Source organism: Beta vulgaris, chromosome 8, assembly GCF_026745355.1.
Source record: "Beta vulgaris subsp. vulgaris cultivar EL10 chromosome 8, EL10.2, whole genome shotgun sequence".
Lineage (NCBI taxonomy): Eukaryota > Viridiplantae > Streptophyta > Magnoliopsida > Caryophyllales > Amaranthaceae > Beta > Beta vulgaris.
The window spans coordinates 40,542,689-40,614,777 of NC_079209.1; the positions used below are offsets into that span (position 1 = coordinate 40,542,689).

At 37.4% G+C, this 72,089-nt stretch overlaps 4 protein-coding genes and 1 long non-coding RNA gene across 5 annotated transcripts; all 5 read left to right on the forward strand.

Annotated features, from left to right (window-relative positions):
- Positions 1-19,008: 19,008 nt before the first annotated feature.
- Positions 19,009-19,842, forward strand: LOC130589912 (uncharacterized). The gene has a single exon (XM_057391544.1). The coding sequence runs from the start codon at positions 19,009-19,011 to the stop codon at positions 19,840-19,842; it is 834 nt and encodes a 277-aa protein (XP_057247527.1).
- Positions 19,843-22,375: 2,533 nt separating this feature from the next.
- On the forward strand, positions 22,376-24,299 carry LOC130589913 (uncharacterized). The gene is made up of 3 exons (XM_057391545.1): positions 22,376-22,820; positions 22,940-23,089; positions 24,136-24,299. The coding sequence occupies exons 1-3, from the start codon at positions 22,376-22,378 to the stop codon at positions 24,297-24,299; spliced, it is 759 nt and encodes a 252-aa protein (XP_057247528.1).
- A 4,337-nt stretch (positions 24,300-28,636) lies between these two features.
- On the forward strand, positions 28,637-29,422 carry LOC104901533 (uncharacterized). The gene has a single exon (XM_010689121.1). The coding sequence runs from the start codon at positions 28,637-28,639 to the stop codon at positions 29,420-29,422; it is 786 nt and encodes a 261-aa protein (XP_010687423.1).
- A 19,495-nt stretch (positions 29,423-48,917) lies between these two features.
- LOC125492387 (uncharacterized) lies at positions 48,918-51,032 on the forward strand. The gene is made up of 4 exons (XR_007268983.2): positions 48,918-50,030; positions 50,131-50,270; positions 50,382-50,479; positions 50,791-51,032. It is a non-coding gene; the product is annotated as an uncharacterized LOC125492387 (long non-coding RNA).
- Positions 51,033-62,511: 11,479 nt separating this feature from the next.
- Positions 62,512-66,791, forward strand: LOC104901467 (transcription factor bHLH84). The gene is made up of 5 exons (XM_010689055.4): positions 62,512-64,983; positions 65,076-65,315; positions 65,406-65,471; positions 65,680-65,745; positions 65,886-66,791. Exons 1-5 carry the CDS (start codon positions 64,393-64,395, stop codon positions 65,976-65,978), a joined length of 1,056 nt encoding a protein of 351 aa, XP_010687357.1. The 5' UTR covers positions 62,512-64,392; the 3' UTR covers positions 65,979-66,791.
- Positions 66,792-72,089: the final 5,298 nt, after the last annotated feature.

Sequence of the window (72,089 nt, forward strand, 5' to 3'; positions counted from 1 at the left end):
CGTAAGGATGAGAGAGAATGGTGATGATGATGGTGTTAGGTGGTTGAGAGAGAATCAGAGATTAGAGGAGAGAGGAGAGAAGATGGAGAGAGAGAGAGAGATAACTTGTGAAACCGGTTTTAAGTCATCTGACTTAAAATTGGCAAAAATGATGCAAGGGTTATATTATTTCTGAATTTTCGAAAGGTTGGCTTATTTCTGGAATACGGGGTAAAGGTTGGCTTATTTTTGTCAATTTTTCCAATAAATTAAGCAACCGCAGTTTACGAGCAAGGGCACTAGGAGACTGACATCATTTGACTCATTTTCTACAAAATATTTGGATAGCACACATATTCAAATCAAAGTAATTAATATAATCAAATAGAAACTCTTATTGCACATACACGTTCAATATATCCCTAGAATAATTACATACAAAATGCTAATACTCTATAGAGTATGCCAAGAGCATTACAAGCTACAATTAAATGGAGTATTCAAACAATGTCTAATTTGATCCTTGAAGAATTATGCTAATATATTGCGTTCATCAACTACCTGCATTCATACATAAAATAGAAATATTAAGATGGACAATAAAACACATGACTATGATTTAAATTTTAGAAAATAAAACATATAACTATGATTAGAACAACAACAATAAATAAAAGTTAATGGTGTCAATATCAATGGCACCTCATATTTATTAGTATCATGTTAGGAATGTTTATTTACTTGTTATGTAGTACTCAGCTTTGTTGATTACATGCCTTGTTTGTGTGCTTGATCATGGCTTTGCCTTATTGATCCTATGATGATCCATTCTTGGTGAGTAGATTCTCTAGTGCATTGTCATCTACTGGTGTGAAGATGATGCATCATGGGAGTTTGGAAATGGAGAGCTTGTGTAGCATGCTGATTTATTTATCGTATTTTAGTTAATATATTATATTTAAGTTTGGTTTGACGTTAACGTCAACGTTGTTGGTTGGTTTTAAAGTTGACTTTGTTAGTTATTAAATTTCAATTCTAAAGTTAGTTATATGTTTTTCGCTGCAAAATTCTGAATAAGCCGATACGTTATCACACGGGCGATAATGCTTTCATGATTCTCTAGTTATATATTTGAAAAGTATTTTTTGGAAAAGAGAGAATTATCGGGGTGTTAGAGAAGATATCGAGCCTATTTGTTAAGCCACTATAGGTTTTGATGATGACAAACTAAAGTAATAACTAACAAGGTTTATAAGTTTTATGTGTGCAAGGTTCAATGCCTAATAATGGTGCTTTATAAAGATAATAAGTGAAGTTTCTGAGTTGGAACTCCAAGAGAAGAACGAAGTTCCTAAGCGATGATTCATGATTACAGTTCTTGTTCAACAGTTCCTCAAGGAACTATCTGCTGTTTTTGAGCTAGACGCATTCTTGTTTAACAGTTCCTTAAGGAACTATCTGTTGTTCCTTCCCAGATGCATTTGTGTTTCACAGTTCCTCAAGGAACTGTCTGTTGTTCCTTGCCAGATGCATTTGTGTTTAAAAGTTCCTCAAGGAACTATCTGTTGTTCCTTCCCAGATGCATCTGCGTTTCACAGTTCCTCAAGGAACTGCCTGTTGTTCCTTGACAGATGCATTCGTGTTTTACAGTTCCTTCAAGGAAATGTCTGCTGGTCCTGAGATGGGACGTATGGATCTTCAAAGTTGAAGATTTAAAAGGATGACATGAAGTCTAAGTTCAAGAGTATGTACTTAGGATTTATGTAAGTAATTTGTGTTGCTTAATACCAAGGAAATGCATGGAATTTAATTAATGCAATAGTGGTTTTTAAAAGTATGTAACTGAGAGTTTTTAAGAAATATTGTTAATAAATAAAACAGTTTTTATTTTAAATAAAGATCCTTTCTTTGTTACTGAACAAATAAAAATGGATTTCCTAATAAATAAATTCCTTATTTCTCTCAACTGTTTAAAACCACGTACGGTAGTGGATTGTCCATTAATTTGGTTGTTCCTCAAGAAGTGTGAACGTGGGAAAATAATTCTACGTGGGATACTGCTTCACACTTAATGGAGGAATAAGTGGAACTGGCATGAGAAGACTTCACTATATAAAGAGAAGTCTTCCTCATTGCAATCCACCAACTGAAAACATATTTATGATCTATTGCTAAATCTTAGTGTTTTCTAAAAATGTTTGTTGCATTATTAAGTGAGTTTCTAAGCTCTATAAGTACTTAAGTTCAATATAATTTCTAGTGTTTCACAAATTTGAGTTGTAATCTGGGGTTCAAGGATTGAGTGACTCTTGTAAGACTTAGAGTTAAGTCAATGAGTGTAGGCTTCGGAGTAGAAGCAAGAGAGAGAAGAGTTCTAGTAATCAAAGGGGATTACTGTGGGGAACTTGAGTTCGAGAGGAATTCAAGTTAGAGAGAGTAGAGTTTCAGTAGTCGAAGGGGAATACTATGAGGAACTTTAGTTCGAGAGGAACTCAAGTTATAGAGAGTTATTGTAATATAGAGTTATTGAAATAATATAGTTTTTGAGGTTTTCCCTTCTTGATAAGGTTCAAGAAGTTTTCTCAATTTTATATTTCTCTGTCTCTCTGATTACTGTTCCTTTATTGTTTTAAAATTCCGCAAGATACTTTGCTAAAAGTTCCAAGTACAATTCAACCCCCTCTTGTACGTGTTCCATTATTGAAGTGTCACTATTGGCCCCTGGAAGTGGCCGAATGCATGGCGAATCTGAGGGTTGCAAGGTTGCTATTTTGCATGGTTTGTCCAACGTCATTATTGAGTCGGATTCACAGGTGATCTCTACTCGTCTATCAAAGGATGCATTATTTTTCTAATTTGGATGCTATTCTTCGAGATGTGCTTTCGATGTGTAATGCTTTTGTTTCCATTTGTTTTAGTAATGTCAAAAGAGATGAGAATTCTGTTGCCCATAATCTAGCTAGAGCAGTGTTGTTTGGAGTCGAACAATATTGGAACGTCATTGTCCTCGTGATGTTGCCCCTTATAAACTCATGGACTCGTTGTCCCTCGATTAATGCACTTCTCTTTCCCCTAAAAAAGTTATAATGTAATATGTTATCGAATTTCTCTATATGTTTATTGATAATATCAAAGTGAAAGATATTACTGATTAGAGTGTTTCAATGTCAAACATTATTGTAGACACATAATTGTTTCTTCCCATTCAAGGATCCGATGATGAAACATACCGTGCTCTCAATTGGTCCGACCCAAGGGCAAAGCAGTCTGAAAAGCCATTCAGAACTATTTTGAAAAGTGTTAAAGTCTTGTTTTAAAGCCCAATTAATTATTCATGATATTTAATTGTATTTTGAGTCTAATCCTTTGAAAAGCCTAATTAATTGTTTAATAATAATTAACTATTTTAATTAAATAAAATAATATTTTTAAGATATTTTTATGGTTAAAATCAGGTTTTATTCGTAAAATCGGATTTTCGGAATTGAAAGATAAAAGAAAATCTTTTAAAACACGTTTAACAAAAAAACTGTAATGTGCGGCGGCTGCGCTTAGCGCGCAACGTGCGTCCAACACATTGGCTAGAACGCGTCAGGTGCACCAATGAGCGCCTAACATGTGGACTTGTTTGTAACACCCCGACTTCTAACAACATTATTTAGTTAATTAATCGGTTATTAGCAGCGTAACCTAGATGGCGCGTTACTACCGTACTTTCCATTAGGAAAATACAAGGCAGCATAATTTCTTAAACTTAAACATCTTATAACACGAAAACATAATATTATCCATCATTAGTCTAGTTAATAAAAACTTGGTTATTGTACAAAATCTACTATTAACTTAGATTATAAGCGTTAGAGTCTACATAATTTCATATCTCTATATTATTCCTCACTGCTACACAATTCCATTAGCCCCATCAGTATCTAAAATAGAAAAGCAGAATGTCATGAGCCGAGGCTCGACAACATACTACTCTAATAACATAAATTCATTTCAACTCATTTTATTTGCAAACAGGGATGAGAGAATAAGTAAAACCATTCCAAAAACAGATCATAAATTAGTAATTTAATTTCTTTATCATGTTTATCATCAAAAACCGTTCTTATTGGTAACTTGGCGAGTATGACAGAAGCCACGAAGAATAGTAGTTCTCCAACAAAGGTGGCATAATAGAGTAAGGGAGCCATGGGAGATTACTATCCCCATAGAAGGTGGCATATCAGAATGCGGGTGCAAAGGGAGACTATGTCCCCCAACAAAAGGTGACAGAACCGCTGGGATGGAACGTGCATGACCAACAGAACAGAATACTGCCAAGAACCATCTTCCACTTGTATTTATCATGTTTCATTACTTTTAAGCATCTTTCAGAACTCATCATTGAATATCATAGACATATCACCTCATCTATATTATTATCTTATTTTTAGAGCATCATCATTTCATAACATCATAAAACATTTCATATCTCGCAATCTAGGTTCAAAGAAACATATTATTATCATAAAAACATACTTTGAAGAGGAATGCAGGTGTTAGCAATAGACGTTACTTGGAAACCTACTTAGCAACTTTGATAGACGGGGGAGACTTCTAATATCTTTTATCCTCCTTAAACTCGTCCAAAAAATAGTTATATTAATAAACATTGAATTACTTAACCTTTGTCCTTTATTATTATTTAGAGTTTATTATAGGAAAAATTGTCAAGAATAAGTCAACCTTTGCGTTGACCGCTTTTGACAAGTCAACCTTCATTTATTCCAGTAGCAAGTAAAGCTTGTACATGAATTAGCTTTTAACGAGTTTTTTTACTTATGACCTGAACAACCCCTACAATTTTGTTCAGTTTTAAGTTTCTCACGGAACTTTTATAAAATTCAAGCAGTGCAAATATGTTTTAGAGAACAATTTAATGAGTTCTAGAATACATACCTGTTAAAACTGAACAAAATTGTAGGGGTTGTTCAGGTCATAAGTAAAAAAACTTGTTAAAAGCTAATTCATGTACAAGCTTTACTTGCTAGTAGAATAAATGAAGGTTGCCTTGTTAAAAGCGGTCAACGCAAATGTTGACTTATTCTTGACAATTCTTCCTTTATTATAATCATAAGGTTCATCATTGTCCTGCTTATATAGTCATAATAACTTAGTAAAGGGACTTCTTATTAATTAATAAGCGAAATAACTCTTTTACTTTCATTGTAGAAGCGGTTTACAATTATAACTCATATCAATTAACTTATAGTTGGTTATAAGAGTACGTTATTATATTTGTAGATCATTATGTGAGTTCATAATTAATATCAATTAATCATTTTTTATTAGTTAAGTAAATCAAAACCATTTTAACTTTTAACATAATATTAGAAGTTTGGCATGAAAAGGTTCGTTATAAATTAGTACATATTATAGTGACTTGTCAATTCATTAAATAGGTTTATTAACATCATACCATTATCGTAGCTTTATTTGGGCATTAGAAATGGGTCATGTGTATTAGTGATATATGGTCAACATTAGTAAGTACATTTAACTTAGTAAATTTATCATGAGCATCTAATTATCTATGTCCATATAGTTAAATGTTTTAGTAATAACATTAAAGTATACAAAATGTAGTAGTTAATTTCCAAATTACTTAGGTAAAGTCATGAGACATTGATATTTTTTCTTTGCTTAATCCAATATTAACAACCATCATGTTATCATTCTAACTAGCTCATTAACCCAACATTAGCAACTAATATTCAGTTTTATTGAACCAAACTAAATTTACAATTAGCTCTTTATGTGTTACTACTTGTGTTTTAAAATTGAAATAAGTATTTGAGGTTTTAAGTGAGTATTTTAAAGCTTGTACGTTTATTCTTTTTGAGAAGATGTGGCAAAATTTGAAGAGATCTTGATATCTATTTATGAATTTGGATGTAAGGCCATATGGGCATCCCTTTGATGAAGATTATTGAGATGATATAATATTTTATATGATGATTATGATATTTTATTTAAGAAAGGATATTCGGTGGGATAAAAGTAGTCCCTGGTGAAGAACATGTCAATCACCTAGGTCGCGGTCTAGGGGTATTACCTAGGTTAATTATTATCCTTCGAGAGAATAGGGAGTGCTGATTACCTTGCATCGTGATTTTGGCTATTATTAACATAGACAAAGGGGAACACAAGCCCATATAGGCTGACCTGGAGGTTGCGATATGACAAAACTTAGGAAGTGGGTTGCGATCCAATGACGTTCGGATTCTGACTCAAAACTTGTTATATTTATTTCTTTATTTTATTTAAGTATTTTTCAGATGATTTATTTACTGATTTAATTGACTTGTTTAATAACTATTCATCATGTTACTTGTAAGCTTATTAAGATGTTGGTTTATGTTGGACAATATAGTTGATATTGATCATATTTATTCCTTTTCTTATTAATCTATGTCTGCAATATATTGTGATTTCTTTTGTTTTGGGAGAACTGCTAGTTATTCCCTACTGATTGTGGATGTTTGTTGATATTTTTTGCAAGTATTTTCGAGGCGTGATTATTTTTTGTTTTTGGGAATTGGAAGAGATTTTATTTAGGATATTGAGACAATCTAATCAATTGTTGTTTTTGCCTTTCTACTTTTGGATTTTGAGGTTATTCTGCCTCTTTATGGATATTTTGGGATATTTTATTTGGATTTTATTTTATTTAGTTTATATTTAACCGTTGTTTAGAGTGACATTTCCGTCAGGTGATATTTCCGCTATCGTCATTTCTTTAATTAAATGTTTCTATTTTGTTTAAATTATGTTTATAAAAGAATGGAGTGTTACACAATACCTCAGGAAACCTTATTGACTTGGGTTTTTTTAGCAGGAAAGAAAAAACTAGGGAGGGTCACAAGACAAGGGCCACCCTAAAGTATCCTTTCGGAAGATCAAAGAAAAAGAAGCATAAAATAAATCAAATCAGTAAGTAAGATTATGAGTTGCATGCCCACGGTGAGTCATTTAATCCGCAGCAGCATCAGCTTTTCTAAAAACATGGTTGATCTGAACCTCCTCAAATAATTTCAACTCGTGTAGAATCTGCAATAAGAGAAAAAATAGACCATGGAATATTCCAAACCCTTTTGATTGACTGAATAACAGTCAAATTTTCTCCTTCCACCACCAAATTTTTAACCCCAAGGGAGATATCAACTCTAATACCTTTCATGAAACCCCAAGCTTCAGCCACCAAAATGGACAAAGAAGGATCAAGCAACTTTGCACCACAAAGTACAACCTCACTAGAAGCATTTCTAATGACAAAGCCAAACGAGGGTTGACCATCATCCAATTCAGAGCAATCGAAATTCAATTTGAAAAAATATGCACTAGGAGCACACCACGCCACAATCTTACGACTAGCATTAAATTTATGAGAATTACCATTACTATTACATGACGGAAGGTAGGAACTGGACTCTTAGCTAATAGTTTTTAACAAAACTTTCACAATCTCACACACCTTATGAGGAGAAAAACTTTCTTCTCGAAAGGTGATACTATCTCTAGCATACCAAATAAGCCACCAAAAAATAGCGGTAATTTGTAAATCCTGACAAGAAATACTAGAAAGGAGAAAGAAAAGATAATTATTAAAACACGTATCTTCAATCTTTTGTGGGATAGCATGAATAATATTATCAGCAGTTAAAATCTCAAAAACATCACTACAAAAAGGGCAATTAGCAAAAAGATGAGAGGTATCCTCGGAATGAAAATTACAAAAAACACATTTCAAAGGGAGAAACACATAACTCATTTCCAATCTTTTTTTAGTAGGAAGACTATCCTGAATAATTTTCCATAAAAAGAATTTAATCTTAAGAGAAACTTTGAGCTTCCAAATCAAACAATTATCATGAGGAGGTACATGATCAAGACCCCCATTTTGAGTTATGGCCACCTCATACTTCACAAAATACTCACCATCAGCTGAAACACCATATACTAGTTTATCTAAATTATCATTTAAGGGAAGAAAAACTATAGAACTAGTAGCTACAATACCTACCAGGACATACTGAAGCATGAGCTAAATGTTCCTTGACGGACCTTCTACAATAAAGAAACTAACAGAAATAGATTCTGACCCCACTATAGGAGGGGAGATGTTGGCTATTGGAAAAGAAAAACAACCAATTATCAAACCAAAATTATATTGTTCCCCCATTGCCAATAGTCCACCTTAGACCTTTTCCAAAAATATGACGAAGGTTATCAATTTTCTACATTGCCATAAAACATTAGTTTTAGTGACATAAGTAAAAAAGACTATCGGTCTTAAAATATTTATTTTTAACTAGTTGCACACAAGGGTTATTTGGAGATGAAAGAATTTTCCACAACATCTTAAACTGAAGTGCATGCTATATTATTAACTTTAGCTTTTCTTAAACCTAAACCCCCTACTTCTTTAGTTTGACAAATTTTATCCCATCCTATAAGGTTAAGTGCCTTAGAATTTAAATCCTTATTCCGGAAAAAATTCCTATAGCTCTTACTTATCCAATGAAGAGAGAATAGCAGGACGGAAAGTGAAACTTTGTATTTGATAGTTGGCTTTAGTAGCGAAATTAGATTAAATTAACATCGTTCTACTAGCTTGAGATAAAGAATTATCCTTCCACTTACCAAGTTGACCGGAAACGTTTTCTTGAATATCACTAAAAGTTGCAACCAAATACTTACCTAAACACATCGATTCTTCCATTTCTAATATTTCCGCAAATTAAGGCATTAATTGCAAATTTGTATTATTAGAATATTGAGAAGCTGACTTATGATAGTTAACTAATTGCTCTGACATCAAAAAATAACTATTTAAAATATTTTTAATAGAGTGACAACTATTGACATTGACTTCAGCAGAAATCATAGTATCATCTGCAAAAGTTAAGAAAGGAATCTTGACTCTATAGTGGCCTAACATAACACCTATAGATTTTGGAGCCTGAAACACTAGCTTGATGGAGTTGTATAGTTAAAAGTTCATCACAACGAATAAAACTGTAAGGAGATAAGGGATCACCTTGACGAATACCTCTAGAGGGAAAAAACCTTCACATGGGATGCCATTGACAAGAACAGAAAAGAAAATTGTTGATATGCATTGGACCATCCAATCAATCCATTTTTCACAAAGCCTAGATTTTTAAAACAGCAAAAATAAATTTCCTTTCCAAATGATCATAAGATTTTTTCATATCTAAATTAATAGCTAACCAACCTTCCATTCTTTTCTTCTTTCTAAAAGAATGAAAAACCTCATGAGTTAGTAATACATTATCCTGAATAAGCCTTTCAAGAACAAAAGCTCCCTGAAGCAGGTGAATATTTTTTTTAAAAATATATATTTTAGACGATTAGTCATAATCTTAGAAATGATTTTATAAATGGTAGAGCATAAGCTAATTGGCCTAAAGTGATCTAAATAAGTAGGAGCTTCAATTTTAGGAATCAGAGTAATGAAAGTATGATTTATTTCCTTAATAATTTTCCCAGAAAAGAAAAAAGCTTTAACAGCTTTAGATACAGAGTTACCCACTAAAGTCCAATACTTTTGACATGGGGATTTATCACGAGCTAAAAAAAAACAACCTCTTCTACTTCTTCTAAGGTGACATCTCTACACAAGAGAACATTGTCCTCCTCTGAAATAATAGAAGTTAATAAAGACAAATCCGTTAACGAACAGGAAGGATTAGCAATAAATCTTTGAATAAAAGCACTAGTAATACAATTCTCAATCAAGTTTGGGTGAGAGATGGTATTATTAGAGGGATCTTGAATAGTTTCAATTCTATTTCTATTTTTTCTTATGGAAGCACATGCGTGATAATATTTAGTATCAACATCTACTAATTTTAGATGATTAGATTTGGCTTTAACCTTCCAATAAGAATCTTGATATTCTAATAGTTTAACTTGTTTTGATAAAAAATTTTGAGACGCAATCAAAATAGGGCAATCATGTTTTACAATAAGCTTCTCTTGAATACTTTTTTTGTTTGAGTTCTACTTCTAGAAGTTGTTTGAAAATATTACCAAATCTTGTAGTTGCACATACCTTAGGCTTTTCTTTTAGTAATTTGCTTTGTTTTGTTAGATAATACATACAAGAACCTTGAAATTGAGTACACCAAGTCTTTTTAACTAATACATCAAATCCTTTCTTTTGTCCACAACTTATAAAACTTAAAGGAGGGGCTTTAAAATATTTAGAGATCTATAAATTTAGAGAAATAGGACAATGGTCTGAAGAGGTAAACACATGATGATGTAGCTTAGCATTTGGAAACAAACTCAAACAATCCATATTAAACACACCTTTATCTAGTCTTTCATATATATTATTAGGGCCTGTTGGTTTTTTTCGCCAAGTGAATTGATGGCATCAAATGGCAGTTGAATACAATCAATAGATGAGAACAAAGAATTCATAATACATAGTCTTGAAAACCTGAATTCAACACCCCCAACCTATCTTGTGTGAGGTTAGTTCATTAAAATCACCCAATAACATAAAAGGGCAATTTAAGGACTTAGAAAATTTCATTACTTCATCCCAAAAATTGAAATTTAGATTATAATTAGGGGGGTATATAGAAATATAATAACAAAGTTAGAGTTAGAAGATAGAATATTGACATTGCATACCATGAACCTACTAGTTTTTTTTTTATAACAACTAGATTGAAGGGATGACAAGCATTGTCCTTTTAAAAGACCCACATGCCACCAACTAAACCTTGAGACGGAAGAAAGTCAGACTGTGTGAAACCACAATACCTAGCAATGCCCTCATAGGAAGGGGAAGATACTTTGGTTTCACATAACATTAAGATTTCAGTTTTATTTTAATTACATAGATCTTTTACTTCTTCCCTAACTAAGGGTCTTTTATAACCTCTTACATTCCAAAAACTGATAAGCATACTATTGATGGCATCAAAATCTAACAGCTAGCTACTCAATTTATACTCCTCTTCAGACCTGAGAGACAAAATTTGCTTCACCTTCACTCTTCCTCCTCCAACCAACTGTAAATCTCTTTAGGGCTAGTCCCTTCAACCCCTATACCTTCAATTTGTCTCACAATTGAGGTCTCAGAATTAATTAACAAAAAGACTTTTTAGGTTGAGACAAGTACTCATCCAACATTTCATCATCAGTATTATCACCCAACATAAATGTATCATCATTCACATTTGACTGGTATAAGGCTTGCTAAAAAAATTGCATTTTCCCGGGCCTCAAACTCAGCAGTAGGATTAAATTTATGAGCAAGTAAATCCTTAGGGTAAATTACCCTTAAGGGAACTGGGGAAAGAAACTCATCATTGACTGAAGGAGGGGGAGTGGGCTGAACCTTTGCATCACCGTAGGACACCCAGGGGTGCACAACCAACCGCGAGAGACTTTTCACAGCAACATACATGTTTGATCTTGTGCCTTAACAAATATCTAGGACTAATTTTATAAGAGAGCCCACATTATTAGCAACTAACATGTTTGCAATTGAATCAAAATTCAACAATTCAGCAGGAATCCTTGGGATTTCAACCCTCAAATCTACCCATTTTTTCCGGCAACATAGGGGTTAAAGTGTGATTTCCAGGGATAAACCACAAATAGCTCGCCTTGGATATACCAAGGTATGTCAGACCACACAAGAGATAAAATCACTAGAAGCACCCAATTATTACCCATTTCAAGATAATCTACGTACATCACCTTTGCAAAACTTCCAACCAGCGTTTGTTCTAGATGTAATAGTTCTCAAATCAATAGGTTTCCCCAAGATTTTACCAATCACACAAAATTTGGATAGATCTTTTATATCTTTTTGGACCTGAGGTAATTCATCTAAAACCACAACCTGTGGGTAAGAAGCTGGGCTAAAGGATCATGACTATTAATTTCATAGATACAATGAGTAGAAGAAGAAGCATGAAACTCACATTTTTCCACTAAATTCACTAGTCGAAAAAAAACGCTAGGGCTGCAGTTCATTGCAAAACGCAACTCTTAATAGTGAAGGCCTGTGTTAACCCAAAAACTGCAACGCTTTATTAAAGGGATGCGGATTTGGGCTCAACCGCATCGCTTTAGTGAAGGGCTGCGGTGAATTTGACAACTGCAACCCTTTATTTTAATTCCTCTAGCCTTAATTAGAACTCTTCTCTTAATTTCAATCCACCCGCGTTCATGAAAGAAACCCCCACACTCTCTCTCTCCTTTCCCCCCTCCCACCTTCTCTCTCTCACCTCTCCCTCGACCTCTCTATTTCTCTCTCACTTCATGGATTTAACGACGTTATCGACGAGTTGTTTGTCGCTGAATGATGATAGTTACCCATTATTGGGAGACAATGCGACGGTGGAGGGAGGTGTGATGTTGTTGGCGACTCTGCCGTGGTCGGCGCCGAGGAAGGTAGTGGCGCAGAGAAGCGAAGCAACTAAGATTCCATTGACAAATCTACAACCTCCCTCACTAAACCACTCCGCTGCATCGTCAAGCTCAGTTTGTTCTCTTCCTCTAACTTTTTCTTTTCTTTTCTCTCTCCTACTTAAACATTATTACTATTTCGGCTAAGAAACTAGTCAAAAGAGTAATGTGTTTAGGGTGAGAGTTAAATTCCGAGTTAGGTAATAATCTCGAGTCCTGTCAAATGCCAATCCTACAAAACAAGGAAAAACTAGCCCGAGGGTGTTCCCTGGAAAGCCCCTCCGACGCTCAAGTCAGTTGAGATTGATGTAGAGAGAGAAAGTAAGCAAGTCTAGAGAGAGATGCTCTGTTTTGTTAGGTGAGAATTGAATAGCTGCGCTGTTCATTGATGAGACTGTTGGTATTTATAGTGTTGGGAGTCTCGCAGACAGGAAACCCTTTTGGGGAGCATCCCAACACCTAGGGGAGCCACCACCCTTTTGAGGTAAAGCTGTTTCGTTCCCTGAAAGCTGATGAATCTCCTTTGACATATAAGACCTAGGCCTTGAAAGAAATTCCTTATGAAATTTATTGGGCCAAACCATAGGCCCAAACAATTAACCCCGCGCCAAACAACCAGAGATGGATTTTCGATTCAAGATGCGGTTGGTTGGCGAAATTTTCATGAGCTGGCTTTGACTCGCATCCCTGACAGGGTTGGGGGTTCTTTGGCTATTCCCCGAGAAGGCCTGGATGTCTATCTGTTAAAGCCTCTCTCAATTTGGACTCCCGACCCGAGGGAGGGCATTCCTTGCCTTTGTTGGGAGGTCCTTCTACTGGATCCCGAGAGGGTCCTTGACGAGCCCATGTTACCCCGACTGTTCTCGCATCCATCTTCAACTTGGGCTCCCGACCTGGGGTAATCCTCGCCTCTATCGGGAGGCCCTTCTGCTGGATCCCGAGAGGGTCCTTGGCGAGCTTACGTTACCCATATCTCCTGAGGGGGCCTTGTAGTCGGATTTGACTCGGGAGTGAGAGCCTTTTCGAGTCAAGTGAGATCCGCGCCTCCTTTCCGAGAGGCCTGAGATGGTCTGGAGCAATGTGAGTGCATCTTTTTGAACCCTGGGATTGACCAAGAGGGGATGTGCCAACTCGGGGGCCAATCAGCCCTTCCCATAAGGATCCCGAGTTTGTCATGAGTATTCTTAGCACTTTTTAAGCCAAACGTAGAGCCCTTGGATTGACCAAGTGGTGATGGTTCAACTTAGGGGTTAATGAGCCCTTCCCATGGGGATCCCGAGTTGGCTTTGAGCGTACTTAGCTCTGTTAAGCTAAGTATAGAGCCCCTTGAGTTGACCAAGAGGTGATGGATCAACTCAGGGGCTAATGAGCCCTTCCCATGAGGATCTCGAGTTGGTAATGAGCGTACTTAGCTCAAAAGAGCTAAGTATAGAGCCCATTGGGTTGACCAAGAGGTGATGGGCCAACTCGGGGACTAATCAGCCCTTCCCATGAGGATCCTGAATTGGTAATGAGCGTAGTTAGCTCTTTTTAAGCTAAGTATATAGCCCATTGGGTTGACCAAGAGGTGATGGGCCAACTCGGGGGCTAATGAGCCCTTCCCATGAGGATTCGGAGTTTGTAATGAGCGTACTTAGCTCTTTTTAAGCTAAGTATAGAGCACTTAGCTTGGCCAAGAGGTGATAGGCCAACTCGAGGGCTGATGAGCCTTTCCCATGAGGATCCCGAGTTGGTCATGAGTGTACTTAGCTTTCTAAGTATACAACCCCTTGGCTTGATCAAGAGGTGATGGGCGAACTCGGGGGCTAACGAGCCCTTCCCATGAGGATCCTGAGTTGGTAATGAGCGTACTTAGCTCTTTTTAAGCTATGTATTGAGCCTCTTGGATTGACCAGGGTAAGATGCCCAACTCGGGGGCTACTGAGCCCTTCCCTTGGGATCCCGAGTTGGTCATGGTGGTACTGAAATGATATTTAGTTGTTATGCTAAGTATGACCCTTGGATTGACCAAGGTGTGGAACATGACTCGGGGACTCGTGAAGAGGTTAAGACTCTGGTCGGTGGAGAATGAAGGATCGTTGACTTCGGACCGTTGACCTTTGACTAAGGCTTTGACCAAGTTTGACTATTGACCTTATATATTGATATGCCATGTTCATATGGCATTTTTCAGTTCTTATTTGGCTATTTTTGTGTGGACTTGAACATATTTTGGTATGATTTTGAACTCTTTCTCAACAATTGGTTTTTGGTTTATTTAATTTCTATTATGTTGGTGAGAGGGTCCAATGGGCACAATTTGCTATTGAAGAAAAAGCCAAGTCACAAAGTCAAGTGTACAAGTGGATTAAGTCATCAAAGTATGCATTTAAGTGGAAAGGAAACAAATATGGGAAGAAATGTTAATCAAATGAGGAAGCATCCAAGGAAAGAAGAAGGAAGTTGTATCGGCAGCTCCCGCGGGCGCGGAGCACATGACCGCGGTCGCGACGAATTTCGGAGGAAATCAAAGAAAATCGCCGTGAGCAACTCCACGACCTCACCGCGGTCGCGGAGCACCTCCGCGGGCGCGGACCTAATCTCCGTGGTCGCGGACCCCTGTAGTAAGGAAACGACGCTTCGTTTCCTCTGTTTTGCGGATTAAAACATTAGTTAGTCTTTTGTGTTGTTATTGAATTTTGCATCTGTTTTTTTAGAGAGAACAATTAAAAAAGAAAAGTTGTAGTGATTATTTTGGATTATGAGGAACTAATTTCCTAACTTGGTAAATCAATTGGAGCAACCTTTTCATCCATTTTGTGAGTTCAATCTTTACCTTATATTTGCTTGAATGTTTGATGATTCTTCATATTCTTCATGCAAGATTGTTGTGTACTTTGAGTTAATCTGATCATTTAACTTGTGGTTCACTAGTAGAATAAATGCTATTTGCTGCGGTGATATTGCTGCGGTTTTACCTATACGCAGCAATATAACACGCAAAAAAAAAGAAAAAATAGAAATTGACAATATTGCTGCGGTTCCCGCCCAAAACCGCAGCAATATTATCTAACAGATATTTTTTAAAAATAACGTGGGACCCTGAACAACAAATATTGCTGCGGTTTCCACGTAGGACCGCAGCAATATATTAAAATACTATTTTTTTTAATATATTGCTACGTGGAAACCGCAGCAATATTAGGCTCCTCACATATATACTCTAACGCTGCTAAACTCTACATTACGACATTATCTTAAAACCATCTGTTAGGGTTTTTTTCCCACTCTCCTTATCTCAACCTCACACGCCTCTCCTTCTCTCTCTCATCCAAACCCTCAGCCATTTTTTAAACCTCTCCTCTCTCCTCTCTCCTCTCTCCTCTCATCCTCTCATCCTCTCATCCTCTTCCCTCTTCGTTCGATGTCGTTGTCGTTCACCTCCCACCAACGTCGTCGTCGTCTCCACCTTTCATTCTCTCACCAACGTCGTCGTCATTCACTAAGCCGTCGGTCATCGTTCGTGGTCGTCGTCCTCATTCGCGTCGTCTTCTTCACTGTCAAACCCTTCACAACCTCGTCGGTCGTCTTCTTCGCAACAACAAATGCCGATTTTTTTGTTTCTTTTTTAGATCTAACTTTTTTTCGTTTTTCTGTAGTTTTTTCGATTTTTAAATTTTTAGTGTTTTAGATCTAACCTCGTTGGTCCAGTTTGGTGATTTTTTAGATCTAACCTCGTCGGTCCAGTTTGGTGATTTTTTAGATCTAACCTCATCGGTCCAGTTTCGATTTTTTAGATCTAACCTCATCGTCCAGTTTGGTGACTTTTTTTTCTCGATTAGTTTGGTGTTGTGATGTTCTTAAGGGGGATGGGGAAAATCATGAAGTAAAAAGGAGATGCACCGCTCAAATCAAGCGATTGGCGCCGCCCAATCAGAGGTCTTTCGTCTTTCTGCTTTAGTTGTACTTCATTATCCATATTTCATCTTTTTGTAATTTTTCTTATTTTTTTTAGTATATTTTTCTGTTTTTTTTGTAATTATAGTTTATTAGTGTTTAGTTACAGTTTTTTAGTGTTATACTAGTTTTTTTCAGATTTTTTTAGTAATGTATTTTTCTAGTTTTTTTTTTGTATTTGTTTAATTACATTTTCTTAGTGTTATAGTTACAGTTTCAGTGTTATATTTGATGTAGTTGTTTAAGATTTTTTTTTTCGATTTTCATATTTTCAAGTTTCTTAGTGTTTATAATAGTGGATTGTTGTCAATATGTAACATATTATAATAATATTATAATCACAAAATGTTTATGCATCGAGAAATTTGAAATTTTTTTTTTTGTACCAGGTCATATTGCTGCGGTTTTGACCAGAAAACTGCAGCAATATACTGGATTTTTTCTGATATAAAATGATAATATTGCTGCGGTTTTGTGCTAGAAACCGCAGCAATATATTGAAATATTGCTGCGGTTAAAACCGCAGCAATATTATTAATACCTATTGCTGCGCCTTCAATTGCTGCGCGCCCAAAAACGCAGCAATAGGACACTTTTTAACCGCAGCAAGTAGCATTTATTCTACTAGTGGTTTCTTTACAATCTTTGCTATCTAGATAATTGTCTGCTTTGAGATTATCTAGAATTGGTAGTTTTGTGCTCAATTATCACATGCTTTTGGATAGTTCATGAGAAGAATCATCTCATAAACTTGTGTTTGACCGCTTGTGTGAATGCAAGTTTATCCTATTGACATCTCCTTAGTTGTTATTTAATTGTTTAATTGAATCTAGAAGCTTGGACTAGGTTGTTAAACCGTTAAGGATTGGATTAGAGCGCTCGCTTAATCTTACCACTAAGTTAGAGGAGATTGAATCTGTTGATTCGCAATAGGTCATTCAAGTAATTATAGGAATTGAGTTGTTCATGATCAAAGTTTGAATTGGTTTTAAGATTGATTGCCAAGTATTTGTCTATTATTGATTCCGTTTGCTTAGTCCTTTTAGTTATACTTTTAAGTGAAACCCCCCATTGTTACCAAAACACGTTTAACCTTACCAAACCTCCTTCTCCGTGGATTCGAACCTTACTTCCTTATACTACGTTTGTGTAGGGTAGTATTGATTTATTTGCGCGTTAGCCGATACGACTTAGGCCTCGCCAAATTTGGCGCCGTTGCCGGGGAAGGCAGCGTGTTTGGGTTGTTTATTTGTGTGTTTGTTTCTGATTTTTGGTGTGTGAACCTTTCATATGGTTCACACCCGTTCTACTAATCAAGGAGCTTTGTTTTTTGATTCAGAGATCGAAAGGACGCTCTATCGGTTGAGAAAGGAAATTCGGGATCACTTCCGTGAGTTGCCTTATTATCTTGGTACTGAGGAAGAAGAGATGCCGCCTAGAGCTGATCCGACATTGAGGGAGCTTTCTGCTCCTAATCTGGACCAGGCACCATTGGCCATTCAATATCCAGAGTTTGGGGAGAATGTTACTTTTGAGCTGAAGTCGGGTCTTGTTCATTTACTGCCAAGCTTCCATGGTTTAAATGGGGAAGATCCAATCAAACATCTTGCGGAATTCCATGCTGTTTGTACTAGTATGCAGCCAAGGGGTGTTACGGAGGATCAAATCAAACTTAGGGCCTTTCCTTTTTCATTGAAGGATAAGGCTAATGATTGGTTCTATCATCTAGCCCCACAGTATCGACACATGGAGGGGGATGAAGCAAGCTTTCTTGGAGAAGTTCTTTCCTTCAAGCAAGTTGAATGAGCTTAAGAGGGCCATTAGCAACATTGAGCAAGGTTATGATGAACTTCTTTATGATTACTTAGAGAGGTTTAAGAGGCTCGTTGCTTGTTGTCCTTACCATGGTTTTGCCGAGAAGGATCTTGTGCTGTACTTAGTTGCTGGGCTCCTTCCAGATGAGAGAAGGATGGTGAATGCTGCTTGTGGGGGTAACATTGATAACAAGACCCCACAACAAGCCATGGAGCTCATAGGTGAGTTTGCTGAGAGTTCTCGCACCTATTCTAAGAGGAATGCTACCCGGGGTGTTAAAGCTGCAAGTTCTGATTCATCTTTGGAGTCGGAGGTTTCCGACCTTAAGAATATGTTCCGGCAATTTATGATAAGTAACAAACCTCAACAAGTGAAAGCTTGTGGAATTTGTTCCAATACCGGTCATCCTACCGATGCTTGCCCAACCTTGCAAGAAGACACTCAAGAGGTGAATGCTTTGGGATATCAAGGGAATAGAAAGTATGATCCCTATTAAATTCATACAATCCCGGGTGGAAAGATCATCCGGCTTTCAGTTACAAGCAAGGGAATCAAAATTTTCAAGGGAACCAAAATTTTCAACAAGGAAATCGACCTCCTCCGTTCAAGCAACCATATCAACCTCAAGGGCAATCATCTAGCTCTAACTCAATGTCCACAGAGGATATGATCAAAGCTTTGACTAAGAATGTGACTACCATGCAGTCCAATATGGTGCAATTTCAACAAGAGACCAAGTCAAGCATTTACAACTTGGAAACATAAGTGGGCCAAATGTCTAGTGTCATGAATAGGCTTGAGGCCCAAAATTCTGGAAAATTGCCATCTCAAACCGAGGTGAACCCCAAGAAGAATGTGAGTGCTGTGACATTAAGGAGTGGTAAGGAGCTTATTGATCATGCGTCCGAAAAGAGCAAGGTTGTGGAAGAGAAGACAAGAGTTGAAGATGAGGAGGTGGAGGTTCTTACTCCTTCCAAAGAGGTGGAAAAAGTGGTGAGTCCTAGCTCTCACCAAGAGGTAAAATCTTTCCCGGAATACAAACCGGCACCCCCTTTTCCCGATGCACTTAAGGACAATCGTAAGCTTGATTTATCTAAGGATATTTATGAAACATTTAGCCAATGTAATGTGAATATTCCTTTGTTGCAATTGATTAAGACTGTGCCTTTGTATGCTAAGTGGTTAAAGGAGATGTGTTCAATTAAGAGGAAAAGTAATGTTAAAGGAAAACAAACGGTTAAGGTTAGTGAACATGTTTCCGCTGTTTTTCAAAAGAGAATGCCAAAGAAATGCGATGATCCGGGCATGTTCACTATTCCTATAACTCTTGGTGATACTAAGATTGATAGGGCCATGTTAGATTTAGGAGCCTCCATCAATGTGCTTCCTTATTCTTTGTATGAGTCTTTGACACTTGGTGATTTGCTTCCTACCAATGTTGTTATCCAACTTGCGGATAGATCCACTTCCATTCCTAGAGGTGTAGTTGAAGATGTTCTTGTGGTAGTTGATAAGTTGACTTTTCCTGCTGATTTTTATGTGATTGATATGGAGCATGATAAGCATTCGCCCTATTCTTTTAGGAAGGCCGTTCTTGAAAACGGCTAAGACCAAGATTGATTGTGACACGGTTCTTTGGCCATGCAGTTTGATGGTCAAATCATTGAGTTTAATATGTATGATGCCATGAGGTACCCTAACATTGAGGATCACTCTCTCTGTGCCATTGATGTGTTTGAGCCATGTGTTCAAGGTGTGTTCGATGTCTTACGTGATGATGATTTGCAAAGTGTTTTGGACTTTAGTTTGAATGCTGATTCTTTGGAGTTTTGTTTGCCAGATAATGTGCTTAAAATTGTTGTTGAATTGAATGAGCTTTCCAAACTTCCTTTGAATCCTTCAAACTATAAGCCCATGCCACTTACTGTGCCTAGCACAAGACCGCTTCCTTCTGTTGTGCAGGCCCCGAATGTTGAGCTCAAAACTCTACCGGAGCATTTGAAGTATGTCTTCTTAGGTGAGAAAGAGACCTTGCCAGTTATCATTTCCAACAAGTTGACCTTGGAACAAGAGAGCAAGTTGGTGGAGGTGCTCAAGGAGCATTCGACGGCGATTGGGTGGTCAATTGCCGCATCCATGGCATTAGCCCATCCACATGTATGCATAGGATCTTGTTGGAAGATGAAGCTAAGCCGGTGAGGCAACCTCAAAGGCGTTTGAACCACCCATGATGGAGGTGGTAAAGAAGGAGGTAATAAAGTTGTGTCAAATGGGTATTATTTACCCCATCTCCGATAGTAAATGGGTAAGTCCTACGCAAGTGGTGCCAAAGAAAGGTGGTGTCACAGTGATTCCTAATGCAAATGGCGAAATGGTACCCACCCGAACTCAAACCGGGTGGAGGGTATGTATTGATTATCGCCGTTTGAACTTGGTAACTAGAAAGAATCATTTTCCCCTTCCTTTTATTGACCAAATGCTTGAGCGACTTGCAGGGAGGGCTTTCTATTGTTTCCTTGATGGGTACTCAGGCTATTTTCAAGTGCCCATTGCTCCAGAGGACCAGGAAAAGACAACATTTACATGTCCCTTTGGCACTTTTGCGTATCGGCGCATGCCTTTTGGACTTTGTAATGCCCCTGCCACCTTTCAAAGGTGTATGGTAAGTATTTTCTCTGACTTTGTGGGGGAGTTTCTAGAGGTTTTCATGGATGATTTCACCGTTCATGGTGACTCTTTTGACCAATGCTTGTACCATTTGTCCCTTGTCTTGAAACGTTGTATTGAGTCTCATCTTGTGTTGAATTCTGAGAAATGTCATTTCATGGTTGAGCAAGGATAGTGTTGGGGCATGTTGTTTCATCTAGGGGGATAGAGGTAGATAAAGCAAAGATCGATGTGATTCAATCCCTTCCCTACCCCACTAGTGTACGTGAAATTAGGTCTTTCCTTGGTCATGCCGGTTTTTACCGGCGGTTTATAAAAGATTTTTCTAAGGTGTCCTCTCCTTTGTCAAGTTGTTGCAAAAGGATGTTGATTTTGTGTTTGATGATGCTTGTAAGAAGGCCTTTGACTCTTTAAAAGAGAAGCTTACTTCTGCCCCTGTCATTCAAGCCCCCATTTGGTCTCTCCCTTTTGAGATAATGTGTGATGCAAGTGATTATGCCGTGGGGGCTGTTTTGGGTCAAAAGAGTGGTAGAGCGTCTCATGTAATACATTATGCATCTATGACATTGAATGGGGCCAAAGAAACTATACCACCACGGAAAAAGAATGTTAGCTGTTGTTTTTGCGATTGAAAAATTTCGGTCCTACTTGCTTGGGACCAAGGTCATTGTGTACACCACCACCAGCTATTAGATACTTGATGGAAAGAAAGAAGCCAAAGCCCTCATAGGTGGGTTTTGCTTCTTAGTGAATTTGAGGTGGAGATTAAAGACAAGAAAGGAGTTGAAAATCTTGTGGCTGATCATTTGAGCCGTCTTGTCCATGATGAGGACAAACCCCACTCTCAAGAGGCTATTCTTGGAGAGTTTCCGGATGAAACCTTGTTTCTATCCGTGATGTCCGTCCTTGGTTTGCTAACATTGTGAATTTTCTTGTTTCTCATGAGTTTCCCCCAGGTTTACTAAGATGCAAAAGGATAAGCTACGAAGTGATGCAAGATACTATGTTTGGGATGATCCATACCTTTGGAGACATTGTGCCGATCAAATTGTCCGGAGATGCATTCCGGAAAGTGAGGTAGCCTCTATTCTTGAATTTTGTCATTCTCATGCATGTGGTGGGCATTTTGGGGCCAAGAGAACGGCGCGAAAGGTACTTGATTGTGGATTCTTTTGGCCAAGCCTTTTTCGTGATGCCTATGCTTTTTGTAAAGTTTGTGACAAGTGTCAAAGAGTTGGGAATATCTCCCAACGGAATGAAATGCCCCAAAATTCTCTTCTCTATTGTGAAATCTTCGATGTGTGGGGCATTGATTTCATGGGCCCATTTCCCAACTCTAGTGGAAATCTATATTTCTCCTTGCGGTGGACTACGTTTCCAAGTGGGTGGAAGCGAAGGCCACCAGACTAACGATGCTAAATTGTGGCAGGTTTTGTGAAGTCACAATTTTCTCTCGGTTTGGTGTACCCGCGCTATGATTAGTGATCAAGGCACTCATTTTTGCAATCGGACCATTGAAGCTTTGATGAGGAAGTATGGAGTTACTCACAAGGTTTCAACACCCTACCATCCTCAAACAAATGGTCAAGCCGAGGTGTCTAATAGGGAAGTTAAGTCTATTTTGGAAAAGACCGTGAATCCCACCCGCAAGGATTGGAGTTCCCGTCTTGAAGATGCATTGTGGGCTTATCGGACTGCCTACAAGACCCCTATTGGCATGTCTCCATATCGGTTGGTTTTCGGTAAAGCGTGTCATTTGCCTGTGGAGTTAGAGCATAGAGCTTATTGGGCAATCAAGCAATTGAATATGCGCTTTGATGGAGCCGGAGACCATAGGAAGCTTCAGTTGCAAGAGTTGGAGGAAATCCGCGAGAGTCCTATGAGAATGCAGCCATCTACAAGGAGAAGACAAAAGCTTGGCATGACAAAATTATTATGCGGAAAGAATTCAAGGTGGGTGAAAAGGTACTTCTCTACCAATCCCGCTTGAGATTATTTCTGGGTAAGCTTCGATCCCGTTGGGATGGTCCTTTTGTAGTTGTTAAAGTCTACCCTCATGGTGCAGTTGATATCCGAAGTTTGAGTACGGATAGTGTTTTCAAAGTGAATGGCCAAAGGCTTAAGCCTTACTTTGAAATTGCGAAAGTGGAGGATGTAGAGTTTTTGGAACTCTATGCCCTCGCTATGAGTAAACTTTTTGTGCTTACATGATGTCGAGCTTTCGACTTTAAAGTAAGCGCTTCTCGGGAGGCAACCCGTGATTTGATTTTATTTTTAGATGATTGGTTATGTTTGGTTCTTGTGTGTTTTTGGTGTTTTTGTTTTTGACTTTTGTAGGTGCACATTTGGGCACTAAGAAGGGAGTAGGAAGGAGTGTCATCCAAAAAAAAAAAAAAAAAAAAAAAAACGAGGGGATCTTTGAGGTTTTGCCGAGAGCAACTCCGCGGGCTGACCGCGGTCGCTGAAGTAGTCCGCGGGCGCGACCTCAAACCCCGCGGGCGCGGCCCGGGTTGCAAGTTAAAATAAAAAAAGAGCCGCAAGCAATTCCGCGACCTGCCCGCGATCGCTGAACGCCTCCGCGGGCGCGGACCTTTTCTCCGCGGTCGCGGACCATCGTATTTCCGCCAGGTTCGTTTTTCTTTTCACCTTTTCTCTTTCTTCCTCCTTCCCTCAATTCCGTCTCTCTCTCTCTCTTCTCACAACTCTTCTCAAACCTCCTCATCCCCTTTCATCTCTCCTCAATTCTTTCCCTCAAATTTCTCTCTTTCACTCATTCAATCCCTTTTTCTCACTCTCTCATTTCATTTCCCACTCAATCCTCTTCAAAAATCTCCACTTTTCTTTTCTTTTTACAAAATCTCTTGGAAACCCTAAAATTTGGGGGGTTTTTGATTCTTGGAGTTCTTGGGCAATTAAAGGAGCAAGGAGCATTCTTAGGATTTTGTTCTCACTTGGGTACTTGGTCAACCACTCTATTGATTCTTCCATAAGGTAAAACTTCAATTCTTCACTCTCTTTTTGGAAGTTCCCTTCATTTTTCGTTGTGGTTGATTGATTGTTGAGATTGTGGAGGATTGTTGTGTTTTTAGAACTCTTTGTGGTTGTGTTGACATTGTTGAGAATTAAATTTGTCAATTTTGGAGTGAATTGTTGGAAGTTTGATTTGAGAAGTTGAGGGTGGAATTGTTGTTTGACTTACTTGGGTTGTCTTGGTGAGTTTTGTGGTTGCTTTAGCAATGGTAAGAAAGCGTGGTCGTACCCAAGGTTCCAATGAGCCTGAGGCTCATGAGGAACCTGCTGCTAGTGAGGTGATGATTGACACTATGGGGTTAACTGGACTCAATAGGGAGCAAAAGGTGACTTGGAGAAATCTTTGTCGATCAAAACGAGTTGTCTAGTGTACCAAGTTTATTGACACTAATTTCTTGGCTCAGTTGGGGCTTTTATGGATTTCGAGAGATGATGGGTAGAGCTGGATTGTGGGCATGCTTGATTATACACCTGCACTTATAAGAGGTGTGTTTATGAATTTTTATCCACTCTCACCTTGGTGAAGCATAGGGGAGACACCCGTATTTGGTTTAGGATGCATGACCGAGTGCGTGATATTTCTATGAGCCAAGTTAGAGAGGCTTTTAGTTGGGTCGCTCCCTTCAGCGACAACCCTTTTGTCCCCATGGGTGTTCCGTCTGAGGAGGTTGGTGTCTTTTGGTATCGCATTTCTGGGTTACCCCTTAGCAGTGGTGGTGAGAAGATTAGTAGTATCCGTCACCTGGTCTATGCATGGCTGCTTACTTCCTAGGCATGACTATCTTCTGCAAGGGTGAGACGGGGAAATTGAACCAATTAGAGATGTGCTATCTTCGTGCCTTGCTTCCGGGTAGTGTTGGTATTCCGGATTGGGCCGACCTTTGGCTTAAGTCTTGCAATGATGTGCGAACCAAATTGGGTGGTCACCTAAGCATGGGAGGTATGATTACACATTTGATTACGCGGTTGGGATATCCTCCTAATACTGCTTGTGACCCGGTGGCTGATAAGTTTCTCTTGTTTAATGCCCGCACATTGTTGAAAATGAGCATGTTGAAGAGCTCTGATGGTCCCCCATTTCAGATACACTGTGGTGATGGTTTTATCTTCCTTCCTTGGGCGCATTTTCCTTTTGGCCCCACTGTGGCCGATTTTTTTATTAGGCCCGAGGTAGGCGGTGGGATTTTGGATGATATGGATGAGGATGATGAAGGTGATGGGGATTATGATATGGAGATGGAGCAAGGAGAAGGAAGTAGGCTTTCCTCTATCGAGGAACAGTTGCAGGCTCTTACTCTCCAGGGTAATGCTACCATGGGCTACATGAGGCATTTAGATGCTTTCTTTCAGCAGCAGTATGGTGGTAGCTATGTTCCATATGGTGATTTCCCTGGTGGAGCATCTGGCTCTGGTGCCTCCGGTAGCGGTGGGGCATATCATGGTGATCCTTAGAGGTTTGTTTCTCCCTTTTGCTTGATCTTTTGACTTTCTTACACATTGGGGACAATGTGTCCTTTAAGCATGAGGGAGAGGAGTTATTGATGATGTGTTTATATTGTAAATATTTGTTTTTCATTTCGTAAGTTTTTTTAAAAAAAAAAAAAGCAAAAGAAAAAAAATTGAAAAAGAAAAAAGAAAAAAAAAAGAGAAGAAAAAAAATGATGAAAAAAAAGAAAAAAAAAAAAAAAAAGAAAAAAAGAGAAAAGAAAAAAATGATAGTGGCTAGGTGAAAACCCGGGAGGGCGCCTAGGCAAAAGGAGAGGACTCGGATGTCCTTATTTTTCGGAGTGGTGGCATATGAAGGGTGTTTGAAGCGGCGTTTGGGTAGGTCACTCATTGTTGAAATAAGGAGGTTGTGGTTTAGATGGTGGTAGGTTAGAAAGCCTCTTGTTATTTATCTTGGAGTCATAAGGGGAGCTGGAGCTGGTTAAATAGGTAAGTTTTTGGGTTGAAGGTGCTATTCCAACCCAAAGCTTCATTTTGAGGGAGTAGTGTGTGAGTTGAGCTTGGGGGATTTAGGACATGTTAGCCCCCTTGCTCTTTGGTTTGTTGTGTAAGTTAGCTTGGGTGTGTTGAGGTTATTTCCACCCCAAGTTAACTATCTTTGTGGATTTTGGAGCGATAAGATGGCTAGAGTTTTGGTGCGTTGACATTACTTCCGCTCAAGCTTTAGCTAGTTGCGATTCATCACTTATTCGCTTTTGATTGGAGTAGTGGTGTTAGGTTTGGATTTTGTGTAAATTTTTCCATGCTTTTCTTGATAGACCTTGGAGATAGAAAGGAGTTAGGATTTTACACGAGGACGAGTAAAGGTCTAAGCATGGGGGAATTTGATATGCCATGTTCATATGGCATTTTTCAGTTCTTATTTGGCTATTTTTGTGTGGACTTGAACATATTTTGGTATGATTTTGAACTCTTTCTCAAAAATTGGTTTTTGGTTTATTTAATTTCTATTATGTTGGTGAGAGGGTCCAATGGGCACAATTTGCTATTGAAGAAAATGCCAAGTCACAAAGTCAAGTGTACAAGTGGATTAAGTCATCAAAGTATGCATTTAAGTGGCAAGGAAACAAATATGGGAAGAAATGTTAATCAAATGAGGAAGCATCCAAGGAAAGAAGAAGGAAGTTGTATCGCCAGCTCCCGCGGGCGCGGAGCACATGACCGCGGCGCGACGAATTTCGGAGGAAATCAAAGAAAATCGCCGTGAGCAACTCCGCGACCTCATCGCGGTCGCGGACCACCTCCGCGGGCGCGGACCTAATCTCCGTGGTCGCGGACCCCTGTAGTAAGGAAACGACGCTTCGTTTCCTCTGTTTTGCGGATTAAAACATTAGTTAGTCTTTTGTGTTGTTATTGAGTTTTACATCTGTTTTTTTAGAGAGAACAATTAAAAAAGAAAAGTTGTAGTGATTATTTTGGATTATGAGGAACTAATTTCCTAACTTGGTAAATCAATTGGAGCAACCTTTTCATCCATTTTGTGAGTTCAATCTTTACCTTATATTTGCTTGAATGTTTGATGATTCTTCATATTCTTCATGCTAGATTGTTGTGTACTTTGAGTTAATCTGATCATTTAACTTGTGGTTTCTTTACAAACTTTGCTATCTAGATAATTGTCTGCTTTGAGATTATCTAGAATTGGTAGTTTTGTGCTCAATTATCACATGCTTTTGGATAGTTGTGCATGAGAAGAATCATCTCATAAACTTGTGTTTGATCGCTTGTGTGAATGCAAGTTTATCCTATTGACATCTCCTTAGTTGTTATTTAATTGTTTAATTGAATCTAGAACGCTTGGACTAGGTTGTTAAACCGTTAAGGATTGGATTAGAACGCTCGCTTAATCTTACCACTAAGTTAGAGGAGATTGAATTTGTTGATTCGCAATAGGTCATTCAAGTAATCATAGGAATTGAGTTGTTCTATGATCAAAGTTTGAATTGGTTGTTAAGATTGATTGCCAAGTATTTGTCTATTATTTGATTTCCGTTTGCTTAGTCCATCTTAGTTATACTTTTAAGTGAAAACCCCCCCATTGTTACCACAACACACGTTTAACCTTACCAAACCCTCCTTCTCCGTGGATTCGAACCTTACTTCCTTATACTACGTTTGTGTAGGGTAGTATTGATTTATTTGCGCGTTAGCCGATACGACTTAGGCCTCGCCATATATTCCCTTGGATTCGGACTTGAATTATGGGCCTCTGATATTTAATGATTTTGCGCCTTGTCATGCATGGACTTTATTGGGGATTCGTCTCTCATAGGCCTTCCAAGGGTAGTCCAGAGGTTGTCGCGACGCGGGATGAAGATTTCTCTATATAGAGGGAGGGGGGAGCCAACTTTCTGTACTTTCTTGTCATTTGCAAAATTTGCTCACACACTCTCCTGTCTTTCTCTCTCTAGAATTCTCTCCATAGAATCTTTCCTCAAGTCTTTCACACCATTTTCTGCCCGAGTTCATCTCTGTGTTTCCCGAGTTGTGTCATTCCCGAGAAGGTACGCTTTACTTTGTATATTTATTTCCTTGCTGTTTTCTATCGTAGATCGAACTCCCTACTATGGACCCTGAGTTGGAGTCAAGTACTCCAGCCTCTTCCCCTCCTAGACTTTCGGAAGAGATTCAAGGGGAAGAGGGCTTCTTAGTTAGTACTCGGGTATCTTACCCGGATCCTTCGACGGTGCCAAGGCGATTCCGTTACCCAGCCCCTCGGATTCTTTATCGGAAGAGGACGAGGGTTTGATCCCGGGTCCTTGGGAGGTGTCGGTCGCGCATAGGACTTGTGCTAGGAGTTACTTAGATAAGCGTATTTCTGATGGTGTAGTGATGGTGTCTAAGAGAACCGACGAGGAGGAGGGTCCTAGCACTTCCGGTTGCGAGTATCCTCCCTTGGACCCCGAGGAGGGGCCCCACACTTACTACCCCGACCCCGTCTTTATGAAGTACATGGAGAGGAATCTCAAATACGTGGGGACTGAATTCTGGATCCAGGATCCTTACTTTGTAGTCCGAGCGAAGCACTTTGACTCGGTTCTGACGCCTCCGGTGGGGTGCGTGTCGGTGTATCAGCAGAGCTTACAGATGGGCAAGTCGTGGTTGGAGGTACATACTTTCCCAACTCGTTATTTTTGTTTTCCTTTTGCTTCTGTCCCCCGAGTTTACAAATGTTACTATTTAGCAGACTTCTATCCGGATGACTTCCGTCATCCGCCGTCGGGATCAGTTTGAGGATAAGATTGCCTCTCTGAAGACGAATATTTCTGATTTAGAGGCCAAGGTAACTTCGACCGAGGGTGAAGTTACCAAGCTGAATGAAGAGCTTAAGTCGCAGAAGGAGACCTTCCAAGAGGCAAGTGCGGCAGTCAAGGCCCACACTACTTTAAAAGACAACCACAAGAGGCTTCAAGAGGATCTGGATAAGGCCTTGATTGACCGGAACGCCTCCCAAAAGAGAGCCGAGGAGTTACAAACTAAACTGGCCGATGCTGTCGAGAAGTATAATTCTTCCCGCCACAAGTTGAAGAAGGCTGAGGTTGACCTCAAGCAGGCTCAGGGTGAATGGCTCGCTCATTGGAAGACAACTCCGGAGGGGCTAGACTATTTAGGTAAGTTGGCCTCGACTTCTTACCGTTTAGCAACTCGAGAGACCAAACAACGCCTACATGCCATTCTCCCCGAGTCTAATGCAAGCTTGGATTGGGCGGCGGTTAAAGCTGAATTTGATCGCCACATTGCTGCAGAGCAAGAGGCTAAAGCCCAAGCTAAGAAGAAGGTGGAGTCTTCTCAAACCCCGGGTGCTTCTGAAGTGCAAGAAGTTGTTTCTTCTTCTACTACCCCGATTGCTCAGCCAACTTCAGCAGCACCAACAACACAGGTTCCCGTCGAGGGAGATGATGATGAATGTTGCAGTTCTGTGGAGGTCTCCTCCGAGGAGGATGCTAGTGTTGATAGCTCCCCCGAGAAGGCTGCTGAAGCTTAGTCTTGAAGTTTTTGTTATTTGAATTTTAGATTCTGAATATTTGGTTTTTGAATCCCGAGAGCATGTTCTCGAGTATGGCCTCAATTTTTTGTTTCGCGATTGCCCTCATTATATTCTGTTAGATACAACTGATACAACTGCACATAATAGAACCCATGCTTTGCGATAATGTCATTTCATTAATTTCTCATGACAAGGCCAACAACTCCCTGGGTTACAACTTACTTCCCCGAGTTGTGGCTAACAGGATGAACATAAGGCTCAAGTGTGGCCCAACCGACAACTCTAATAAGGCATATAACATATAACCCCGAGTTGTGGTTAATCAAATAGTGTAACAAGGCTCAAGCATGTCCTGTTTACATCGTAAATCTCAAAGATTGATAGTGCTTACACATAGTATTTCTTCAAATTGTCTGCATTCCAGGGTCGGGCGAGGGGGGGGGGGGTACCTTCAGGGGATTCAAGTCGGTATATCCTGGGCTTGATTTCCGCCACGACTTTGTAAGGTCCGTCTCACTTCGGCTTGAGCTTGCCTTTTAAGTGAGTGAGGCCTGTGCCTTCAACTTTTTTCACCACCCAATCCCCGACATGAATGGGGCGAGCTTTAACTCGCAGGTTGAACTATCTGGCTACCCACAACTTGTTATGAATAGACTTGAGCAATGAGTTACCCCGCATCTCTGGAAGCAGATCGAGATTGATTAACTTTTCTTTCTCATTTTGTTCGTAGTCATAGAATGTCATCCTCGGGGAGGGTATCTCGACTTCAACCGGGAGAACAACTTCACTTTCATAGACCAAGCTGAAGGGTGACTGGCCTGTCGCCTCCTTCATCGTCGTTCATGCTGACCATAGCACTCCCGGGAGGTCGTCAATCCAGGTCCCTTTGGCTCCTTCCAGTGACTTCTTTATTCCATTCAGCATTATCTTGTTTGTGGCCTCTGCCTGGCCATTCGTTTGTGGTTAGGAGACTGCTGAGAATCTGGTTTAAATGCCAAACCTAGAGCAATACTCCCGGGTAGGTTCGTTGTTGAACTGTCTTCCATTGTCGGAGATGAGAGTCTTAGGAACCCCTGTAAGTGCAAGTGACACTCAAGAGGGGGGGGGGGTAAATTGAGTGTTTGTCCGAATGTTGTAAATTTTTCGATTATAGTAAGAACAGTAAAGGAACAGTTCTCTAGCAGCGGAAATAAGAGCAATGAATAAACAACACAAGGATTTAACGAGGTTCGACTTCTAATAAGTCTACGTCCTCCACTCACTCACTCTTTTATCAATCAACTCAGAATAACAAAAGAATTACACTCAATCACTTATGCACCTATGCACAAGATGATTCCCCAACTTCCACCTATGAAAGTTCGACCCAACCACCAACTATGATGGTTCAAATGAAGTTGATCCCCGATCAACTTCCCCAGCAAACTGAACTCACAATTGGTTCACTTACAACAAGTTTCCTCTCAAGAACAAACAACCTTACACGCTTAGAATGAGAGTAGTTTAAGATCTATGTGGTATTAGGGTTTGTGCTAGGTTTGAGAGCTTGAGAGAGAGAGAATGCTTTTGCTTAGAGTATATGAAAATATGCGTGCAAAAGCCTCACCGTTTGTGTGCTAGCAGAACTCCTTAAATAAGCCTTTGGTAAGTAAATGTTACATGATATTATGAGAGTATATTTTCCCCGGAAGTATGGAAATTATTCCAAGGAAAATATACTCACTGATTTTATTTGATATCAAATAAAATCAGTATAATATCATATAACACACTTACCATACTTAAGAAATCTTGCTCACACAACAAACCATGTATCCGTGTATTTTGAAAATCAATTTTGCGCGGAAAGAAAACTTTCCTAAAATACGAATGCATGAAATAAACCCTAGAGGACTGGTTCAGATCTGTTCCCAGACTGTTCCAATCAACCAAGTTTACTTGTAGTTATGTATGACAAGTAACCGAAGTTTCTTGTCATCCACAACTAACTCATCTCTCTAGTTTCAAACCTTTATAGTGCATCAACACCTTTATACCACTTACATTGCATCTAAGACCTAAATGTGCTACAACATGATTTTGGTCTTCATGCAAATCTTCAAGACTTGGCTTCACAAGCTTCGTCTTTCTATCCATTGAACTTGTACTTTGGCACCTACACATGCAAACAGAAACATGCATGCAATATAATAGTTCAATGTGGTTTGTCATCACTCAAAACTCAAAACAGGGAACTCAACAACCTCGAAACGAGTGATGAGGTTTTTTCAGATGAAATTCTGCACTTGTTTGTCTGTTATGGACGCCAATGGCTCTGCCTCAACCCACTTAGTGAAGTAGTCGATGGCTACCAACAGGAATCTCCTTTGTCCCGAGGCCGATGGGAAGGGGCCTATTAGACTCATTCCCCACTTATCGAATGACAGGACCGCCTAAATGGTGGTCAAAGGATTAGTCGAGGCCCGAGGATTGTCTCCATGAAGTTGGCAATTAGGGCATTTCCTGACTAGGACATCCGCATCATGTTTCAAGGTGGACCAGTATTTCAGAGCTTTCCCCGCTATTGTCCTGGCGCTTTGATGGTTGCTGCAAGCCCCTTCGTGTATCTTCCTCAAAATGTAGTTTCCCTCGAAGGGAGTTACACATTTCAGCAGTGGGTGTGTATAGGATTTCTTGTATAAATGACCCTCATGCCAGATAAACCACCCCGCCTTCCTCTTGAGGGCATCAGCTTCTTTCTCGTTCATGGGTAACAACCCATCTCGGGGTGCTGGGTTCCTTCTCTCTCAGCTAGCAGCACCGCGCTGAGAGCGTGTTCTGACACTGAGAGATACACATAAAGGGTCTCCCCCGGCAAGGGGGATATGAGCTTGGGTAGTGTTGCCAAGTGCTGGTTCAGCAGATGGAAGGCTTCTTCTGCTCCGCTATCCTATTCGAACTCTTTCCTTTTCAAGGCTCTGAAGAAGAGCAAGCTTTTATAGGTCGACCGGGATAGGAAGCAGCCCAATGCTGCGAGGCATCCTGCTAGCCTTTGTACTTCCCTGAAGTTTCTTGGTGATGACATGTTCAGAATAGCATTGATCTTGTCGGGGTTGGCCTCGATACCTCTTTCATCCATCAGAAATCCTAGGCACTTACCCCTTTTCACCCCGAACATACACTTTTTGGGGTTCAACTTCATGCCATAATTTCTGAGGGTTGTTAATGTCTCTTTGAGGTCGTTCACATATTCAGTCCTTCTCTTACTCTTGACGATCATGTCGTCTGCATAAACTTCAATGTTCCTCCCGAGTTGCTCAGCAAAGACTTGTTGATTGTTCGTTGGTACGTAGCCCTCACGTTTTTTAGCCCGAAGGGCATCATTTTGTAGCAGTATATACCTTGGGCCGTGACAAACGTTGTATGCACTCGGTCCTTTTCCGCCATGGGGATCTGGTGGTATCCCGCGTTGGCGTCCATAAAGCTGAGCAACTCGTGACCCGCCGTTGAGTCAACTAGTCTGTCAATCTCTGGTAGAGGATGGTTGTCCTTAGGGCATGCCTTGTTTAGATATATGAAATCGACGCACATGCAACAAGCTCCATTGGCCTTCTTTACCAGTACCAGTTGGCCAGCCATTCAGTGTATTGGCATTCCTCAATGATTCCCACCTCGAGTAGCTTCTTCAGTTCTTCAGCAGCCGCGACATTCCTCTTAGGCCCCTAATGCCTGAATTTTTGCTTGATAGGACGGAATCCTTCCTTAATATTCAGCTCATGCGATGCAAAGTCGGGATTCATTAATTCCATGCATATCAGAGGCCGAGTAGGCGAAGACATCCTTGAATTCTTTCAAGGTATGAAGTAATTCCTCCTTGATCTTGGGGCTGAGGTTCGTGCCAATTCTCAAGGTATGCCCGACTTTCTGATCCACTATAACTTCTTCAACTTTCCCCACCGGCCGGGGACGTTCGTATAGCTTGGGATTCTCCGAAATATAGACCCCGAGACCGGTAGGGGCATCTGTAGGATCTTCCCTCTTCCTTTTCTTCTCTTTCCTCTCCTCGGGTGCCCCTGTTCGGAAGCTATTGGTATAGCATTCCCGGGCGGTTTGTGGGTCCCCATATCTTTTCCCGACTTGTCCCTCGTCAGTTTCATACTGCAGCAGCAGCTGGTATACGGAGATGGCTACCTTTATCTTGTTCATCGTCGGCCGACCCATGATGGTGTTGTAAGGTAGCGGGGTATCAACCACTAGGAAATCAACGAGTAGACTCCTTCCTTTTCCTCTATCCCCGAGCCTTACATCTAGCTTCACGTACCCGAGAGGGTAGACGGATCCGCCCCCAAAGCCTATCAGTGGCTGGCTAGTAGGGGTCACGTCCTTCTCGGTATATTTCAGTTTGATTAAGTAGTCAAGAGTGATCATGTCGGCCAAGGATCCGCTGTCGACTAGAATTCTTTTGACTCGGGAATTGGTGATCTTCATTTTTATCACCAATGGATCGTTAGGGGGTGTGTGTATGTGTCGGTTAGGCTCCCTGAACGTCATAACAGAGCATCCCGCCTTGGGTGTTCCTATTTCCAACATTTGCTGCTTCATTGATTGTAGGTGAGCTTTTCGAGCTCGGCCAGACAATCCACCCGAGGCATGGCCCCCGACTATGACACCAACATAGCCCTCAGTGTTATCACTGTCATTTCTTGTAATAGCTTATATTTTAAGCAGGTTTAATAACGACTTTATAAATGAGATTTGATAAGTATAATAACTGATATTTTCAGACACGTTTACTCAAAGTTAGCTATGTTCATATTAGTAAAGAAATTACTTTGAGAATTATTATTTATCGTCTAAAGTAAGTTCCAGGCACAAATAAGTTAGGATGGATTTTGATATAATAGAGATATTGAGTTGAGGATTTTGAGCTTTGAAATAAAGAGAAATCCATTTTTAATTACAATTTATCTCTCCTCACTCATGTCATCTACTCTATATGCTAAAGCATCACTCTCTCTTCTTCATAACTTCTCAATCAAGTGCCAAAGTGTATTTTTCCCATAGATCAATTATTCTCTTAAATATTTCAGTTTAATTACCCAAGTGTTTGAGAATTGGGAGAAACCCCAAAACCAAAATAAAAACCCCAAACAATAAATTTCTCGCTCCTCTGATTTTATACCCCGTACTGTGCATGTTCAATTTCTGTATTAAGGAGTCAAAATTTTCCCAAAAGTATTACATCGAAGTTGTAGATCTCGAAAAGTTATTGAACTTAGAACCAAAAATCACTTGATTTGGAGTTCTTAGCTATGAGTTATGGTCTTTGCAAGTTTGGTGTTGCTACCTTCATTTCTCTCCCCTTTGTTTTTATTCCAACAATCTGTTGCCCCAATTATCTATAACATGTAATCTAATTTTTCATTTTTGTTGCTGAATCAAATTGTAGATCACTTCGAGCTTATGAATTTCGGCACAAAAATCACTTAATTTGGAGTTCGGAGCTATGAGTTATGGTCTTTGTAAGTTTGGTGTTGCTACCTTCATTTCTCTCTCCTCTGTTTTTATTCCGACAATTTGTTGCCTCAATTATCTACAACATTCTGCTCTTTGTTGTTGAATCAAAGTTGTAGATCACTTTGAGCTAATGAATTTGGGCACAAAAATCGCTCAATTCGGAGTTCGGAGCTATGAGTTACGCCTTACACAAGTTCAGCATTGCTGCTGTACTTTGTGTTGCGCTGCTGCCGTGGTTGGCTTTGTTTCCCAATGTTGTCATTGCTACTTGTTTGCCTTGTTGCTGCCATTGTATTGGTATTCCTTTCCATATGAAGGTATAAGCTAATTTTTCTTAATTCCTCATCTCCTTTGATTCCAATTCAAGTGTGGTGCAATTGAATTTTATATTCTGATTTTAGAAATAAATTGGTTCTCAATTTGTTATTGATTAGCAAATATAGTTATGATAAGAGTTGTTAAACTTAAAGATTGAATATTTATCTTTATTATTGGATTGAAGCTTCTAATATGAAGTAAGCCTCTTAAGTAAGTTTATAAAAACTGATTTTTATAAATTATGTTGTTTGATAATACTCTCTGAAATCAGAATGATGTTAATTAGAGATAGAATTGATGTTGTGAGTTGGATTAGTAGAATGGGTTGTATATAAGAATTGTGGTGGTTAGTTCATAGAAGAGATAAGAAAGTATGAGTAATTCAATTTGTTTATCTAAATTGTTGTGAGGATGGTTAATGATTGTTGTTATTGTTTTGAGGTCGTTGTTGGAGTATGTATATGGAGATAAATTATGAAGTTCGAGCTATAGTTGGTTATCCAGAATGTCGAATTATTGGGAATTGTTTCAAGGTACACACATGTCCTTCCACCTTTGAATCTATATTCGTGTTTTATGTGATTTCATGTGCTGAGCTTAATAAGCCTTTTATATAAATACAAAATTATTCAAATGGTTATTCGTGTGTTTACAAGAGTTGTTAACTACATATTTGGTTTTAAGCTATGAGCGAAAGCTATATATGTGATGAGTTTTACTGAGTGATATTTTTATGAAGAACTGATTGGAGGTAGTTGAATCCTTCAATAATATAGATGTGTGATATTATTAAACCTACTTGTTTCCACATCGAATTTATAATAAGTTTCTTATGCTTAGTAAGTTGATCTTTTATATGAAAGTGTAGCTATGAGAATTAAAGCAAGGATCTTTAGTATATCTAACTATATAAGTGGTTTTACAACAAGTACTTCGATTTACGAACTAAGCCAGGACGTCGACTCGATATCTTTATGAAGTCGATTTCGATTTAAACTATAGTTATATTTGAAAGTTCAGAGAAAAAGAAAGAAATTTGATCAAGGATGTTGAGTTAAAATTTCAGGTTTAAGGCATTGTGAAAATATTTGTGATATAAGTTTTATATGGAATTCTGAAAGTATGAAAAACTCTTTATTATGTTTGAAATTTTGATTATATATGATCATGAACTTTGAAAATTATGACTTGGAGTTATGAACAAATATGGACTCGTGAAATTATAAATCAGAATTTTCTAGTTCTATTAATGACGGGGAGGATCTTTACTCCTACTTAAATTTTTATGAAGAAGTTCTCATAGGAAAAAGTCTCTCAAATTTAGGTCAGTTTAATGAACATTATTTTCGGATTTAAGTTTGGAAACGCGTAAGTCTAGTAAGCAAGTTATATCTTTATAGAATATTATGGATGAATTATGTTATATGGAGTTTGGAATCTAAGTTAGAATGAGTTTGCTGTGAGATGGGTACTTGTGAAGTTCTGTTTAAGAAATACAAGTGTCGCTTTGAGGATATTATTAGAAGTAGTAAAATATCCCGTGATTTACTTGTGGCGTATAAACAAGGCCGAATGGTATCACCCGAAGATATCTCCGAAAATAATATGGAGCTTGGTTATATAAGAATGAAGATTTGTGATGTCATAATTGAAGGATGAAGTAATTGTTGGGAGGTTCTAACTAAGAATGAAGATGTTATGTGGTGGACGTAGATTAGATAGTTAGGGAATAGTAAATTTGGATGTGAATTTCAAAGGTCAAATATTAATTTATGAGTTAATGGAGTTGTTACGAGAGGTTTGTGAGTTCAGAGGATGTGTAGGATTTGAGATATGAATGTCGTATCAGTGAAATAAAGGATCCAATCTTGGTGGTGGTTTAGAGGAGTATCGATTAGAGAGATATAATTTACAATACTTATGTAATAAAAAATCATATCCGCAAAGGGGTCAAGTAAAAGAGTTTGGAGCATAATTTCTTCTATTGGATGAGTAAAATTATATAAATGGTATTGGGAAAGAAAAATATAAATCTAGATAATAGAAGCATGGTAATTAAAGTTATATAATGACAATACTAAGCGTATGGTGTTAAGGCTAATATGAGCTTTCAGTACAAATACATGGGGACGTATGGTTGTGAATTATAAATTTAAGAAGGATGAGGACAACGAGTTGAGTATTGGGAAATATGGAGTGAGATATTTTGACTTGCCATAGTAATTGTAGGTGATTTATGATAATGTAATAAGGTTATATTCTGGCAATGAAAGTTCATGTATTGGGAATAAGAAAACCTTTAAGGGAAAATTCATATCATGAGAATTTTGGAATGCTATAGTTTGGATGCTATAAGTTAAAGACGGAAGTCCAAGTACAAAGAGAAACTATTATGATGAAGGGAATTTCCAAACCATGTTAGAGGATACCTTATAGTCTACAAGTAAAATATTACAGGTTAATTGCACGAGCTTAGAATTGGGTCTCGATAATAGTCAATTATCTTATAAGTATTTGAGAAACATATTTTACATTTTGATTATGTTATGGGTTCGACTGTGGAGAGATATTTGATTTCGAATACGTTTTATGTATATTACTTCCTTTAAAAGAATATATTTAAGGTAAGTGAGATTATTTGAGATTCGAGTTTGTGTTATAATAAGATTATTGAGGTTCAGGTATTTTGGATATGTTAATTACATTTCAACTTTTTTTTGTTTTATATTAATTTAGGGACGAAAGTTTAAGTCGTTGATACACTTTGGAATTGAGTATGCGATACGAATTAAGAACAAGCGTATAAGATTTGAAAGATATAAGTTTGTGTTATTGAGAAAATAAGCATTATGATTTAGTTATTGTTTTATGGGGAAAGTAAACAACATTTATGGAGCGAGATACTCAATATGTGTTATGGAGCGGGTATTGTTCCTTTGAGTAGTCATGATCTAAAAGTTATTGAGGTTAAGTTTTGGAAATTCCTAATTCGAAGTACCGAGCAGGAAGTTCTGTTCATTTTAAGTTCAGTGTTTTTGCTGCAACTATTTTGACAAAAGTTCCACATGTTCAAGTTAAATCAACCCTTTTAATAAAGTTTAAATGAGCCCACTAAGTGCCTATATGACTTTTACAAGCAGTAAAGAATTGATTGTTTCCTTATATCTTTACACCTAACTAATAGGTGAAATTGTTGTCGTAAAATAAAAGATTTCAAAAGAAGATTCAAGTCTTGCAATGATTAGCGACACTATAGTAGTTGTGATTCCTTTTCCTCTCCATGGATAAATGTGTGTTCTTTGGAACACGTGTGGTATTGATAAACTGTGCATTTAAACTATTTATGTAAACAAACTACGGATACAAGTGGGTAAAGGCCGATACCAAATAAGGTACGGTATGAACAACAACCCTTGGAGGATGGGTGATCTCCTTCCGAACCCTTGGAGGATGGGTGATCTCCTTCCGAACCCTCGCTGGGTGGGTGAAGTCCAGCAAATAATAAAAATGTGACATGTCCTGGTTAAGGCTTGCAAGCATAAAAATTTAAACGGTGGGGGTGACAACCTCCATTAGCTTAGAGATAGTCGGCTCCTTGTGTAAGGAGCCCCTCTCTATTCGTGTTCGCTTTACCCAAATAAATTAAATGCTATTGAATGAGCTAAGTGGTGATCTTCATGATAAAGTTTTTTACTTTAATGCGATTGTGCAAGGATAGTAATCCTGAAAATTTTAAGCAAGCACCTTACTTGTGAAGCATACTGAATTCTAGCATGAATTGTATACGAATGGTCTTAAGCCACCAAAAATGAGGTTTTAGGGCGAGCTTATGTATTTCAACTGTTGTTGAACTTTGTCCTTAGGATGGGTTTTAATATATACCGCAAGTGCACGGTGTCTGTTTCGCAGAAACTGGCAAATACGAGTCGATCCACAGGGAGAGGAGTTCTACAGATTTATGCTCAATTATCTAACTACTTCCAGAGAGGAAATGATTGAATAATTAATCACTAAACTAGAATAAACTAGAACGCAGAAAAATGGGAATTTATCAAATAATTAAAAGCCTAGGGCAATCGATCGGTCCACCATGCTTATACCAGTTTAATCAATATAATATAGTTCAACAACACTTGGATTGAGGTTTGAATAAATAAAGTATTTCGTGAATCCTTGGTAAGGCATTAACAACTCTTAGATTAACATATGCCAGTACGGTCGCTCAACATAATCAAATCTACCTATTATTACAAGCCTCTCTAATGAATACGATTTTTCGATTGTAATTCCTATTAGCTAAACATAACTCATGATATTGTGCAGTTACATGAATCAAACAAGTATAACAAATCAACAGGAATTATTCTAATTCAATCCAATTATTGAAGAACATCAAACCACAATAAAAAAGGTATAAACATGGCTTCCCTCTCTAAGCCCTAGAAATAAACTACTCACTCATGATAGTAATAAACTCAATCAACATAATCAAACTAAAAGAATTCATTAAATTAAACTAAGTAGAGAAGAATACCGAATGATTGAAGAACAACGAAAACGAAATCAACGATCTTTATAATCTTCCAAATCAAAAGATAACACAAGGTAGAGAGAGAAAAACTAAGTATTCAACCCTAAAAACGTAGAAAATAAGGTAGTCTAATCGAAAAAACTAAAAAACTATTTATACTTTTTACAAAACCGGCTAAAAAAGGCGAAAAAACCCGCGTCGAGAAACCGCCCGGTCGACCGGGCGAAATCCGCCCGGTCGGGCGACGGTGATTGACAACTTACGACAAAAAAGAAAATCCGCCCGATCGGGCACGCAAGCGATTTTGGCTCCTTTCTCGCCCGGTTGACTGGGCTAACATGCCTTGCATCCTGTGAAAATTTCATTTCGCCCGGTCGACCGGGCGGGAAAACTGCGATTTTTGCGTCAACTTGCGAAGGCTGTATATCTCAAACCAGAAGTCAGATTTGGGAGTGTGACCTATCATTGGAAAGCCCTTGACGTCTAGTTTCCAACCCAACTGGAATTTCTTGATTATCAAATTTCTATCAAAAGTTATGGCCAAAATAGTAAACAGGTGTCAGTTTTGACACTTCGTTCACTAACTCTTTGCTTCATTCTAACTCGAAATTGTCCCGAATGGATGCATTGTGATCCTTGTGCAATATATCTTCATCTTCAATGATTAATAGGCTTGATCTTAGGTAATCATAATCAATTTGCATCAAAGTAACCTGAAAATGATCAAAACACGCAAACGGGGAGTAGTAGAGCACAACTTACGTAATTCATTCCATTATGCACCTAAATGCTCTAAAAGGAGTTCTAAATGCAATCAAAATGCATCTAAAAACTATATATATATGTGACATATCAAACTCCCCCAAGTTAAACCTTTGCTTGTCCTCAAGCAAATAGACATGAACATGAATATGATTGCTTCGACCCCTTATATATGAAAACAGAGATCAAAATCTTTTATAAAGCTCATAAATCATTCAAGCAGGCACAATTCAAGTTCAACTGTTCAGATATACTCTATTTACCAATCGCCCAAATAAGCAATCCAATGCAGCTGCCTTATATGACATACAAATCTCGAAAAGGCACTCACTAGGGTGTCACTCTCTCGAATTTTTGTGGCAGGCAAAAGATGTGCCCGATCACTCACCATCCCAACCATAATAACCCTTCCCACTCACACTTCATGTTTTAGAAAGGTGATAATGTCACTCAACCGAATCATGTCGACTCAAGTAGCGAACGTACTCTTTAACCTTGACAAACTGACTCCACATCAATCCAATAGACAATGTAAGCACAAGCTCAAGAGGACTTTTTCAGGGTTGTAATGGGCTTAGGTTGGGTATGGATTATGTATGGGAAATGTGGTGGAAAAACCAAGAATAGGGGAGCACAAGTTACTAGAAGTATCAACCTGAATATAGCCAATAACATGTTCCAATTCTATAAATCAACAAAATTTTCAATAAACTCATCCTTGAAGCAGTGTGATGAATTTTTTTCTTTGCGAACACTTGTGAAAGAAAGATTTTTTTGACTTTTTGTTCATTTTTTTCAATCTTTCTTTTTCTTTCCCTTTGCATTTTTTCCAATCCCATAATCACATGTATTTCAATTTGCTCATTCTTTTCTTTTCCTCAACTTTTGTACCTTAATACAATCATCTCCATCCAAAATAACTCATAAAAACTATCTCAGATACTAACTCAACCATATGCTCCCCCAAGCTAGGCTTGGGATTAATATCAAAAAAGGGCCATGGGCATGTAATGAGGTTTAGTAACGAAAAGTCATTAGGCTCAGCGGGGCTAAGGAGGATAAAGTATATACAAAAATCACTTTAAGGCTCAAAACAGACAAAAGAACGCCTCTATCACAACAATTGCCACAAGTCATCAGATATCAATGGTACGTGTCAAAGTCAAGATCAGTCAGCTAATGAGGAACTAACACACAAGAAAACAAATGGATATAGAAATGAATCCATTGGCAAGAATGAATCCTCACAGTCTAACCAATTCAAGTATGCAGTCAAGATAAGCGCTTTATTATCAAAACTCATTAGGGTCAAGGCATTTAGAGTTCACATTCCAGCATCACAATCTCAAGTCCCAACTATCCAGATAAAGAGCTCAAATACACTTTCAAAGAACATCATGGGGCACAGGGAAGCAATCACACCAATCCAGTCAAATCGTATTTTTGGTATTTTTTCAGCAAATTTTTTTTTTTTTTGTTTGAAAGCAAATAAATCTGGCCTAAGAAAGCAAAAAATCTACACTAAAAGGTAGTAAAAGAGAGAAAATACATACAAAAATCCTCCCCCAAGCTGAACGTGGCAATGTCCTCAGTGCCGCAAGATGAACTATAGACATGCTTAGAGAAAAATTAAGTTATAGACTCTCCCGCTCTCTAACTCTCTAAAAGGGAAAAAAAAAGAAAAAATAATAAAAAATAAGAGAAAAAAACTACGGGTTGCCTCCCGCACAGCGCTGGTTTATAAAGGTCCCGCACGACCATATTACCTCCTCAATCTCAAATCGGAGGGACTTGGCAATGAGTTCCCCCTCATCAAACATTTTCCTCCTGCAGCAATTTTGCTCAAGCATAGGAGACTTAACAGCATTGGTTAGTTTAAAAGTGACATTATCATCACCAACACTCAAAGTTAAAGACCAGACTTGACATCTATAACAACACTAGCTGTATACAAAAACGGCCTACCAAGAATAATAGGAATTTGGGCATCCTCCTCCATATCAAGCACCACAAAATCAAAGGAATATAAAATTTCCCACCCTAACAGGGACGTCTTCTAAAACACCTAGAGGGTATTTTATAGAACGATCGGCCATTTGCAAAGTAATTTGAGTGCACTTAAGTGCTCCCATATTCAGTTTCTTATAAACAGATAAAGGCATGACAGACACAGAAGCACCTAAATCACACAATGCCTTATCTATAAATAATGCACCTACATGGCAAGGGATGGAAAAACTACCAGGATCCTTCAACTTAGGTGGGGTTCTATTTTGTAAAACAGCACTACACTCTTCAGTTAGAGCGACTCGATCTACCCCACCAAAGTCTTTCTTTTTAGTAATCATGTCTTTCAAAAACTTAGCATAAACAGGCACTTGAGAAATAAGTTCAGTAAAAGGAATTGTTACCTCAAGGTTCTTGACCATAGTCAAGAACTTACCAAGTATATCGACCTTCGACTTCTGCATCCTATGGGGAAAAGGTAGCCTTGGTGTAATAGGCGTTTCAGAAACCTTTTCCTTCCGCTTTCCTGTCTGATCTTCCTTAGCTAGTTCGACCTCAGACATCGAACTCTTCTCCGCTTCTTCCTCTACCACTCTTTCTTCTTGCTAGAGCAGCATCATCGACGGGCATGGGAGGAGCATCATAAACAGTGCCGCTACGAAGTGTAACGGCATTGACAGTCTCCTTGGGGATGGGTTGCCGCGGCAGATGACCTGGTTGCCTCCGTGCATTATTTTCGCCACTGAGCAAGTTGAGCTCCAAGTGTTGTGGAGTGTTCTTCACTCCTTGATGCTCTCCTCATGATTTTTCTGCATAGAAACCATCATTTTCATTAGATCAGACATAGTAGGTCTTGAGAGTTGACATTTTGAGAAGCTTGCTGCTGATAGCCTTGGTGTGAAGGCCTATGAAACCAGGAGGGGGTTTGAGGAGCCCCTTGATAATATTGTTGTCTAGCGGCATGTGGTGGTTGGTAGGAAGATTGTGGTGGAGGTTGAGGATTTTGAACATTGTTGTTCTTGTAGGAAAAATTAGGATGATCTCTCCAACCTGGGTTGTATGTGTTAGAGTATGGGTTGTGTGGAGGTCTCTGCTGAAAACATTTGCGTGCGCCATTTGATTCAGATCAGGTTGATTGTAGCAACAATTATGACCAAAGTGGCCTTGAACACCACACACTTCACAAAAGGAAGAATAATAGGAGCCATGGAAGACATTGCATTAATACTCATAGGAGGAATACTAGACTGCAAAGATTTCAGTGAGTCCATCTTCATGCTCAACTGGGCTACTTGTGAAGACAACAAGGCATATGCATCAACATCCAACTTTTTCTTTGTAATAGTCCTGGAGGAACTATGATCATTCGCTGCTAAGTTGGCCAGAAAATTATACCCTTCATCCACCTCCTTATCTAAGAAGACTCCCCTGCAGATGAATCAATTGTACTCTTGATATGAGGTTGTAGACCATTGTAGAATGCTTGGGTGATGAACCACTTATCCAGATTGTGGTGTGGGCATTCTCTCTGCAGATCCTTGAACTATTCCATGCTTCCTTCAGTGTTTCATCGGGTTCTTGTTGGAAGGTGGCAAGCTTATGTCTTATTTCTGCAGTCTTTGGTGGGAGGGTAGTACTCTTTCAGGAATGCTTAGATATACACTCCACTCAGTTTCATTAACATCGTTCAGCCACTTCTTGTGCCTTGTCCTTTAAGAAATTCGAAGACCATGACCTTCAACTGATCAGGAGTGACCCCTTGGTGCTTAACGGTACGACAGAGTTTTGAAACTTGTAAATGATTTGCAGGGTCTTCAGATGGATGCCACCAAACTGATTCTGTGGATCATATTAATGAGAGCAGGCTTGATTTCGAAGTTGGCTGGCCGTATATTAGGCATAGTAGGGCCTGTGAGAACATTGCCAGGAGAAGGTACCCCATAAGAATTCAATGACTTATGAGGCATGATTGGTTCTGTTGGTTCTTCCGTGGTTTTTCCTTGATTGGCAGATTGCCTTTTCTTCTTTTGTGTCTTCTTGAGCTGCCGGATGGTTTTCTCAAGATCAGGATCAGTTGGAACTGGAGTACCTGTTCTTTTAGACCTGGGCATAAAAGAAACAAAGAAAAATGTGCAGTGAGATGGCCTCAATTGGAACTTGAAGTTCCAATGAGACAGCAGAAATAGTCAAATAATTAATCAGAAAGCTATAGAAACTAGCCTCTCCCCGACAACGGCGCCAAAAACTTGATGGTTTTAAAATATACCGCAAGTGCACGGTGTCTGTTTAGCAGAAACTGGCAAATACGGGTCGATCCACAGGGAGAGGAGTTCTACAGATTTATGCTCAATTATCTAACTACTTCCAGAGAGAAAATGATTGAATAATTAATAACTAAACTAGAATAAACTAGAATGCATAAAAATGGGAATTTATCAAATAATTAAAAGCCTAGGGCAATCGATCGGTTCCACCATCTTATACCAGTTTAATCAATATAATATAGTTCAACAACACTTGGATTGAGGTTCGAATAAATAAAGTATTTCGTTAATCCTTGGTCAGGCATTAACAACTCCTTAGATTAACATATGCCAGTACGGTCGCTCAACATAATCAAATCTGCCTATTGTAACAAGCCTCTAATGAATACGATCTTTCGATTCTAATTCTTATTAGCTAAACATAACTCATGATATTCGCAATTACATGAATTAAACAAGTATAACAAATCAAAGGAATTATTCTAATTCAATCCAATTATTGAAGAACATCAAACCACAATAAAAAAGGTATAAACATGGCTTCCCTCTCTAAACCCTAGAAATAGACTACTCACTCATGAGATATAAAACTCAATAAACATAATCAAAGTAAAAGAATTCATTAAATTAAACTAAGTAGAGAAGAATACCGAATGATTGAAGAACAAGAAAAGAAATCAACGATCTTATAAATCTTCCAAATAAAAGTTAACAAAGTAGAGAGAGAAAACTAATGTTTAGCCCTAAAAACATAGAAAATAAGATAGTCTAATCGAAAAAACTAAAAACCTATTAATACTTTATACAAAACCGACTAAAAAAGGCGAAAAAACCCGTGTCGAGAAACCGCCCAGTCGGGCGATGGTGATTGACAACTTACGACAATAAAGCAAATCCCCTTGGTCGGGTGCGTAAGCGATTTTGGCTCCTTTCTTGCCCGTTTGACCGGGCTAACATGCCTTGCATCGTAAAATTTATTTCGCCCGGTCGGAACCGGGTCGACCGGGCGGAGAAAACTGCGATTTTGCGTCAACTGCGAAGGCTGTATCTCTCAAACCAGAAGTCGGATTGGGGCTTGTGACATATCATTTGAAAGCCCTTGAAGTCTAGTTTCCAACCCAACTGTAATTTCTTGATTATCAAATTTCTATCAAAAGTTATGGAACAATAGTAATAGGTGTCAGTTTTGACAACTCTTTCACTAACTCTTTGCTTCATTCTAACTCGAAATTGTCCCAAATGGATGCATTGTGATCCTTGTGCAAATATCTTCATCTTCAATGATTAATAGGCTTGATCTTAGGTAATCATAATCAATTTGCATCAAAGTAACCTGAAAATGATCAAAACACGCAAACGGGGAGTAGTAGAGCACAACTTACGTAATTCATTCCATTATGCACCTAAATGCTCTAAAAGGAGTTCTAAATGCAATCAAAATGCATCTAAAAACTATATATAAATGTGACATATCACCTTATAGCAATGAACTTATTATCTGTAGTATATGTATGAGTACTCTTTATCGGAGTTTCTAGTTAAGGTTTGCTGGTGTCGTAATAAAAACATTTCTATCTATTTGATTTTAAGTATTTTTGAAGTTTGGGATTGTTCCACTTGATGAGTAATAAACCGCACAACTATATTTTAAGCCACTAAAATGAATTTCTGGTTGTACAGTGTGTGTACTCAGTTTTTCTGATTTTGTTCTTGGAACCTGTCCTGGTAGGGGCAGGGTTCATTGCTAGTAATTTTGCAGGGTTGATGTATGTCGAGGTCTTGGAATATGATTATTGATCAAGAAGAAGATTTTTATGTTATGAAATGGTGGGCGGAGGTTAAAGTTAGATGCTTTGTTTGGAAGTATTCGTAATCTGTTATTTGATTTTCAAGTTGTTATGTTGTGGGCCCCTGACCCTCAGATCCAGGATCGTTTTTATAGGTTTTGTTTTCACTATGAATAAATGTAAATTCGAGGTTTGTTAAGTGTTGATTGTGTCTTGTGTATCTTAAGTTTGATTAGTTAGTAGCTCGGAAGTACGGGCTGTTACAGGTGTGAATAAATGTAAATTCGAGGTTTGTTAAGTGTTGATTGTGTTTTATGTATCTTAAGTGTGATTAGTTAGCAGCTGGTAAGTGCGGGATGTTACATTTCTCAGCTCCTTTTCCTTCCCCTTCTCCTCTCGGGAATGTTTGATGTACCCGTTCAACTTTCCTTGGTCAGCTAAATGATCCGAGGCCTTCTTCAGTTCTCGACAGTCTTTCGTGGTGCGACCACATTCTCGGTGGTACTCGCACCATAGTCGTTGATCCCTCCTGTCCTTAGAGGTTCTTATGGGGGGAGGAATGGGAAGTACCGACTTGTGCTCAAGATCCAAGTAGATCTCTCGTCGGTTTCTGTTGAAACAAGGATCGTTCCCATTGTCTGCTACTCTCGGGAGAAGCTGTTGTTTGCTTCTTGTGTTTTTGTTCGATTTCCGGTAAGGGAACTCCTCTTGCTTCTTCTTATACTTCCCCGACAGGCTTGCATATGTCGGAGACTTGGATGAACTTCTGAGCCCGACTCATGGCTTCAGTAAAGGTGATGACCTTATTTTCAGCGAGAGACCATCTGAATTTTTCCGGCCAGAGTCCTGACATAAGGGCAGTAAATGCTACCCCGTCTTGGAGATCTGAAATCTTCAATGATTCTTCGTTAAATCTCTTGATATAATCAGCTAGGCTCTCATGCTCTTGTTGTTTGATTGATATTAGATGCATGCTGGTTTTCTTGTGTCTTCGTCCAGCGATAAAATGTTGGTGAAACAATGCTTCCAGAACTGAGAAGTTGGTGATGATGCCGGGTGATAGGCCCGAGAATCAACTGAGCGCCAACCCTTTGAGTGTTGTAGGAAAGTAGCAGCACCAGGTGGCCTCACATCCCGTCTGTACGCTCATATGGGCTTTGTAGGCCGCCATGTGGTCTTCGGGGGTCAATGCTACCCGAGTACTGCTCGATGGATGGGACCTTGATCTTTCCCGGATCAGGGACATCCATAATATCCCGACTGAAAGGGGTCATGAAATTGAGCACTCCTCGGTTTACCAAAACGGTAGACTTGTTCCGAGGAGGGCCCGAGTCCCCTTCATCCTCGTGCCTTGTTCTCTTAGACCCGACAGGAGACATGTCTTAATCCGCTATGCGTTTGCGATTTTCCTCTATGATGCGCCTTGCATCCGAGTTCTGGGTCCTTTGAGAGTTGGCTTGTCGGGACCTCACTTCCCCACTCGCTACCCGTCTCGGTTAGGAACGTGAGTGTGGGGATCATTCTTATCTCGAGGCTCGCCATGTGCCAGCTCTCTAGGTCCTCCTTGATTGAGTTGGGGAATACCGGCTATGAGTTATTGTAAGCTTCTCTGCATGTTATCATTCAACTGCCGAGCTATCCTCTTTAGTTCTGCCATGGTAACTGGAGCTGGTTTGTCCCGGGGGACAAAGTGTTCGTCGTTTCGAGGGGTCGATCCCTCATCATCTATTGCTAGGGATTCGTCCAAGACACGGGGTTGTTGAGATTGGAGGGGCATTGGTTGGCGAGATAGTGAACCTCGGGTTGTTTTCCTTCGGGGTGCCATGTTGCTCTCGGTACGTGACTTTGAGATGTAGTATCCCCACAGACGGCGCCAAACTGTTTCGGCTAAGAAACTAGTCAAAAGAGTAATGTGTTTAGGGTGAGAGTTAAATCCTGAGTTAGGTAATAATCCAGAATGCCAATCCTGCAAAACAAGGAAAAACTGGCCCGGGGGTGTTCCTAAGAAAGCCCATCCGACGCTCAAGTCAGTTGAGATTGAGGTAGATAGAGAAATTAAGCAAGTTTAGAGAGAGATGCTCTGGTTTTGTTAGGTGAGAATTGAATACATGTTCATTGATGAGACTGTTGGTATTTATAGTGTTAGGAATCTCCCAGACAGGAAACCCTTTTGGGGAGCATCCCAATACCTAGGGAGCCACCACTCTTTTGAGGTAAAGCTGTTTTATTCCCTAAAAGCTGATGAATCTCCTTTGACATATGAAACCTAGGCCTTAAAAAAAGTGCCTTCTGATATTTATTGGGCCAGATTATGAGCCCAAACAATTACTTATCCATTAATTGCTCATCATTCTCTTGAACATGAATAATTAGCTTTACTGATGTTAATTATTGAATTAATTTTAACCCAAAAAAAAGTTGAAGGGTTGGGAAACTTTTTTGTCTTTTCAAAATTTATTTGTTAATTAAGTTGTGTTTGGATTAGATTAAAAGCAAGAATTTGATGTTGGTTTGAAGCTGATTTGTTTGATCGTTCAAATGCAAAAACTAAGATGTGGGTGTTCTGTTTTTTTTTTTTCTGGTTTTTCTCAAAAATTGATTTTTTTGCTGTCAGTTTAGGACGTGCTGGTGAAGTTCAAATGCAAATTGATTTTTTTTGTTGCCGGTGAAGGTCAAATGCAAATTATTTTTTTTGTTGGTGGTGAAGTTCAAATGCAGAAGTCCTGATTTTCCTATGCACTTGACTAATGACTTCTCCTCACTTTTTCGCGAAATCTTTTGCAAACCAATAATGGCGAATTGGTACATACAAGTGGTATACTTTAAGGCTAATTTAACAAAACTAGGTAGCAAATTTCCTTCTTGTACCTTGAATCAAGTAATGAAAATTTAAGTGATTCATAAATCATAATAGTAGCTAGGCCTAGGCTAAACCATCTCCTATGTTAAATAACTTCTTTCGTTGGGAGCTATCTTATAATGCAAAAGCATCTTCCACTAGAAGCACATGATGCATACTTGAAGTGAAATTGATTTTCTTTTTTGCCTTTGATTCTCAAGTATTTCACTAGTGCTTAGTTTCCTGGAAAAGCAGTAAATGGTTCTATTTAAATGGCTCTTTTAATTGCACTTGAAGTGAAATTTGTTTTCATAGAAATGATAGTTTGGTACTTTCATCTATTTACCTATTGGTGTAAATGGTTCTAGATAGAGTGTATTTGAAGCATAATCTAGAATGAGTTTGAAGTTTCTTGATCTAGCTTGAGGAGTGGGGAAGACATTTTGTTCTGCTGCTATATACTGGTATCTACGACGAGGACTTGGCGGCAGCTCCTTCACATGCTGCAGAGGAAAAGATTGGGGTGCTCCTTTTAAATCTTGGAGGACCTGAAACTCTTAATGACGTCCAGCCGTTCTTGTTTAATCTATTTGTTAACCCAGTATGTCAGTTTAAACTGGTTTGATTGTCTTCTTAGCGGTTTAAGGTAGATCAAGCTATTAGAGTTATCTGATATGTTTGTTTTAAAAAACTTGAAATAGGATATCATTCGCCTTCCGATGCTGTTCCATTTTCTGCAAAGACCTGTGGCTCAATTGATCTCTATGCTTAGAGCCCCTAAAAGCAAAGGATACGCTTCAATAGGAGGGGTTCACCTTTGCAAAAGATAACTGATGAGCAGGTGACACAAGCTCTTTTGCAGTGTAGACTTCCTTACTTTCTTCTCTACCATATCATTGATGATGAAATTTCGATTTCTATTATGTTGCTAAGGCTTAATGATTTTTTGAAGGCAAATGCACTTTTGTCATTAGAAGCAAAGAACAAGAATGTATCTGTCAATGTTGGCCTGAGATACTGGTTCCCGTTTACAGGGAAGCAGTTCAGCAGGTTTGCTTTCATTATTGTTCTATTAAATCATTGTTATAAGTAAACACATAGGTCTGCTGTAGAACTCTCTTTCTATCTACTCTTTGCATTTTCTATTAAATCATTGTAGTATGTAAACACATGGGTCTGCTGTGAACTCTCTTTTAACATTCGACTATACCCACTGATTGGTGTTATGTGCTTGAATTTTGGAAAGTTAGAAGTTATGCTTGTTGTTATGGACTATATGGTCTGTAATGTTTATCTTTGGTTAATGAAATATTAGTGTTGCTATTGTTACACCTTATGAAGATTACTTGCTCGATATCTAGGGAGGCTTTGAAAAATCTGGGCTACAATGCATCTACAGTATGAAGCAGAGCAATTGCCTACACCTAGCTGCTGCCCACGAGCTGTCACAGGCCACAAGCTGTTGCTGCCACAGGCCACAAGCTGTTGTTCAGCAAGAGTACTAAAAGATACATGATTTTGTAACTCTCTTTATTTGTATTAAAACATAATTTACAATGAAAAATGATAATTTTATATGTGTATAACAATTTGGATAATTTAGGACTGAAAAGTGAATTTTTTTTTTGGGTCACATGGACCGTGGTTTTGATAAAAACTGCCGCCCTTTATCTATAAAAAGGGTTGCGGCTCTTTATCTATAAAAAGGGTTGCGGTTTTGGGCTTAAATCGTAGCTTTTCCTTTTTGCCCAAGGGTTGCTACACTAAGAGTATGTCCAGTGGTTGGTCCACTGACAGTTCATGAGGAGGGAGGAGGCTAAAAAACAATAAACAATTAAGAGAGAGAAAAAAAGGAAGGAGAGAGAGGCTTGCCCAGTTCATGAATATGGACCGTTTACAAAAGAAAAAATTCTGAAAAGTATCTCTTGGATGTGACAAATGGCAAAGTATTATTGGTTCATGGGAAATGTGATGACCCCAAAAGTTGGTATAAACTTGGGAGTAAGAAAATAGAGGTTTTTGAGTAGATTGGGTATGAGTGATGTGGAGGAAAGAGAAATTAATATAGTATTTGATAAACCCTTTGAAGAGTCTAACCATTGAACATACTCTAAGGGCGTGGGTTAAAAACGCAGTCCTTAGGGCTATTTTGATCGCATCACTTGTTGTTTTTTCCACTAATGAAAGGAACAACATGGACAGAATTGAGTTAAGCATCAACCTCGAGAATTGAGATAAGCATCAACCTCAAGAACTACATCTTTAAAAGACTTATTAACCACCATGTTACTTAACAACAAACAAATTATTACCAAGAGCAAATTATAGCAGGAGAATAACTTTTTTTGTAAATTTTTTTATAGTAATACAAGACAAGCGAATTGAATGAGAAAATACCTGAAGTTTGCTGTATAAATAACAAACAATTTTTAGGGCAAGTTCTAAAAATCCAGGATTCACTTTGAATTACAGCAGAGATATTTCCAATCGGATTTAATGCGAGCACTGGAATTATGGGTAAACTTCCAATAAGAAGGAATGTTAACAGACGGAAAACAAAACCACACCACCAAAGAAAATGATGAACTTCACTCCAAAAACCATTAAGCTAATCGCACATAAAGAAAGGAAGGAACGACACTTCCCATCACCTAAAAAACTAACCCTAATTTTTTTCGCGCTTTGTACTTGAAACCCAAAAAACTCAACCACCTAATCTAATTTAAGGAAGAATTAGGACGTTTAATGATGAATCCAACTGACAAAGTTGGAGAATTAGCCATATAGACCTGCCACAACCTTAAATTTTCATTTTACACTCTACTAAAATTCACAGACCTACTCCCTACATCACAACATGGAGAGGAAGATTTTACCAACTTATCATCAAACCAAATTGGAAGCAACCAATTTAGTAGAGAAAGTACAGCTTTGCAGCAAAATTTAGAATTTGTATTGAGCTGATTTAGTTCAATTATTCGTTTTCTTGGGAGACATAAAAACAAAAGATCCCAATAACATAAGTTAACTTACAACACTATATATTAAAAATAAAACTTCCATGAAAATAACCAAAAAATAAAGAGACATAAAAACAAGAGCCATGTGATGATGAAGGAGATAAAGAGAAAGAATATTAAATATAGGTAATATTGCAACTAAAATTAAAGCACCTAAAATAGGAAATTTTACAATTAAAAGAGTACGAAGCAAGGATAAGAGTGACCAAAAATTTATGAAAAATAGACTCATATAGATTCATTTGAAGAATTTTTGGTTTAGGTAATTATCTTCCATGGTCATTTTTAAAAAAATTACGTTTTTTTCACCAAGTACCCCAGACAAAAAAATTTATCCACCAAATACCGCAACTTTTTTCCGAATTCACCATATACCCCCGACTTTTAAAAAAATAACTTAAATACCGTTCTTAATGACTACGGTTAAACTCGTTAGTCATTAATGTTAATTAACCTAAAAAACTAATTAATCATAAAAACCCTAATTAACCTAAAAATCTTAAATCCCAACTAACCTAAACCCCTAACTAACCTAACCCATTCCATCCACAGCCAACCCCAACCCCAACAAACCTTACCCCTGCCCAGCCCTACCCAGCCCACAGCCAGCCCTACATTCGCTGTTGCGGTCCTATCCAACCCGCAGCCTACACCCTCCGCAGCCTCCAGCCTCGTTTCTACACTCACCTCCGTTTCTCTCTCCTCCTCCGACCTCGTTTCTGCACCCACCTCCCGCGCGCAGCGGGATATCATTGACGGTTTCTACACTAGATCCGCTATTATTGTCGAAAAAATCCGCCTCCCCTCTCTCACTCTCATCGGCGCACTAGATCCACCATTCATGTCAAAGAAATCTGCACTAGTTCGCAATTTTGTGGCGGATGAGAGCTGGTAGGGGCTGCGGGGGTGGTGGGGATAGGGAGAGTTAGGAGGAGGAAAGAGAACCGGAGGTGGGGGTGCGGTAGGAGGCTCAGGAATCACAATTTAGCGGCGGATGAGGGGGAGGGGGCTGGTAGGGGCTGCGGGGGTGGTGCGGTGGGGGAGGCGCGGCAGCGAGGGAGATCGAGGGGTAGGGGGGCTGGTGGGGCTGGGATAGGGGGCTGGTGGAAATGGGGGTGGGGGTGGGCTTGGTGGGCTGGGAATGGGTTAGGGTTAGTTAGGGTTTTAGGATTCTTAGGGTTTTTGAGGGTTAATTAACGCTAATAACTAACGGAGTTAACCGCCGTTAGTTATTAAGGGCATTTTATGTCATTTTTTTAAAAAATTTGGGGTATTTGGTGAATTTTTTTAAAAGTCAGGGGTATATGGTGAATTCGAAAAAAGTTGGGATATTTGGTGAATAAATTTTTTTGTCAGGGTTATTTGGTGAAAAAACCGAAAAAAATTAATCAATATGATATAAAAAATGACCATGTTACAATTTTCAATGATGTATAGCGCATTAATGAAACAACACGAGTATCTCACATTGAGAAAAAGAAGAGAGATGAATTCACCTTATAAGGCTAAGAGGTTACTCTCTTTGTTGCCATATGATTAAGATGGAACCTCCTTTAGTCTTGTAAAGTAGACTGTCTATTCAACTGATAGGTGCTGCCCAGATCTATATTTATAGTACAAGAAATTTATATTACTCCAACAAAACTTTCAAAGCTAATAGTTACTCCCCTTATTGCCATATGGTTTTATGGTGTAACCTCTGTTTGGTCTTATAAAGTTGATTGTCTCTTCAAGACTTCAACTAATGGGTGCGGCCTATGCACATATTTAATAGGTTAAAAGTTAAGTTTTGCCAATATTTTTTTAGATATTATAGTGATTATTATAGGATTTCTGGAGTTGAGATAGTCACATAAAGTAGTGATGTAGACAACATACAACTCAGGGCTTGTTCTTTTCGGCATGAAACAGTTGAACTGAACTGAACTGAATTGAACTGAACTGAATTGAGCTGAACTGAAATGAATAGTGATATGTGAGAGTAAAAGTATTGTCCAGAGCTGAACTGAATTGATATGAACTGAACTGAAATGAACTGAATTGAATGAAACTGAATTGAACTGAACTGAATTGAACTGAACTAAAAGTAAGCTGGGGAGAACAGACCCTCATTATCTTGGGTACCATTTTCATAACGTTTTTAGTAATTAATCTAGTTAGCTTCTCCATATACACCATTAAGATGATTTATATTATCAAAGCTAGAAAGTAAAGTTTCATGTGGTTTCTTACCATGAAATTAAATAGAAAAAATATTATAGTTTAACCTTTCTACCAAAAAAATAACAAATCTATAACCTCAATTCATTTTCTAAGACAACGAAACAAAATTTATATTCAATTATGGATCTATAATCATGGTATAATCTTATCAAAGTTGTTTCGAAATTATAACGCTTTTCATTTTGAGAATTTATCTAAAACAAATGATCCCAATTACATAAGTTAACTTACACCACTATATATCAGAAAATAAAACTTCCATGAAAATAACCAAAAAATAACTCTTACCAACTCTGCGTTTCTAGATTCAGGAGAGGATAAAAATAAAGATACATAAAAACTAGACCCATGTAATGATGAAGGAGATAAAGAGGAAGAGTATTCAATATGAGAATTATTAAACATCGCCCCCAAATCTACTTAAAATCGCCAAAAAAAAATTTGAAATTACATCATTAATCTTTTCTTCTTCCCTAAACCACCACCACCCTTCACATCTTGCCACCACTCTTCACATCCAGCCACCACCACCATCCATCACATCCAGCCACCATCACCATTCACATCCTGCCACCCAGCCACCTAAATCCACCATGCCACTGAAAATCTGAAATTACCACTTTCTTCTTCAACGTAACCCACCTCCTTCTTCTTCAACATACCAGTATACCACCCACCTGTCTCCTTCAGCGTACCACCGCCACCCACCCACTTACCTCACATCCACTTCCTTTGTCGCACCCAACCTCCCCAACCACCACCATCTTCGGGTCAGGTAAAGGCTCGCGAATGTTTTTTTAATATGGGCGAACTTCCGGCGAGGACGTTCGCCCCATGGGTGGAACGTCCAGCCAGGACGTTCGCCCCATGGGTGGAACGTCCTGGCCGGACGTTCACCCCATGGCCGGAACGTCCTGGGCGGACGTTCATGCCATGGGGTGAACGTCCTCGCCGGACGTTCGCCCATATTAAAAAAAAAATTCGCGAGCCTTTAACCTGGTGGTGGAGGTGACGCCTGTACCTGGTGGTCGGGGTGACGCGAAGGTGGTGGAATTGGTGGTGGGGTGACGCAAAGCTGATGGCGGGGGTGGTCGGGGTGACGCGAAGGTGATGGCAGGGGTGGTCGGGGTTGGCAGGGGTGGTGGGTAGTGTGAGAAAAAAGAAAGGGTATAATAGTCTAAAAAAATAAACTTGGGCGATTTTAAGTAGATTTGGGGGCGACGAATAGAAGTTGAGTTCAATATAGGTTATATTGCAACTAAAATTAAAGCACCTAAAAATAAGAAATTTTATAATTAGAAGAGTACGAATTGAAGCAAGGGAAAGAGTGACCAAAAATTTATGAAAAATAGACTGATGTAGATTCATTAAAAAACGGCTAACACAAACCGTCTAAAAACCAAACATGTGAAGATTTTTTGGGTATTTTTTGCTCACAATTAGCCATTAATCTGGAATTTAGTTTTTTTCTTTTTGAAAAATTAAGTCCGCCCAAGGACTAACCCCCTACAAGGCTACTAGCCTTGTAGGAATTACCAGCACATTGGCTGGTAATGCATGCAAAGCATGCTAAGGAAATACCCCAGCATAATGTTGGGTGTAAGGATCGAACCCTTGACCTCATTTCTACCTATATATTGGGTTATATTTACTCATATATTGGATTTTATTTCTCTTCATGTGAGAGTTTGAAGACTTTGTTTTTGGCTTTTTGTATAATTCAATAGGTTGATTTGTTGATCGAAATTTGTGCGAAGTTGCAACAGATGTTAGTACTTTGTTTACAATCACTTGAATTGAATCAAGTTCTACTTCAAAACTACAAAAGATCGACAGACCCCCTTGTAGAAGGTTGTATCAGACATGAATGTGTAAATGAGGGTTTTCAAAAGTGTTAGATCTACTCAATGATCGTGATTTTGTAATATTAGAATTATATTTATTTCATTTTGATATGTATTTGTTTAGTTTTGACTTATATTGTATATATAGTATTACTTTGAATAAATGAATCAATGTTAAAAAAAAAATTAAGAAGGTAATGGCAGATAAAAATGGATCAAATAAATCTTGATGCCAGGCAAGTGGTTCAATTGGTTGATAAGTCAAACACATTAGTTTTGTTATCAGATTTTAATTTACTAAAATTACATTAGAATATTATTGATATAAAAAATTGGAAGTATATTCGTCGAATATTTTCCATCAATAAAATGTTAGTTGAATGATGGCAACATGTAGACATAGTTTCCCTCGTGTGTGTGTACCAAAGTTAAGTAATTAACGCCGGCGCCCGAAATCCCCAGTTGAAGATCGTTAGATGCATTAACATTAGTGGTTGATTTTGTGGGGCCCTTTTGTTGTACATCAACTGACAATTGACAAATGTATGTAATTATGTATTAGTAGGTAGTACTCCGTGAATCCAAGTGATCTCTAAGAGTTTATATGCTAAGATGAAAAAAATCCACGTAGCATGCTTGAATCAATCAAGTAATCCTAATGGGCGTGAAGAAGGGCAAGGAGAATGAAATTAGGAGCTTAGACTCAAGAAATGAGCAATATTTAGCAAGTAAAACAAGTATTAGGTCACGGAGGATCAAAACATAAATGGTATTATCAAGTGTGAGATGAATAATTAATAAATAATGTTAAAAAAAAAAAAGAATAATTAATAAATAAGATTTGGGGATTAATATATAAATCAAATTTGAAATTTTTAGTGACATCTTTTTCATGATCTTGCCTACCAATTTACTTGTTTACATTATGGGTAAAAAAATGTTTCCTCTTCTTTTACATCGGATATTATAACCCCAAATATGTCTAAAGACTAATGGGATGTTAACTTTGGATAAGAAAAAAAAATTATAGATTCAATACTTAAGTCAAGTGTATTATGAGATGATTAATGTATTTGATCTCCTATTCAAACAATCAAGAACTTAACTATGAGGAGAATATGTTTGTTTTATAATGATGATTAAATAAATCAAAAAGATATACTTCCTACTTGTCCTAAAAAATTACTAATTTGTTACTTTTTACAGTCAAACTCCACAAATATTGTCATCATAAATATCAAAATTTTGTTTTCATATTAATTCCAAATTGGGTTGATTTACTAGTAATTCCATAATCAATGATATCCTTTCCCAAAACTCATATTTAAATCTGATGACCTATTGCTTGTGTTCATAAGTCTAAATTTAACCTATTTTTTGTTTGGGTCTACATTATATTTGTCTTCTACCCTCTCTATCTCCTTGCTACACTATGCTAATATAGCTAATTAGAACATATTAAACAAATTTCTTCTACTTGCTAAGTTCATCAAATTCGAATGTGAATAATATTGGAGGATTATCGTCAAACTCGAGATTAACCAAAAATTTGACGAAATTTGAGAATAATAAGAAAAGTTGGAATTTGTAGTGGAATTTTTCCTAAAATTTTTGAACCATCCTCATCTAAAACTTCCATATCCATCCCCGCCTAATCACCTATGGCAAGCATGAAATCAGGATCCATCCCTACGTCAACAAGTACAAAATAAACATCATCGATGCCTTCATCTCATACCCGTGTCACTAGCACGACCGTTCGTGCCATTGGCTATCAAAAACGATTTTGGTACGAAAGGATTTGTTGTGACTCTAAGTCAATGTTATTTTGATGATGATAAACATTTTGTGCTATAATATGTATGTATGTAACAATGTTCATTGGAAGTTCATGAAAGATTGAAGACTTTGAAGAAAGACTTTGAAGAAATGAATAATCAACATTGTGTTCCAAGTTTAGTTACTATGTGCCAATGTAATATGTTAGAATTATATGAGATATTGTGTGCCAAGTATAGAAATATAAAATTAGGATGATTATTATTTTCTTAGAGTTAAGGGAATAAATAATCATATTAATTTTATATGTCTATATATCTCAAAAGGAAATTGTGATTCGGAATTTAGAAAATATTTTTGATAAAGTTTTAAAAAAAACCAAATTTATAAAAAGATTTTATAAAGAGATAAAATAGTTTTATAAAAATAAGATTTTTATAAACTGTTTTGATAAAAAGGATTTCGAAATAAATGAGGAATATGAGATAAAAAGACAAATCAAATTGGTTATCAAGATTATGGATAAACATTGATTTAAAGAAAACTTATCTTTTTAGATGTAAGGATAAAGATGAAAAGGATAAAGTTTGTTGTCTCAAAAGAAAAGGATTTATTCCTTAATCTTAGGAATGAAAGATAATCATAACTTAGGCTATGTTCAGTTCACCTTATTTTTGCTTATTTCAGATCTAATCAGATCATATCAGATCAGATCAGATCAAATGAGTTCAGATCAGATAAGATCAGATAAGTGCAGATCAGATCAGATAAGTTCAGATCAGATCATGCTTATATTTTAAAACTCGTTATTACTATTAATACTATTATTTACCAGTACATTTGTTCAAAAGGATTACTATTGTTGCGGTTGTACTTATTAATTATTAATATTGGTAATTATAATTAATCTTATTGTTGTTATCATTATAAATGTCATTGTTGTCATTTATTTTAAGTTATTTTATTGTTATTAAATAATAGAAAATTAAAAGCCACGTGTTCAGAACATAAGATTGGTGCGAAAATAAGAAATATATAAAATATGATAGCTCAAATTCATGACAACAAAGCTACCAAGTTCGGATTACATTTTAAAATAAACTAAGTGCGAGAGACAAATTACTCCCTTCGTCCCAAAATATAGTTTCCATTTCTACTTTTTATGTCCCAAAATATAGTTCTCATTTCCATATTTAGTTCCACATTTTTTCGTAATTTGTCTAGAAAAATCGGGTCTCATCATTTATTTGCTTCTTGAATTTTGTTTTTTCCTTTGTTTATTCAACCAAAATGTTACAATTAATGCTCTTTCACCAATCATTCTCCATTCTCTCTCCTAAAATCATCTCTTGTCGTACAACATTTATTTAAATAAACAAAAAATCTTTACTAGCCCTCTTAAATTCTACTTGCATAAATTACCGTGAAAAAAGGGAAATGGGAACTATATTTGGGACGGAGGAAGTATAAATAGATCCAGTATACCTCTTGCTACCGAATATCAAATCTCTCTAGCTATTTTTGAAGTTGCACGCTATCCATTTCTTTCTTGCGCAAGTCATAGTTGTTTGTATATCTTATTTTATTTTATATGAAAAAAGAGAGTTGAGTCTGACGACTTCTCAAGTGTGAAACATTTTTTAAGGAAAAGTGTGAAACATTCTATAAGTGCATGCTCTTATAAATTAATGACTTGGGTCCCGTCAAAAAAAAATTAATGACTTGGGTTATATAATTATTTTTAGTAATTATTATTACTATTATGATTATAATTATTGCTGTTGTTATTATAATAATGATAATAATAATAATTATTATTAATAAAGTTGTGTAAAAGTTATGATAGAAATAAAATGAATAATAGTAATACTATAAATAAGATCATATAATGTATTGCATAATAATGAATTACAAAGTAATAATATAATAGTAATAGTATATTATATAAAAGATAAGATCTTGCAAATCAGATCAGCTCAGATCATCAGATAAGATAAGATCAGATCATCAGATAAGATAATATCAGATCAGAAAAAATAAGTTCAGATCAGATAAGTTCAGATCAGAAAATTTCAGGTGAACTAAACATAACCTTAGAGAAGGATTTTCGTACACAAAATAGACTATATAAGGGATAAAAACTCAGTTTCATAACTCAAGTTTTCAGAGAGAAAAAAAATTAGAGATTTAAAAAAGCTGTAAACAGTTTCCTAAGGCACAGAGTATAACAATGTCCAAGTCAGTTTGAGTAACTATTCGAAGTTTGTAATTGTCCTCTAATTTGCTTGAATAAGAAGCACACGATTGAGGATCTTTTCTTTCTGTAATTTCATAATTATAGAGAGTTGCAACACTTAGAGTTAAGTGTTGGGGAACACTACTAGGGTTAGTAGTGGGGAAATCTTATTGTATCAAGAGTTTGATAGTTTAGGATTTCAAATAATAAAAGAGTTTAGTTTGTGTGGACGTAGATCTCAGAGGTGAGATTGAACCACGTTATATCTTGTGTTTGATCGTTGATTTCATATTGTGTTAAGTTTTAGTTTTCGCAAAAATACAAATCTGAGAATTACGAGCAAATAGCACAGTGCTAGGTACAGTGCCATAACTGAGTTTTTGAATTTAGTCACTCAATTCAACCCACCCTTCTTGAGTGTCACCTTGTATTCCAACAGGGGCGATGGTTGCTCATGACAGATCAACCCATCCGTAGCGTTGCTTGTATGAGGTGACATCCCCTCGTGTAACCCAAGTCTTCTGTCCAACAAGTTATATACCACTTATTTGCATGCAAATTCTATGTGGTATATAGTTTATGAGACAAAAGATTTGGGGTCAAAGATACAACTCTCTCTAGGGATGTAAATAATTCCAAATCAGTAAATTTTGTGTAAAACTGTCTTACAATAAATTGTGGCAAGACCACCTCATTTTGTGCCTTAAAAGATCAGTTTATAAGTTAAATGGGTCACTTAATAGATTCAAAAAGGTTATTTTATAAGTTAAATGGGTTACTTTTTTGTTAATTATAAGTTACCTTGTACCTTAAAGAAGCCACTACTACTACAAGTAGCCTCTTTAGGACAATAAGTTATCCTTAACTTATAATAACTTATAATAAGTTAATTATAAGGTGATCTTATATGAGGTTTTGTAATTCCATATAACTGGACAATAAAAACTAAAAAGAATTAAATCATAAGCATCATGGTTATTATCTTTATGTATACTAATATATTAAAATGCGTTACTAGATAAGGAACAGTGTCATATGGTGCTCTCGTTAAGGGTGTTGTACTCCATGTGATCAACATACAATAGAAAGAATTAGAAATTGCCTAGCATAGGTTTTGATCTCGTGACTTCAAGTATAAATACTAAAATATAAAACACCAGACCACGTGGTATTTAGTGTTATCATTTTAAAATAATATTAATAAAAAAATTCCTTATTCGGGGTAAAGTCCGGCTACGACAGTGCAAAGACCAGGGTCAGACAGGACCGGATCGAAATTTGGACCGGACCGGGCCGAAGATTCCGATCTGATCCTTGGTCCACAGAAAATTCCGATTATGTGTTTCCGGTCCGATCCTTGATCCACATAAAATTCCGATTCCGTGTTTACGGTCTGGTCAGGTACAAACCCGGAAAATGCCGATTCGGACCGGAGTTTATGTTTTTTAAGTTAAAAAAGTTTATATGTCAAAAGAACTTTAAAAGGTTGAAAGCTATAAAATTAAAAATCTATTATTTATTATCATTATGATTATTGCTATTTAAATTATTAAATGTTGATATATCTAATTTATAAATATTTTTAAATCAAATAAAAATGTATACGTATATTTTTTAAAAATAAAGATTCTGGTCCATTAGGTCAAAAATCGGACTAAACCAGACTGAGATTTTTCCGATCCGGTCCATCTCAGATTCCGGTCCACTGGGCCAGCCGGTTCCGTTCCTGGACCGGTGCAAACCCCTTGCCCGGGCCTAATAACTAGTAAATCTATCAAAAGACATTCCTAAACAAGGAACGGTGCCACGTGGCATTCTCCCTAAGGGCGCTTTACTTAATGTAATCCATGTACAATAAAAAAATTTAAAAATTGCATAATATAAACTTTGATCCCGTGTACTCAAGTTCATATATTAAATTCTTAAGTATTAACCATTCGACCAAATGGTATTTCGTGCTATCTTTTTAAAATACCATATTAATAAATAATATTTTTCTTTACCCGACGCATATTCGGGCCTAATAACTAGTTCTTACTTAATGGCCCATTAAAAAAAATACTATATAAATCCCTATAACTTGTTTCCCAAAAATCATCAGGTTTAAAACTCTTTGCAGTATAATGGTTGGGCAGTAGAATTTTCAATTTAAACCTTAAATACCACTAGGTTAAAGTTATGGCAAATGCAGCAATCAGTCTTAATTTTGTTGCAATTAAATTAGAGGTAAGGGATATGTTCAAATATAGAATTACCTGCATTTTGAAAATTTTCAATCTTTGTTTGTTGTATGTAGCTTGTAAATTGGCTGTATATAACAGGTATTATGTATCTCTGAGGTGTAAGGATGAGGTCTTCTTCAAGCCTTCAACTCCATATAATTTTTTCCAAAGTGGTCCAACTAATTTTCTGTCTTGGTCCTGAAAAATGTCACAACTACTTTCATATTTAAAATAACTAAATGTCTAAATGACATTATTGCCAAAGAATAAAGAAAAGAGAAAAAAAAAATAGTACAGTATGAGTTTTTATAGTTTGTCTTCAATCCCTGGAACCTAGCAGTAATCTGTCTCAGTTAAATATGTATAGGCTTTCATATTTATAAAATCAGGGTTATTATTAATCACACCATTCACTAAAAAACAAAACTAAAAAAAGGGCTATCATTACTCCTAATCATTTCTACCCTTTAAATTGAAGTCAATCATCATTGATACTATTTGTCAGCTACTTCTAGTTTTGTTATCCAATCATTTATGATAATCTTGTCCAATCACTGTCTAGTTTCTAGATTATCTGAATGATGTGTTTTATATATTCCACCTACACATTGATGCACCATCTTACATTATGTCAAAATGCTATGATATCCCTTATATTAATGCATTACTAAACATTTCATTCAATAATGTTCTCTAGGATGAATGTTTGCCATATCGGTTGCATAGAAATGGATATGAATGTGGATATTCATATCATATAAACACAAGAAATCTATGTTACTCGAACTCGGATATCAACATCAGAGTCCGGTACATTTCTAGGTATTTGACTTGTCTATTTTATGATAGTTTTTCATGTGTTTCAGCCAAAATGAAGTGTTGATATATCCACTATCCAGTCCCACATCGGAGTGTGGAGAATCCAACACGGTACCTGAGGTAAAGTTAAAATTCACAATAACAAAGAAAGAAACTGCATCTAAAAGTGCAGGACATGTGAATGTTAAAGTTCCAAATTTTTATGGGTTAATTACTGGATGAACTATGCAAGTAGACCTACTCTTTTCAAGGATAAATTTCACTTGGGGAATATTTTGTCTAGTTCAATGTAATTCAGAAGCTTCCTTCTCTTAGATGAATGTCCTGGTCCAAAGCCGAAATTAATTGACATTAGTCTAGTAAACTTGATTCATTTTGAATAAAATATGCTTCACGTCCCTGCAATTCCCAGGATATAATTCTCTTATACCCCTGCACCAAATCATACTTACATTATCAATTATCAGTCCCTTTTCACTGATTGCAATGGTTAGACTTCGTAACCATACGTGTTCTCATCTTTTTTAATTATATGTTTAACTCCTCTAAGCCATCAAAAGGGCTTAATTACTTCTCTTAATTCTTAATTAGTTTCAGATTGGAATAGTCTTACAAGGGCCTGCAAGGGGCCCCATCAATCATTCTGAACTAGACAACAAAAATGTCGCTTTATACCAACGAAGTCAATCTACAACTTGTTCTTTCAACCTTCAAGTATAAATATGTTTGCTGTTATGCATTATATCTCCCTCAAGCTTAAGCTGAAAACTAGCTTCTTCTTCTCACTTAAAAACACACAAAACAAAGAAACAAAGATATCATGGAATCTGGTGCAACCATGGAGGGGGGAGAATGGAGCACTTTTAATGGAGTTTCTGTGAATGAAGAAGCTGATTTTATGGCACAGTTGTTCCCTAATTGTTCGTTTGATAACGAGCTTGAATCATCGAGCTTGGCACTGTCATCCTCTTGTTACTCTGGCATGACCGGGGGTGACAGTGGCGTGTTTTTCTCTAATGCTGATATAAATTCTAACTTGTATTGTTTATCCCAAGGAAGTAGTAACTATAGTGGAAATAGTGCTAGTGTTGCTTACCCCTACGACGAAAGCTATTGTTTGAGCGATGCTCAACAGTATCTGGCAGCTAATAGCTGCAGTTTTCCTGTTGATTTGTTGCCTTCTGTTGCGAAGAACTTTGTCCAGCGGTTTCCAGGAAACGCGATGGAAAGGAATGATAACTTGGATCTAGAAATGAGCTGTGGTGCTAGCTTTGATGATCGACCAGATTTTTCAAATGAGCATTTGCAGCTGAAACGAGAAGATGAAATGTCAGAGATGGAGCCAGCTACTGAGGATAGATCAAGCAATGATTTGTTGGAGAGTGGAAGGAAAAGATCCCGAAATTCAGAGGTAAGATTACCATTATTCACTGTTGCACATATGTTGATCATGCCATAGTATAATGTCTGATCATTATATTGACTACAATGGTGCATTTTCAGAAAGGAAAGAGAAATATTAGAACCAAGAAGAATCAGAAAAATGTTTCTGATGACGAAGATAACGTTCTAGAGCATACTAGGCAGAATATGAGTAGCAGTTCAGAAGAGGAATGTAATGGGTCTCAGGAGCTGAGTGGAGTAGCTTCATCGAATTTGAGCTCGAAAGACACTCCAATAATGAATGGCAAAACGAGAGCCAGCAGGGGAGCTGCAACCGACCCTCAAAGTCTCTACGCAAGGGTAAGCATTTCAATTGTACAATATTCACCAATACCATTATTGCACTTTAGTATTGCCTTAAAATTGATGTTTCAATACTGATTCTTGCAGAAAAGGAGAGAGCGGATCAATGAACGATTAAAAATCTTGCAGAACCTCGTTCCTAATGGAACTAAGGTAATAAACACCATAACCATCACATGTTTTATTTATACAACATGCTTAATCACTCGAAATCACAGAAATGTGAACAAGTTTATCAATCATTTTAATATGATTTGAGTGACTTAAGTGAAAGCGCGATGTATACACTGTACAATACAGTATACACCAAGTATATATTTTTTATATAAAATCTTAATTAAGGATCTGATTTGGATGACAGGTTGACATAAGCACAATGCTTGAGGAAGCTGTGCAATATGTGAAGTTTTTGCAGCTTCAAATTAAGGTAGAAAGGATTTTGAATTCAGTCCAACAGTATATTTTTTAAAATATTACGCGAAAGAATATGAAGATTTCAACAAAATTATATACATGAAATTATTGGTCTAATCTAATTTCTCTGTTAAATTTCTTAACTTTTTACAGTTATTGAGCTCCGATGACTTATGGATGTACGCTCCTCTTGCATACAATGGAATGGACATTGGTCTTGATTCGAAGATTGAAGCTCTACTATGATATAGATGACCATAATTGATTCTTGTAACTTGATAATCATAACACATGATACCAACATCAATAACTAATCCCTTGTCATCTTACATTATTGTGTTACAATAGGAAACATTTTTCTGATAAGACCTGCAACAATAAGCGGGAGAAAGATTACATTTGATCTAGATTTGACATAGGTGTTCGAGTTTATGTCCGTTGTTTTTTGCGTAATGGACCTTGTTTGATGAACATTACTTCCTGATTTGATCACAGTGATCTTGTTCTTCTTCTAATAATGGACTAGTCGTTGCTTGTTGTGGATGATCGTGTAAATATATTTGGATTTACAATAAAATTTTTGTTCTAAGAAGACTTATAGTTATACCATGAGGTTGAAATTGGACGGATTTGCTCAGTTTGCCTTGGTTTTGACTTTTAGGTGCAATTTTCACTGAAATCTAATAGGGCCATTTTTTAAGGTGAGAAAAACTAAGGATTCAAATAAGAAACATGATGGCGTCAAAATATTAAAAAACATATAAAGATAAAAAGAAGAAACATGATTTCAGATTCAAAAACTTGATCAATTTGCTAATTCATCTTTTAGTTGCAGTTTTCACTGAAATCTAATAGGCCAATTTTCAAGGTGAGTAAAAAGTATTAAAATAAGAAACATATGATGGCCTCAATAAATGAAAAAAAATAAATAGATAAAAAGAAAAACATTATTCAAATTCAAAAACAATTAAATAAATGGAAGTTCCTTAAAATTAATGCATAATTGTCATTGATATAATTGTCATTGATAAGAAGGTAAGAATGTTAGGTACAGAGAAAACAAAAAACCCTAGCTGTTATTCCTTTTCTCTTCTCTCTCTCTTTTCACAAAAACACTTGTAGAGGGCAATTATGGATGTTTTCTACCATGGTAAGCCCCTCTTTCTTTTCTTTATGCAATTTTTATTTTTTCGCTGCATTCAATAGATCTCATCTGTGTGATGCTTTAGTTTGCTTTATGACTTTTGTTGTCGCTCCCTTCACAATGGGTGTATTAGTTTGGTTTCTTTGTTTGTCAATGTACTTTGGATCCTGAATCCAGTTGAATGTTGATTTGTTAATAGGATTTGTGTGGGATTGCGACGACGGTCACTACCTCACAAATAGATTGAATTAACTCTAGTTCTACATCAAAACTAAATCAGATCGTTAGAACCTCTCTTATAATAATGCTGAATTAGACATTGATGTGAAAGACGGTATTTGGAGGCGTTTGGTTCATATGATTCTGGTATGACTTATGAGGTATGGGTTTAGAATGAGCAAAACTTATACCTAGTGTTTGTTTACAAAATTAAAAGATTTAAAACCAATACCTCAAATCCATAAGGTATGGGTTTAGAAACCCAAGGGGGTAGGTGGGTATGGCTCATACCAATACCTCAAAGTATAAAATAGAAGAAAAAAATTCATCCCCAAATAAAACCATGCACATAATATCAGGTATCAAGTTCCAAACCCATACCACATTGATTTCATTCCTGATTCCAAACCCATACCACTATATGAACCAAACGCCTAGAAAGGTTAATTCTGCTTAACAATCGTAGTTTTGCCATATTAGAATTAATTTATTTTTTTCAATTTGATTGATAGTTTTTAGTTTTCGACTTTTATTGTGGATGTCGTATGACTTCGTTTTAATAAATGAATTCTCACTTCAAAAATATCTTGGAAAGAAAAAGATACAAACTTTTTGTCATTAAAAGCATTTGTTAATATCAAAGTGAACATAATAGATGGCCTCCTTACTAAAGATTGTCTAGAGCAATCTAAAATTTTACCTCAAAAAATGTGTCTTTTGCAATCATGTTAAAGAGGTCTGTTCTCACCTGGTTTTTTCCCCCTTGCACTCAAGACATATTCCATATCTTTTCTACTCAAATCACGCATGAAGAGGTCTTTGATTCATTTTGCCAAAACCTTAATATTTATTTGGAAAATTTATAAGAAACAACCTTATATAAGCAACTTTCATCCGAAGCAACCTAAAAACATTAAACCCAAAAAACTTTGTCAGGAGAAACCTAATGACATCATTCCAACATTGACATTCCAACGTTGACCTAGATTTTTCAGCGTCAACCTAGATATTCCGACATTGACTCAGTTAATGATCCAAAAAATTCGTGAGAAGCAACATTTTACAATGCTTTTTTTGTCAGATGCAACCTTTTATAAATTTGTTTGCAAATTAAATCCTTAAACTATTTTTTTTTGTGAGATCGACCTTACCTAGTTTCCCGACGTTGACCAATCCATTGACCGATGAGAGTGGCACTTGGCCCCCTTTTTCAATAAAAAATTTACACCCCTTTTACCACTCATCATACAAACTAACCTGCTTCGTTCTCTCTATACTATTTGTGATATCCCGTTTCTTTTACCTTCCCTTATCCAAATCCTCCAAAACATATATTATTGGTTTTGCAATTCCAGTATTGCCTAACCCAATTCAAGAATGTCCATATCAATACAAGCACCATTCTACGTCAAAAATGGCTTAGTCAACACCGAAAAATTACGTATAGTTTAATTCATCTTGCAAAATAAGGTATTAATTTGCAAAAAAAAATTATAAAAGGTCGTTCCTGACAGAAAAACTATTATAAAAGGTTGTTGGTGACAAATATTTGATTAAGTCATGCCGAAAAATATTGATGAACGCCAGAATGACGTAATCAAGTTAGTTTTTTATGTTTAAGGTTTTTCCTGACAATATTTTTTCAAAGGGTTGTTTCTTGAAAAATTTCCTATTTATTTAACAAATTAAAACCCCATGTTCCACCATCCAACTAGGCAATTCGTGTTACTTTATTTGGTTTACTCGTAATAGGCTATTTTCAAAGTGATATATATATATATATATATATATATATATATATATATAGATATATATATATATATATATATATATATATATATATATATATATATATATATATATATATATATATATATATATATATCTATATATATATATATATCTCCCTAACAAATTAGCCGTCTTATCCATAACTATTACCACGATTGATCCATTAATCAAAATATGGACCAAGACACTCTCATCCCTGAAAACGATAAATACCTTCTCGGAAAGGATATGTAGGACTCTCATTTGGTCCCTTAAATCCAAAATCACTTTAAAATCAATTTTGATGTTTCCAAACTCCATAATGGTCGGGAAAGCTGTATTATTTTGTTTTATCATCTGTAACCATTTAGGGACTTTCCTTCTACCAGGGACCAAGTCCTTACTCGAGAATTGTTATGTTTTGCAAATAGAAGCTTGGGGGCTTCGAGAAAGTATTGAAGTTTCTCTTTTTTTCTTAACATTGATAATATTACTATCAAAGGCGACAATCTCAGAGTGGATCATTAATTCCATCACCAATATTTCGAAACCTCCTTGGACAATCACTTCTTTGATCTGTGATGTAAGTGTGTACATTAGGGAAGAGTTCAAGAAATTCGAACCGTTGACCTACTAAATGGCAAAAAAAGCATAAGTTGTTTTTTTTTTTGAAATCTTGAATATTAATGGGTCGGGTAACCAACTCACTTCTTTCGTGTCGGGTAACATACTTGTGGTTTTTGTCCACCGGGTACCCGATTACCTGAGAAAAATATTTCTAATTTGGACTTGTGCTCAACGTCTCACTAGGCCTCGCCACTTTGTTCTTCTAGTTAGCTTGATGGGTCATTTTGTTGTAATCTCACTACATGCTCAGTACCAAAACTACCGATCTATAGAAGATACTAGATAAGCATCATTTTTTTCCCAACACACATCGTCACATATATAGTTAGTCATTTTATGTAAAATATCTTATTAAATAGGTAGTGGGACTACTATCAAACACTCAAAATCAGCATCAATAATGCAATATTAGGGTTGGAGGAGGCACGCGAGAGAGCAAAGTGGGGAAATGATGATTATATTTGCCCTGGCCTTCTCTTGAATGCAATATTGGACATTTGATCTTTATTGAAATGTGGAGAGCGTCAAGAAACTTTAGGATGCTCTTAAATTAGAGTACTTTACGTAGGATGCATCGAGTAAGAAATTCTTGGTTAACAATTTTAATTCTTACAAGATGATTGGTGATCGTTCCGTAGTGTTGATTGATGAATCATTTATAGTTGCATCCATCATTGACAGATTACCGCCATCTTGGAAGGACACTCGAAATTCTTTAAAGCCTAAAAAAGGAGATGTTGTGCTTCGTAGATTTGGGTACCCATCTTAGTATTGAGTAGGGCATCCGGTCTTAAAAAGTTTAAAGGAACCCAAAGGTGGTATGATTTCCTCCATCAATGTAATGGAAGAAGGATAATCAAGTGGGACTAATAAGTCCAAGAAACACCCATGAAAATCCAATAAAAATCAGCGTGGGAAAGACAATAAAATAGACAAGGTCGTGTCTTGTTCGGGCTGTGGTGATGCTCACTTAAAGAGGAATTTTTCTTCTTTGGGAAACAAGAATAACAACCGAATGATCAGGCGAGACGAAATCTCCTTCAGCATACACTAGTAGAAAAAATTCCATCTGATGCTGTCAACACCGGGCTTAGTGATGTGATTTTGGTTCGCATCAGATGGGCTCATAATAGATCACATTTATTTACTGATGTGGTTTTAAGGTAAAACCGGATCAGTTAATCACATTTTAAAATTTTGTAAAAAACAGTTGTAGACCTGCCACTTGCAGGTTTGCAACCTTTTTCATACACAACACAATCACGCTTACTTTCATACACAACACAATCACAATAACAATATATATATATATATATATATATATATATATATATATATATATATAATATATATATATATATATATATATAATAGAAAAACAAATTTGTATACAAAAAATCATTTATACATATATATACCATAACAATACATATATTTCCAGTTCAACACTGAAAACAAATGAAAATTACAAAAAAAATCGAAAAAATGTCATGTTTGGAATTTCATAACAAAATATGAACGAAAATTACAAAAAAAAAAACTAGATCTAACTAAAAAACATAAATTATAGAAAATGAATGAAAATTGAAAAAAAAAAACGAACTAAATCTAACTAAAAACATAAATTACAGAAAAATAAACGATTTTTTTTTTAAAAAAACGAAATAAATCTAACTAAAAAACATAAATTACAGAATATGGACGAAAATTACAAAAAAATAGATCTAACTAAAACACTTATATTACAGTACATGAAAGAAAAAATGAACTGCGAACGAAAATTATAAAACAAAAAATCTAACTAGATCTGGAATTATAAGAAGATTGCAAAATTATAAAACGAAGAGGAAAAGACGAAAAATTATAAAACCGAACTAGATTGATGCAATCCGTCGAAGGATGAAAGCTCCGACGGCGGGGACTGATGAAGACGAGAGATGGAAGAACGACGACGAGTTCGTGGTTGGTGCAGTCTGTCGAAACGGCGTTAGGAGGACAGGGAGTACAAAGGGTTTAGACAGCGAGTTCTTGGTTGGTGCAATCCGTCGCTGAGTTGGGAGGAGGAATAAGGAAAGAGAGAGGAGGACAGAGGGTTAGAGAGAAACGGCGTTGGGAGGACTGAAATGAGAGAGAGAAATAAGATTTAGGTTTAGAGAAGAGTGAGAAATGAGAGAGGGTTAGAAATGAGTTGGGAGGACTTAAATGAGGAAGGAGAGTTGGGCCGCACATCTTGGGCTGCGAATGTGCATCATGTTTCATGGCCATGAGGGAACTTGGCTAATAATCTCTCGCGGGATTTTTTTGAGCTAAAAATAGCCGTTTTTCTGATGTTCTCCACCAAACCGCATCAGGTTTGCAAAAAACCGCATCGGTTTATTTAATCTGATGCTATCCACAAGAGGACCGCATCAGATTGTACTCCCAACTTTCCCTCCCATTTATAATGTCCATATCCGGATGCGGATTTGCAAAAACCGCATCTGTTACTAAGTGACATATAAAGTTTTTTCCACTACTGATACAAGACATGTTCTCCCGGCCAATCAGGCAAGAAAGAGGCCAGAAATGTTTGCGCGTCTGATAAGGGCGTCCTTGCG

What these genes read in the sequence shown, in the direction of transcription:
- LOC130589912 (XM_057391544.1), top strand. Translation starts at nt 19,009, where the DNA reads ATGTCTAGTGTCATGAATAGGCTTGAGGCCCAAAATTCTGGAAAATTG.
- LOC130589913 (XM_057391545.1), top strand. Translation starts at nt 22,376, where the DNA reads ATGATTAGTGATCAAGGCACTCATTTTTGCAATCGGACCATTGAAGCT. An exon ending in AAGGAGAAGACAAAAGCTTG is followed by an intron (nt 22,821 to 22,939) that starts GCATGACAAAAT and finishes GTCCTTTTGTAG; the next exon opens with TTGTTAAAGTCTACCCTCAT. An exon ending in ACTCTATGCCCTCGCTATGA is followed by an intron (nt 23,090 to 24,135) that starts GTAAACTTTTTG and finishes TGGTTGCTTTAG; the next exon opens with CAATGGTAAGAAAGCGTGGT.
- LOC104901533 (XM_010689121.1), top strand. Translation starts at nt 28,637, where the DNA reads ATGACTTCCGTCATCCGCCGTCGGGATCAGTTTGAGGATAAGATTGCC.
- LOC104901467 (XM_010689055.4), top strand. Translation starts at nt 64,393, where the DNA reads ATGGAATCTGGTGCAACCATGGAGGGGGGAGAATGGAGCACTTTTAAT. An exon ending in AAAGATCCCGAAATTCAGAG is followed by an intron (nt 64,984 to 65,075) that starts GTAAGATTACCA and finishes GTGCATTTTCAG; the next exon opens with AAAGGAAAGAGAAATATTAG. An exon ending in TCGTTCCTAATGGAACTAAG is followed by an intron (nt 65,472 to 65,679) that starts GTAATAAACACC and finishes TTTGGATGACAG; the next exon opens with GTTGACATAAGCACAATGCT.